The sequence below is a fragment of the Spinacia oleracea genome, chromosome 6, assembly GCF_020520425.1.
Source record: "Spinacia oleracea cultivar Varoflay chromosome 6, BTI_SOV_V1, whole genome shotgun sequence".
NCBI lineage: Eukaryota > Viridiplantae > Streptophyta > Magnoliopsida > Caryophyllales > Amaranthaceae > Spinacia > Spinacia oleracea.
This window is the reverse complement of record NC_079492.1, coordinates 97,033,676-97,105,764: the sequence shown is the minus strand read 5'-3', so window position 1 is coordinate 97,105,764 and position 72,089 is coordinate 97,033,676. Positions and strand designations below refer to the sequence as shown.

Genomic DNA, 72,089 nt, shown 5'->3' with positions numbered 1-72,089 from the left:
TTGCCGGAATCGGAAATATTGCCGGAAACAGAAATATTGCCGGAATCGGAAATATTATCGGAATCGGAAATAAATTCCGGAATCAAAAATGTTAAATATTTGTTCGAATCGGAAATAAATTCCGGAATCGGAAATATTAAATATTGTTCGAATCGGAAATGAATTCCGGAATAGGAAAACGAATCGGAAGCGCGACGTACGAATCGATCGTCGGACGAGCTTGCTAGACGCAAGGCCTAGCACGAAGCCAGGCCCGCGCCTAGCGAAGCCCGCGCGCACAACAGCAGCGAGCAGGCCCAGCCGCGCTTAGCAAGGCAGGCCCAGGTGAGCAACGAGCAAGACCAGGCCCAACCGAGCAAGCTAGCAAGGCCAGCAGCAGCGCCCAAAGCTGGGTCGCGTGCTGCCAGCGCTGCTTGGGCCGAGCCTCTCACAGCGCGCCCCTCGTGGGCTGCGTGTGTGTGTGTTCTTGTGCAATGCTACGTGGTCGTTTAGGATTGTTCGATTAATTGTTTTCCTAAATCCACAAGAATTATATGTTTGATTAAGCATTAAATTCTAATAGATTGATTTAACTAGAATTCTAATTGAATTAGTAAATTGAATCCTAGCGGAAATCTAAGTCCAATATTTCCTCCCTATGAATAGGTGATTCATAATCACAATTTAGACATCACAATCAACAAGTATTCATGTAGTTTAAGTTTAAACTGACTTAATAATTTGCCAAAATAATTAAGCTTTCGAATAACATAAAACCTTAGATCATATTCTAGTTAATTGAATCTAAGGCGGATCCGAACGTGTTGTGGACTATCTACAGAGGGGCGACATTTGGAGTCCTAAACTTGTTCTTGTTCGGTTTCGGAGCAGCTAGGGAAGGCACGCATCACATGTATGTATCATAAATTATGCTAATTGACTATGTGGGAATTAATTTGGATTCCTGGCTTTATGGTTTTTCCGCATGAAATATATGTTTTATATTTGTCATAACCTTACAGATATTACAGCAGACATCCTAAAATACTTGCATACTTCGGAATATCCACATCACTTCTCAAGCAAAAACCAAAGAGCTTTACGACTACAAGCATCAAGTTTTGTCATTGAGGGCGGTATTTTGTACAAAAGGGCTCCCAACGGCCTTAATCTTCGATGTGTTAGCAAGAATGAAGCATTGAGTGTCATGGAAAATGTGCATGCCAGAGTCTGCGGTACTTACATGAATGGGAGGATGATATCTCTCAAGATCATAAGGGCTCGATATTTCTAGACCACGCTCGAAAGGGATTATCATTTCTTCGTCAAGAGGTGTCCCACATGAAAAAAATGTGCCCTCTAACGTACATTCCACCGTCTTTGCTATATTTGCACTCTTCACCTTAGCCTTTTTCAGCATGGGGTATCGACATCATCGGCAAAGTCGCTCCCACATGCATCGGGGGTCATGAGTTTATACTAGTTGTTATCTACTACTTCACCAAATGGGTTGAAGCCAGATCTTTCAAAGTGTTGAGCTCCAAGAAGGTAGCTCAATTTATTAAAGAAAACATCATATGTCGATACAGTGTTCCTCATGAGTTCAGTAGTCATCAAGGAACCCATTTACAAGGTGAGTGTGAAGACCTATTCACATAATACAATATTCAACATCACCGATCGTCGCCTTACCGCCTGTAGACAAATGGGGTAGTCGAAGCGGAAAACAAGAATGTCAAGACTATCATAATGAAATGACACAGAACTACAAGGAATGGCCACAAAAGGTGCATTTCGCATTGTGGGGGTGTCGAACATCAATCCACACTTCGACTGGCGCAACCCCATTTTCCTTGGTTTATGGAATGGAAGCCGTACATCCCATTGAACTTGAAATACCTTCTCTAAGAATAGTTCTTGAAAGCAAAATCCCATGAGCAGCATGGGTACAAGCCAGATACGATGAGCTAATCATACTGGATGAGCGTTGACTTCATTCCTGTCATCATGTCCAAGTATATCAAAGCCGAGTTTCCAGGCACTTCAATAAAAAAAGTCAGAACTCACAGCATCAAAGAAGGCGAGCTTGTCCTGAAAGCCCTTCGCAAAAGCATCATAGATCCTACGAAAAAATTCAGACCCAACTGGGCCAGACCATACATTGTCAAAAAGATCCTCTCAAGAGGAGCAGTTAAGCTATCAGATGTCGATGGGATCGAGTTTTGTTCTTTGACGAACTTGGATCAACTTAAGAAATTATATGTCTAATTCAAGTGCATTTCAAGAAAATCTGTATCAAGAACTACGTTCTGCTTGATTACCTAAGGGGACCCGTTGTAAACCTCATTCCGAGCCCCAACCACTTTAGTATTCAAAAACTTTAATTCTCCTCAATTAAGGCATTCTAACAATAAATCAATGTTCAAATCAACTTTCAAAAGTACAAATTTGAATTTCGCCAAATATTTGTTATTGTCGCTCTTATTCCGAATGTGCAAAAATATAAAGCATGTTCAAGCGCAATTTAGCACAATTTTTCAAATACGATAAAGTGGTGATATTTCTTATTCAATTAATTCTCTTCGAACAAGTACAAATGGCTTCAAAGCCTCAATTGAAAACCTAGTCGATTAAAAGGTCAGAATCAAGTGAAGCAAAGTTATTTCAAACCTTTTCACTTCTCCTAAGTACATTTCTAAACACATTTCTAAACACATTTCTAAACACACTTATAAACACATTTCTAAACACATTTCTAAACATATTTCTTCGAACACTCTCTCCAACATACAAATCAAGCTCAATTCCTCTATCATCTCTGTGTTCGGTGGCCATACTCTTGAACCTTGGCGCCTTGAGTACCTCCCCTTGTCCCTCCTACAATAATCAAAATATCATTTCTTCTCTTTGCCCAAGCGGCAAGAAGACATAACAAGTTTACCAACTCGAGTGGATGACGAACCTACTTTGGGTACCAAACGGTCACGAACCAGGTGCCCCTTACTCTCATCACTCCCTTTGAGACTTATTGATGCAAGGTATCTAGCTCGGAGTAAGAACATGTCTCCAATCATGGCCTTTCATCCATACAACAACCCAATAGTAACAGTAGCAGGATCTGATGGGAACAGAACATTGAGGAAGGGTTTGGCAAACCAATACCTTCCCCACCGCTTAAGTCGGTCAAAATTCAGCGTGGTAGGCTCATGGTTTTCCATAGCAAAATCCGAAACTTCCTGCCTCTGGCCAAACTGCCTCATCACTCTCACAGGGGAATAAAAGCTCAAAACAGTAAGGCTGGGTACCCTCAAAACAGAAGAGTCATATGCATACCTCATGGTAGCGATTCCCCACCAAGGAATCACCCACTAAATAGAGGACTCAACCCTCAGGAAGATGCTCCCTGTGAGGGGGTCGAAAAAGCACGAGGCTAATGCGTGACCTCGTCCCTCGTGGGTGTGACGATTCTTTTTATTCAATCAAGTGTAATTGGATTTCCTGTGAGTATATATACACCCAATTGACTAGTAATATAGGAGTCGCCGTTCAGTTTTTAACGACAATGAGAAAAACTGACAAAACCCGGTTATCGTGACATAAAGGGAGTGCAATTATGTTTGACCACGACGGCTGTAGGTTCCCTTGTGATCCCTGGTGTGGGGATCTCTCAACATACACCCGCAAGGTAGAGATTGAGGGTTCGGGGGACTGTAACTACCGAGAGGAGTACTTCGCTCGTCGATAACTCCAGAGGCAGGATATCCTTACTAGCTCAGCATAAATAATTGAAGGGACATGCGTTAACTATTAAACTAATCTGAGTTGATTTTAGCAATATGCAACATATAATACTAATTCGATCGTGATTATCTGATTTAAATAGCATTAAGGGACCTAGCATGATAATCCGATTTCCCAAAAATATTATATTTGTTAGGCGTGATAGAACAATCAGATTTAGTTAGTTTAACAGTTCATAAAAAGGGCGAGGAAAGCAGTTAAATCATCGAAAAGGGACACATTACGACGCACCCTTGAGAGGTGTGTCACGGTTCTCAGAAAACTAACCACTTTGACTTTGCTATTTCTCCTTTTTATTTAATGAATCTCAATTATGGGACAGGATACGTTCTGTTCGATTTATGGATCGATTGCGACAGAACGTGTGAACAGTTTCGCAGCGAGAGGCTTAGGCTGAGGGTTGGAGTCAATACTCAGAGTATAATTATGTGTTGTGTGTGTTCTTTTCACGTCGAATTTAGGGGTCTATTTATAGGGAAGAGTTCGTGGAAAGATAGAATTGCAGAGTTCTAATCCACAAAGAAATAGGAAAAAATACGTACCCAGGTCTTTTCATCGCCCAGGCCTGGGCGCCGAAGATTTTGGCGCCCAGAGCCAGGCGTTGAAAATAGGGTCTGGGCTGTTTTCTTTAGTCAGATTCGGATTCCTGAAATCCGTAGAGTTTGAGATTAATTCGAGTCTTTTAGCGCGTATCAATTTTATGACGGAATGCGTCTGGGCCCGTTACGAACTCTAGGCTCGTTAGGATTTTAATTAATACGTAACTCTTATTTCCGAATCTTATTAGGAATCGGATTTTTGCAGTTTTCTATCTCATTTAGGATTTATGTTAGAGTGCAACACCTAATTCTGACAGGTTTCTATCTTTTATGATTTGCCACTTTTAGAAGCTACCTTTTACAACAGTTACTATTTTTAGCAGGTTTCCATAAATAGCAGGTTTCGGGTGAAATGAAAAGGGGAATTGAGATTCGTTTATTTTATAGTAGATGCGTTGTCAAGTGGAGATTTATGCTTTCATCATCGAACCTTTCCCTTTCGGGAATGGGGACAAAAGTAGGTGTCTATAGTTAGCCCCCACTTTGACTGAGTCTTGGAGTAAGACGATGGTCAAAGTATTAGACGGAGTGCGTCACACAAGCCATGGTATACGTGACCTGTTTTGCGAGGGTCTCACGAGCCCCCGAGTGATAACATTTGACTTAAGGGTCATCACTTGAAGTGTCGACATATCCCTCACGTGTCATCGGGATTTGTCAACTGATAGTATAGAAACTTCCTCACTTTGTCATTGGAAGGATCCAAAGGTGCGTAGAAACTCCCTCACTTTGTCATTGGGAGTAGCTACAGATGTTTTCAAAATCAAAGCTGTAAAGTGTAATTGGGCCTGGCCAAGCCCAATCACGAGGTAAAATGTTTTTTTTAAAAAAAATTCTCATTTTCAAGGCTAGTTAAACGACAAAACCCCCTTGTTTTTATAGGACATAAAACGAAGGAAAATCCAGCACCCTTGTTTTTATAGGACGTAAAACGAAGGAAAATCCAGCAAAAGTTATCGCTGCATCGAATAAGGACCTGCGCGGTTTAATGGCGCAGACCCCGCCGGCTAAAGATGGCGAGCCTGTCCGCTAAGGGTGGACACCCCGTCCTATAGAAGTGGACGAATCTGTTTTTGAAATTTGAAAATAAGGACCTACGCGGCTTGTGACGTAGACCCCACCGGCTAAAGATGGCGAACCTGTCCGCTGAGGGTGGACACCCCGTCCGATAGAAGTGGACGAATCTATTTTGAAATTTGTTTTGAGTTCATTTTTTTTGAAAATAAGGACCTACGTGGTTTGTGTCGTAGACCCCGCCGGCTGAAGATGGCGAGCCTGTTTCATTTTGTTTTTTGAAGATTCTATTTTTCAAAAAATGAGGACCTGCGCGGCTAGTGACGCAGACCCCGCCCGCTGAGGGTGGGCGAGCCCTGTCCGCTGAGGGTGGACGTCCCTGAATTCGTTTTTTCGATTTGGGATTCGCGTGCCGCGATCTTGCCCGATTGAGGTGGGCAAGTCCCTATTTCATTTTTTGTTGTGATTTCTTTTGAGAATTTCTTTTTATTTATTCTTGTAGGAGCGAATTCTTCCGAGGGATGCTCGGGTTTAGTTGCAACCTGAATGTGGGTTGACAATGTGTTTAGATGGACCATAGTCTCGTGGTCATCACCTTTTCATGGTTTTGAGCTAGTCTTTTCGGCTCAATTTTGCCATTACCTGGGGTCCTTGATTAGGGGACTATGCATAAGTATCAACGGCGACCTTTGTCTTGAGGTGGTAAACTGGTTTTATTTTTTGAGACATCCAAACACGGGACTTCGTACAGCGTAGTCTGGGAATATTGTTTTTACTTTGCATAATATATATTTTCTTTCGAGCCCCCAAGCATTCGTGCTTGACGGTCATATCTTGTCAAAGAGGTTCCTTGGGGATACGCATTCTGTAATGTCTTTGATCGTGTTTGGGATTGTGCTCGTAAGTGCGAGCGATCTTTGTAGTGGTGTGCTACTCTTAACAAAGTCGTGAGGTGCAACTTTCAGTAAGGAAATTGGCAATTTTTGAGTCAAATGGATGCGGCAGGGCCCAAAAGAAGTTAGGGCCCTTTTTGAGCCTGGGTTCATTTTCGGCGCCCAGGCCTGGGCGTTGAAATAATTCACGCCCAGGTGGGGCGTTGAAAGTGTTGTTTGGGCTGGTCTTTTGATGACACAGTTGGCCTCTTGTTCATTCGTTCTTGGAAGTTCTATGTATTCTCTTTTCTTTTGTTTTTTTCTTTGTTTTTAGAACGTGATGATTTTCTTGAGAAGCCGTAGCGGATTGGTGGACTACGATGCTTGTCGCTTTGGGGCGATTATTTTAAGGCACTGTTGCTCTTAAGGCGTACAGTTATTACGATAGTTGGGCGAGTCTATATGGCCCGAGGAACATACCTTGAGGCGTAAGACTTTGACCGCTCTTGTTGTTGTATATTTTTCCTTTTGAACGCGTTCGTGAATGTTCGATACTTAGAATGATGATATGTATGTGCGAACGAGCGTTCATAGAATGGCCGTTGTGTGCGGTCCATTAATCAGTTTGCTTGAATCATTATTTTTTTTGAGCAATGACTGATTTTGAATAGTTTGCTTAGAAGCTTGATAGGGTTCAGGCCCATCCATGAAGTGGGCTCAAACATCATGCCCTTTCGTTTGTTCAAACATTTGCTTCGAGATTTTTTTATTTTGCTATGGTTGTTTCGTAGTTTGGAGCCCCCAAGTATGCATGTTGGGATGCTTCCTTTTGGCGTACGATTTTCGTAGGTTCTTTCGAGAAAGATGCCTTGGGGTTTCGCTCGTGTAGGTGCGAGCTATCCCCTCCGTGGTAGGTAATGTTTTGCTACCTTTAATCCTTAATGTAGAAGTCGTGTGGCTTGCATTTGGGCGATAAGTAGTCTTTGCCTCTTTTACACATGCTCTTGGTCGTGCCCTCATTAGTGCGATATGCCTTCCACTTTTTTTTCTTTTTTTTTAGACTTGTACTGTGGGATGGTTGAACTTATGGTGCGACGTAGGCTTGTGTGGCCTAACAACGTGTCTTTGAACATTCTCCAGGTGTTGGGATATCATTATTATATTTTGCATTGGAGTACTTCATCACGCATGGTTCAGGTGCTCGAACAAGTGTAGCACCTTCTGCGTGGGTTTGCACGGCTTATTACTTCGTTTGATGCGAGGATTCATAGGTGTTTCTTTCTTATTTTTATATCTGGGCAAAGCATGGCTAGCAGAAAGATTCAGCGCCCAGGCTGGGGCGTTAAAGATATCGGCGCCCAGCTCTGGGCGTTGAAAATGGTTTATGGGCAGAATTTTGACAGTTTTTTTTTTTTTTCTTTCGCTTTTGCTTTGGAACGATGTAGACTGTGTAACGGGCGCTTTATAGGGCGAGCGTTATGTGCAGTTGTTTGATCGGAGTTTTGGTGACTCGCGATTTTCAGTTACCTTTGTTAGTGGGGCGACTTTATATACTCTAAGTAGTGCTTAGAATTTGGGAGGGGTTGTAGCCATTCTAAGGTTCGTTTTACACGATTAAAGCTTAGGATTGTGCCCCTATGATGTATGTATAGCATTAGCGTCGAGAATTTGCGATAAAATCGTCATTTCGAGCATATTTTTAGAGTGTTTTTCTCAAGCCTCCAATTGTAGCTACGGGATTGGCTTGGTGCTATAATGCTTTGCATACGTTTTTATGCATTCATGGTGACACGCACTACTACAAAAATGGGCAAAGAGACCTATAACAAGAGACCCATAGATCAACATAACGGGTCTCTTGAATATAAGAGATCTATTATTAAATATAACAGGTCTCTAATATGCACTGGGCCCCGCTGGTTTACCATATGAAAAAAATTAGAGACCCTTTACCTCACGTAACGGGTCTCTACACTGCAGTGGGCCTGCTACTTTTTCCCACGTGAGAAAAAAGAAAGACCTCTCAAATAGCTGACGGGTCTCTTCTCCAACTAAATATTTTTACAGTAAAAATAAATTATGAATGCCCTCTTCTCTCTCTTCTCACAAATCAGATCTGCTTATGGTTGAGTTCCTTCCCATCTGGTTCTTTCTATCCTCGCACAAAATCATCAATAAACAATGGTTTCTTCACCATCCATCCCCTTCTCTCTCTTCCTCACATTTAAAAATCTCTTGGAAATCTATTTTGTATGTTTTAATTATCTTGCAGATTTGGAAGGGATGTCGCAACAGCCTTAGGAGCCACCGCACCAGAGCGATTCAGGAATCGAGAATCGAGCTTAAACTCTTCAAGATTTCCCCTGCTAGTATTATTAGAAAGTGAAAATGGTATAGTTTCATCGATTAATTCCTCGATTTAATTGTTCTAGTTCTTTTTTTTTGTTTGAAATTAGGGTTTTGATTGTGTTGCATTGATTTGATTTCAGCCTCGAGACAGTTTGTATGTGCCTAGTTGAAGTTGAGAAATCTCTAAAGCCTTTCGATTCGTGCTCCATGCCTGTTCTTTCTGGTAAATTGTTGATTTCGCCTTGTTAATTTCTCATATATTGTTAATTTCTCTAATTAGTATCCGGATAAAAGTGATTTTTGGAGTGCGCAATTTTGGAGTATACGCTTGAGGAATTGCTTATGTTTAGGGTTGAAGAGCATGAGTCCATTTTTTCCCATTATGCTTCAGAGATGTTTGTGTGATACTGCTAGTCTTTGACCACTAGTTTTTTACCACTGCTTGATTATGAGATATTGAGATAGTTAAATTATCAAGTGCTATGATGTGAGTAGATTTTCATTGAACTTCTTGCTTCAAAGTTTCAACTGTATTCTTATTGAACTTTCTGCTTGCAAGTCTAAAATTCTTGCTATCTTTCAAACCTCCTGATGAGTAAACTTGCAGACCTTTATATAAAAAATTTTTGCTTATAAAGGCTACATAGAAACAGTAAAGAGAAAAAAAAAAAAGCCTAGTTACAGTGATTGTTTGTGAGATGTCACTGCTCAACATTTAGCAAAATACAGACTAGTTAACATATTTTCTTTTTGGTGTTTCCCTGAATATAGTGGGGGAAGAAAAGAATGACTGTATAGGTGACTAAGAGTTTTTATCAGATGTTTACAATTGTAGTTTGTTACCATGTTCTACACTGATTAAATATATTCAAATTAATCTACGGAAAGTCCATTTAGAGTATTAGAATCTACTCATCAATCATGAACCAGAGCAGGGGCAGTTGGAAATGTCAACCAGTTGTAGTGTCGTTGTTGTCTCATCGCATTCGATTCAAAGATGATTTATAATAAATGTGTGGATCTTCTTTTGTTATAAGTCTTATTATTTATGTGAATTCATTGGTATTGAATTTTGCTACTAAGAATATGATTAGCTTGGTTTGCAATTAAGTTTCTAATTTTAGAGTTTAATTTTAAGCTTTAACTTTTGCATATAATCTGACTTTATTCTGCAAATACTACATCTAACTAGTATTATACAGACTTGAAGTTTTCCTTACTAGCTACTCCCTCCGCCTCTCTTTGATTGCCCTTGGAGCAATTAAAAAGGGTCGAAGGAAGTAACTTTACTATAGGAAAATCTTCTTTTCTTTAGGCCTCGTGATGTACATTGTATCATTCTCATGTAAATGTCTCGTGTTGTTACTTTTAAGATATTTTCAATTGCCTTTGCATCATAATACATTGGTTTTCTCCTTGCACATAGGTTCTTGTAAATGTCTGAGATGGACCAGAAATATAAAGACTAGGTAGTTGATAAAGAAACTTGTGTTTCTTCTGAAGTAAAACCTTCTTAGTCTTTGTTGGTTTTGTTTATCAAGCAGTGGAAGAGGACTACTTTGCTAAACCAGCTGAGACTAGGAGGCCTTTCCGTGCTCTTCTTGATGATGGCCTTTTAAGGACACCTATCACACGAGTTTTTGGTGCTCTCTAGGTATATTTTGGTTTTATTGTGTTGAGTGGGAATGCATTGCCTTAATGGTTGGTTTTCTAGAACACTCTTGTTGTAATGCATGTTCAATTAGTGTTTGACCAGTGACCATTAAATCTCATATCTATAATTCCGAATTAGTCTTCATCATTGGGTCTACTGTATTCATGTCTTGAAAATCACACTAGTTATGGCTTGTGAAGCAAGGAGGTGTTATAGAGCAGAATTGTAATATTTTGTCTCAACCCAAAGCTCTGGTTCTACATCTGTTAAGTGTATTTCCTGGATACAAAATTTGTAATTATTGGGTTATTATTTGATATAGTCTTATATAAATTAAGATTGGTCATGAAAGGTTGTAAACGTAACTGTTAATATCAAATAGGAGCTTAAAAAAGAGATCAATACTCAGATGATATTTAGTCATGTATACTTGATTAGTTTTCTTTTTACAATTTTTTTTTGGTTGATTGCAGTATTGAAAGAGATGAAGAAAGGAATACAATTACAAGTGTAGTTCAAGCTATAAAAATCAAGGCGAGCTCTTATTTTCCTTCTAAATAACTTAGGATCAAGGGTAGCCATTCCAAATCATCATTAGATGTGGGAGTTTGTTTAAGAGTTATGCCTGTTATTTCATTCTGTATATTATCTTTTTAATATTTCTTTGATCTAATTTTCTTATAAAGAGGGATATGAAATTAATTTGAAAATTTTTAAGCGTGTGTTTGAAAGCAGGGATTGGGTGTTGGTCTAAGTCGAGTTGTTGATGCCTACTCCTCCGAAAAACAAATATGAACGAGATCAAGCCCATGCTCCTGGATTAGATATTATATGTTGCAGAGCTTATAAATGCCACTACGGAAAATGAACATGGGGGTATGAAATAGCTCAATGACATTATATGTTTAGTGGGAATTAATTATAAATGTATATGGTTTAAAATTATTGGTGTAAACGATGGTACCTTGTAAAATTATTATGAAAATTTGTTTTTGATATCTATTATTATTGGTGTAAACCAGGCCTCTCGCTTTTTGGCGTGTTAAATTACTAATGCTTATTCTTTTATTTAAATTAGTAATGCTTTTAAAAAAAAAGAAAAAGGTGATAAAGAGACCCGTTATCTGCAGAAGCAGGGTCTCTCCCTTTCTGTAATAAAAAAATGTTAAAAATATCAAAGAGACCCCTTTTCTTCAGTAGGGGGTCTGAATTTATATAACAAAGAGACCTCATTTCTTTAGGGATGGGTCTCTTTAATTTAGTTAAGAGACCCCATTTCTCTAACCATGGGTCTTTTCCTTTATTAAATTATTTTTCGAATTTTAGGATAACAGACCCCCTTTCTCTAGCAAAGGGTTTATTCTTTCTTAATAAGAGACCTCCTTTAATGAGGGGGTCTCTTTATCAAAGAGACCTTTGAGATAGAGACCTGTCCATAGAAGGTCTCTTATGCATATTTGGACGGGTCTCTTTGCTTATTTTTGTAGTAGTGACGGATCATGAATAGTTTGAACCAGACTCGTTTAGTGCGAGGTATGTTCGAGTAGTGATTTTGCTGCTTCTCTTGTAAATGTCGTATTGTGCGACATTGCCATGGTCAAGGTAGTCACATGTTGAAGTGTGCCTTGTCCAAAAGCTAGGTGCCTTTCTTTGCCCATAATCATATTTGGAAAGCCTTTGACTTACTTGCAACATTGAGATAAACGCATACTTAAATTAAACCAACGACTCTTTATTATGTTCGAAGAAGTCTTTGAAAATTATTTGGAAGTTATTTAAAATCCGAATCCTACTGTGTACAATCCGAGGTGTCCTAAGCAAGTTGATTTATAGAAGGGTTCGTACAGGATCACATGAGTGAATCAAAATACTGTTACGATTTTTGGAATGCTGTCTAAGGATTTGCTGGAAGCCAGGGTGCAGGCGTCAAGATATTACTTGTGCCCGTTTGGCATATGCTTTGGGCTTTTAGGGCCATCTTTTCTAGAATTGCGGGAATATAAACCGTTTTCGAATTGACTTAGATTTACTTGGTGTATGTCCGTACAAAAGGTCAAGGTATATTTAGTTCTTTCCCTAGCTCTTTCATTTCAATTTTTAGCCCCCAGTTGCTATTATGTCTTCCCATTAATGATACTTTTAGATTTCGATTTTTAGATGTCCGTGTCATATGTCCGAGTAGGGTGAGCCTTGGTTAAGTGCCAAGTCCTATTGACAATGTCTAATTTTTTTCAAAGGGGATTAGCAAGCATTTGAATTACTATGAACGGGCCGTGCCCTGAGTTCGAAGGAACGATGGGGCGATGCCGTAGAGTAATCTTTTTCATTGCAAGCTTACTGCCTTTACTACTTGTTGGCGATCATGACTGTGTCTAGTGGTGAAAGAAGGTCTTTAAGCGAACGACTATGTCTAGTGGTGAAAGAAAGTCTTTAAGTGAGTTAGTTCGCTTTAGGGAGGGTCAAATCGAGTACTTTAGAGGTCATGGACGCTTACGCTAGCCCCCCATTCAATTGAGGCAAAGCGATCTTTTTGAGTCTTGGCTAAGTGCCTAGGAGTTTGAGTACTCCTTCTGGCAAGGGTACGTGCCCTTATTATTTTTCGATGTGTGCTTATTATGGCATCTTGATGACTTGGATTCTTCTTCGTGCTTTCAATTTTTCTTTCGACTTGGATTGCAAGTAATTAAATTTCAATAAGGGACTTCTATTTTTATTCTTGTTTTTCTATAGGCTTTAATATTGGTTGGACCGAATCATGGATTGCCTACGTATCCGCCTTAAATAGATTTAATTTGGAATCACGTCTTGCGTAGTTCTTAGCCTAGAAAATGGTTTCTTAGAATGCCGATTTTAAACAAGTACGTTCTGAGGTGGAAACATATTATTTGAAACGGTAGAATAAGTGAAGTTTATTATTATTTTAATCTGCTGCTTTGCCGTAGGCCAAAATTTTGTTTATTTGTTTTATTTTTTGAGTACATGTATATTTTTTTTGGTGGTACGTATATCTGAATACGTGCTGTACCCCTCCAAGTGTTCGTTATTTTTCCGTGCATGTGCGGATAAAATGACGAGCACTTTTGGACAAAATTTAGCAAGTAGGGAGATTCAGCGCCCAGGCTGGGCCGCTAAAGATTTCGGCGCCCAGCGGTGGGCGCTGAAAATGTTTTCTGGGCGGATCTTTTTTTGGTGCGCTAAATGCTTCTTTTCCTTTTTAGACTTTTAGAGGCGCTTTTGCAAAGGTTCTTTTTTATTATTCACATTTTATTTTTATTTTTTTTGCAATTTTCATTTGTTTCATTTTTTTTGTGTTTGTGACTCAAGACGGCTTGAAAGATGGGTTGAATGAGATAGGATAATTTCTATAGGTACTGGTCAAGCATGAGGATTACATCAACCAAGGCCAATGAATAGCATGGGGATGGCTCAAGGGTATATCAACAGGATGTATCCAAATAAGTTATATGGTCCTTGTGCTAATGGTGGTGTAAGAGCAGGTTTGGGCTTTGGAAATAATGGGTATGACGCACGTGTCAATGGCCGTGCGTGGTTTGCGGTTGACAACAATTTCGAGAACAAGAGTCGAGGTAATGGTTTCTTGGGTTATGGTGATGAGAACATGGACGGGTTAAATGAGTTGAACAGAGGCCCCAGAGCGAAAGCGTCTAAGAACATAAGGATTGGAAAGGGTAGACATCGTAGAATTTTATGATTTGGATTGGTTGACTCAATTCTTTTCCTTCGTTTGCTTGGGTAAATTCCGCACTTTGGGAGGTACGGGCTAAGTATTTCATGGATCGCTCTTTTCGCTCTCCCTTTTCTCTCTCTTTTTTAAACATTTCGTGGCTTGCTCTTTTCTCTCTCCCTTTTCTATTTTTTCCTTTTTGCTTGGGATTTCTCCCCAACATAAATCCTTCAATCAATTTTTTGTTTGGGCTAAAAGGTAGATGGTTGTGGTTTTTGAGTCACGAGGTGAGACTGAGTGAGCCTCGTTTGGTAGGCCTATAGTGGACCTTTAACTTTAGTAGGCCTAGGGTGTGTTAGGTTATGATACGTATGACAATTCATAAATCATGCGGAAAAACCATAAAGCCAGGAAAACATATTATTTACACATAATCATTTAGCATAGTTTAGATGCATACTCTTTGTTGCGTGCCTTCCCTAGCTGCGCCCGAACCGAACAAGAACAAGTCTTTAGGACTCCAAGTGTCGTCCCTCCGTAGATAGTCCACAGCACGTCCGGATCCGCCTTAAGATTGACCAACTAGAATCGCCCTTAAGGTACAATTATTTTCGGCACTTTATAGGCAAATGTGTGACTGAATTTTTTCCTCAAAAACTCACTTTGAATACTTGAATGCTCGATGTAAATATGTGACCCTAGGCACTTATTTATAGAGTTTATGGAAAGGAATTATAATCCTATTAGAATACAAATCTATTTAATTATAATCCTACTAGGACTCTAATTAAACAAACTTTATCTTTTAGGATTAGATTTAATCATATTAGGAATCCCGGTAGCCTTAGGATTCGAGTAGCACACACGAGTGGCGCACAAGCACCGCACACCCGCACGCAGGCCTTGCGGCCCACGCCGAGCGCACAGCGCAAGGCCCACTGTCGCAGCCTTGTCCGCGCGCGCGCCCAAGCTTCGGCTGGGCCTGGCTTTTGCGCTGGGCCTGGTCGTATGCTTGGCGTGTGGTTTGTTGCGCTTGGCTTGCTGGGCGATGGCCCGGCTTCGTGCTGGGCCTTCGTCTGGCAGGCCTCGTCCGATGCTAATTCGTACGATACGCTTCCGATTAAATTCTCGATTCCGGAATTCATTTCCGATACGAACAATATTCAATATTTCCGATTCCGGAATCAATTTCCGTTTCGAACAAATATTTAATATTTCCGATTCCGGAATTATTTTCTGATTCCGATAATATTTCCGATTCCGACAATATTTCCGTTTCCGGCAATATTTCCGATTCTGGCAATATTTCCATTTCCGATAATATTTTCCGATACGTACCATGTTTCCGTTTCCGGCAACATCTACGACTTGGATAATATTTATATTTCCGATACGATCCATATTTCCGTTTCCGGCAATATCATCGTTTCCGGAGTATTCATTTCTTGCCTGTGACGATCTCAGCTCCCACTGAAACCAAGATCCGTCGATTCCAAATATCCATAGATGGAGTATTTAATGCCATTAAATACTTGATCCGTTTACGTACTATTTGTGTGACCCTACGGGTTCAGTCAAGAGTAAGCTGTGGATTAATATCATTAATTCCACTTGAACTGAAGCGGCCTCTAGCTAGGCATTCAGCTCACTTGATCTCACTGAATTATTAACTTGTTAATTAATACTGAACCGCATTTATTAGACTTAACATTGAATGCATACTTGGACCAAGGGCATTATTTCCTTCAGTCTCCCACTTGTCCTTAGGGACAAGTGTGCATTTCCTAATTCCTTTGTCGCTCGATGCTTGCTCTTGAACATAAGGTAAGAGTTGTCATCCTTATTATGCCCAGAGGTGTTCCTCGGTTTCAGAGTTCAACTGATCAAATAAACAGATAATCATAGCCTATGATTCATCCGAGCACGGCCATGCATTTCACAGTTTCTAGCTCTCCGAGTGGCCTTGTACAACTTTTAAGCATCTCATCCCGATTTATGGGAGGACAATCCCAATCTTGCGATCTTGAGATTAGACTTCGTTTGATAGGTGATTACCTGAGCGTTGCCTTTATAGCCTCCTTTTACGGTGCGACGGTTGGTCAACGTCAAAGCAACCAGTTCTCAAACAAGTAATCTCAAATCACTCAGGTATTGAGGATTTAGTGTCTAATAATTTTAATGAAATTTACTTATGACAGATTTTCATCTCTTACAGTAAAGTTTCATAGGTCTTGTCCGATACTAGTCTTCCCAAAGTAAGTATCTATGCAAATGATTATGACATTGCCATGTCCACATAGTTCAAGAAACAGAACTACTAGTCATCTTGCATTCTAATCGTCTAACGTTTTCTATGCGTCCAATTTTATAGAAAACTCCGACTAGGGACCATTTTCAACCTTTGACATTCAAGTTCACTTGATAGACATTTCTTAGTCACAGGACTGGTCCTGACAGTCTATCATGAATATATCGTCAAATTGAAGGGACTCATCATTTAATACTAAACCAAGATTAAATGGAATATGAAAACACATTTCATATATGATAAATGTTCAACCCCTAATGTTTTACAACCATGGGCCTCGAACCCATCTTTAAAACATTTCATGGAATTCAAAGCTATGGTTGATTTCCAGTGCTACAATGTGAGTGTTGCTTCTCACTTGTTGCATAGGTTTAGTTATCATGCTTTGCCAATCTTAACATCCTTTTCATCGAATGTTTTTCGAGATATGATGATAAGATCTTTTGAGTTTGTTTATTATGTGATCTAGTCTTTCTTACTTCGATAGTGGTTCTACGCATTTTTCAATGAAGAACCATCAAGTCAGCAGACATAGGATCTCACCCAAGTTCATTGAAGAACTCTTTAACATAAACAACCCTGTTTTATTGCTTCTTAGGCAATAAGTACTTTTACTTCAACTTTATAGGTTGCTAGTGATGCTTTGTTTGGAATTACTTGTCCAAGCAGTTCACAGATATGTGGAAGACTTTCCATCTGTATCTTTGGAACATAGAAATTAATATTTTAATTTCCCACGCAACAACTCATGGTCTCCAATCCATGTTGCCATTTCAAAACACAATGCTCTATAGCTCGTCCTTGTCAATGGTTAACTCCAAAGGGTCTTGCTTGATCCTTTGCCAGTGTTTATGCGTGTAGCATCAATATTTAGCATATCTTTATTTCCTTGAATCAAGAACTATTCCTATGTACCTTTTCAAGTACCATAAGTATTCTTGATCTCAATCTAGTTGATCTTCACTTAGATCAATAGAGATTGGTATATGTTCGTCATGCCTAAAGTCACACGATACGTTTTTGGCGATCCTCATATTATATCATACATGATAAACTCTTTTGCAGAATAATTCCCAATTGAATTCTATTCATGTAACTTTAGCTTATCTAGTTTCAGTAGATACTAAATTCAGCTAAATTCTTTGACATATAATATAGGTTAAGAATCTCATTTAGACTCTTTGATGTTTAACTTAGTAAATGCTTATACATAGTTCAAACATCCTTTACTTAGATTTATTCAATGGGTCGAATATCTCCAATGGAGACTTTCGTGTTTGATTTAGTAAATGCCATTACTTAATCCAAAACAATATCATAAGATCTTTGTAAATAGATCTTAATACCCAGTATGTACTAAGTTTCGCCTTGGTCCGTCATTGATGAATAATTTCAAATCTAAGTCATTAGCATTTGAATGTTATTTCACAATAGAGAGATATGTGTGTGATACACATAGGACCAATTAAGTTTTTATGTACTCCCACTAAACTTCTTATATATCTATAAGAATCATGTATATTTTATGAAACTAAAATACTTATTAGCTTCATTAAAATATAATTCCAATTCCCAATTGCTTGCTTAAATCTGTACTTAGATTTTATAAGCTAGCTTTCTCTTTCAAGCATTTATTTGGATCCACAAATCCTATGACATACCATGTACATAGTTTATTCCAACATTTGATTGAGGAATACGTTTTGTCATCCAATTGCTATATGTACCAATATGCAATCATTGCTTGAATTATAGACTTGAGTATTACGATTATGCATGAGGTTTCAACACAATTCACACCATGAATTTGCTTGTAACCTTTAGCAACTAATCTCGCTTTGTGTGTGAACATAATTTCGTGTTTGCTGGTTTTTATCCTTAAAACAAACTTGCAACCAATAGGTGTGAACCTATTCTTGCAAATCAACAAAATTTCAATTTTGTCATCAAAACATTGAGTATGTTTTATGGCCTCTAACCATTTAAAACATTTGAGTCTATATATGGCCTCTAACCATTTTAGGGAATCTAGGTTTCGTCATAGCTTTCTTACAAGTCACAAACTCATTAATCTACATGATAATAGTTTGACTGCAAGTTGTAGGTTTCTTCACTATCTAATAGAAGAATCTCATAGTTTCATTGACCAGAACTCTATGTTTCTTTACTATCTAATAGAAGAATCTCATAGTTCCAGTGACTTGAACTCTATGCCTACTTGGGTATAGAACATCAAACAATAGAATATCAACAGGCACTTTGAGAGTCCTTTGAATATTCTATTCTCTTTGAAGCACTTGTAAAGTCTTCTAAGAGATGTCTATTCTTTAAAGCCACTTCTAAAGTCCTTAAAGAATAAGTTCGGTTTTTCTGAAGCACTTCGAAAAGCCTCCGGAATGTCCGTTTATGTTTGTTGTTCGCCTCGAAGACTTTCGAGGTCTATTTTCTCCCACTTGTCATTTTGGAAACGAATCTCCAAAAGGACATTATTTCGAGCAAACAAACATTATGTTCTCAAAAATTCGTGGTAGAAACAATACCCTTGTGTCTCATTTGAATAAATCACAATGAAACATATATCTATACTTGGGTCTTAGTTTGTCGAATGACAAACACTAAGCTCCCACTGAGTTTTGCAACTCTCTAGATATATTTTATGAAAAGTTATTCTGAAGTTACTTTTCAATAGCTTTGACGAATTTGGTTTAGTTTGGTGGTAGTTGAGCATTTTGTTTAGAAATTATAGGAAAAGTCTTTATGATTCATCATTAATCGAATCAAGTACTAATTGACTTCGATTATTCCAACTAAGATATGCCATATCTTATGGACCTAGATTGTGAACACACAATCATTGATGATTATATTTGGTCTCAAGTAATCATCAACATGATCTAACCTAGATCTTTATGATTTCTTGCCAAGTGGATTTTATACTTCTGAATCTTTGAACTATCCAAACAGATTCAACTTATATCACATTTGAGTAAATAACCATATTCACTCAAATCCATGTGAAATAATAAAGTCATAAAATCTTTCTTTAGCTTTGAACTCTATTGTCTAGGCGTTCTAACAATAGTTCATATCTTTTGTTACTTTCAACAAGTAAGACTAGCTTGTCTTGAATTGATCTAGAAATCAATCAACTTTCAAAAGTCCATCAAAATAGAGCTTATGAATGTTAACTTGTTGATATGGTCTAAGCAACAATGCTAAAGGTTAGTGGAACTCAAATCAAGAGATTGATTTGAACCTAGTAAAGTTCTTATTGTTAAAGAGTTGTTTGTTTTAATCAAGCATATTGACTCAACCCGTAAATGACCATTTCATTCAAATAAACAAACAAACAAACAAACAAGAATTGTTTTTGTTCTTCTGAATGTGAGTCTTTCTGTGTTTGAAGTAGAAATTTAGGTATGCTGATTATGGAACAAAATAGCCATTAAGTTCCAGCCTTGAAAGGACTTAAAACAAACTAGATGACCCTACAACTAATGTAGCATTGCCATGCTTTATTTCCCACTTGTAGGTCATTAGTGTAGCCTAGCTTCCATTGTTTGAGTTATTACCGAAGTAAGAACCTCAAGCGGTATATGATACCAAGGAAGTTTGATTGCTAGGTCACTTCTCTTTAAACATAAACTTATAGGTAGAAACGGAATCGTAAACTCCTTTCATTTGTTCCTTGTTTTCCTATTTCTTGTACCCTTTCTTATAGTCTTAAGAATTGAATTCTTTAGTGTTGACTTTTATACTTTGTTAGACATGTCCAATGTCACCAACAAGGTTCTTTACCATTTTAATTTATGTTGAATATTTTGTTTCAACTAGATGATCTTACCAGAAGCTTCTAAAGTTCTCTAAGCATCGATCTATTCGAATGTCTAGGGACTAGACTCATTCGAGAATTAAATGGAAAAAAGATTTTAGGTTGTTAACCATTGGTAAAGCTGAGCGTTTAAACTCAATGCTTTATGATCTCAAAACTACATTGTATTTTGAATTCACAAGCACCAATTGGTTTGCCATTCGATTTTGATACTCGAAAACAACTATAAAAGTCACTAAAAGAAACGTACATTTAAATTGCTCATTTTCTCTCATTTCCGTGAATCGTTCTTGGATTCATTACCAATCGAGGAAATTTACTTTTACCTTTCTAAAAGGATTTACCGCAGTGCAAGATATTTAATTATAAACAATAATTAAAACATACATTGAAGCATGCAAAGTCTACACATTTATCATGAATAATAACTTGAAAATTAAAGCAATCATGCAATTCAAACAAGTTATTACATTTTATTCGAATTTATTGTTCCGGCAGGTGTGAATAAAATGATTCCAAGATCCTAAAACCATTGAAGAATTAAGCACAGTTTGTCGACTCAATCCTAAAACATTTTAGGTAAGCAAAAACCTTTTGCTAATAGTCTAGAAACTATTCTTGGTTGATAGGCACGTCTAAGAACTTATTAGGTAAACCTATCGATTTTGCCACGACATAAAAGGACTCCTTACTTATATCGTTGAGTTTCACCAAAACTAACATGTACTCACAATTATTTGTGTACCTTGCCCCTTTAGGACCAATAAGTAACACCTCGCTGAGCGAAAACTATTACTAGATTGATGTAAAGGATATCCAAGCAAGTGTATATTTTGGCATGGCACCTTTTAACTCAATTTTTAAGTATGGAACTTAAGGCTCTTACTATGTTGGTTAGATTTTAAGTGAACTAAAATCCTTAATCATGCAACATAATCAAGCTTTGATCTCATGCATTTTAAGACATATTTAAAAGCAATAAATAACTTAAAACATGCATAAGATAAATGTGATCTAGTATGGCCCGACTTCATCTTGAAGCTTTAACTTCAAAGTCCGTCTTGAAAATCTCCTGGGAGGCACCATTTTCTTCAAATAGGATAAGCTATAATTAAAACTAATTACAACTATTTGATGGTACGCAGACCATATTTGAATTGAAAAACAACTTTGGTACTTTAGACCAATTACATTCAAATTAATGGTACGCAGACCATATTTTCTATCCTATTTGGGCCATACTAGTCACTTCATAACCTGCAAAACCGTACATATACAATATATACCATTCACCCATTCATTAACATGAATGGCCCACATAGCTGGTTAGTAAAACACATTATGCATCACATAAACATTTGCAGCAATTAATCAAGGGCACCAATAATCTACCAATTATTCAGTCCTTATTAATTCTAATCAAGTTGTTTTAACCTTAAGGATTTGTAGACCTAATCAAGAGTTTATGACTAAAAGGGGCTCCCACTTAAACCAATAAATTCATATGCTTTACTAATTTTAAACATAAAAATGTATTTCTAGTCTAACCGGAAACATACAAATTTAATTAAAATTTAAAGCTCATATAAATTTATAATTGAATCCAAAAGTTTAATTTAATTTCAGTCGTATTTAAATTAATTCATGATTTTAATTTTAGTAAAATAATTAGAATAAATAAAATTTATTATAATTACAATATTCAAAATTAAAATCCAAGAAAATAATTTAAATTATTAATTTTAAAATTAATTAAAATTACGTAAACTGAAAATTTCAAATTAAAAATTTCAAAACGATCTAATCGCAACGCAACAATCCCACGCATCGCACGCCCATGGGCCACACGCACACAGCCATCGCTGGCCATGTGCGCGCAGCCCATGCGCTGCCTCGCATCGCTGCTGCTCACCATCGCAAAGCATCACGCGAGCTGGTGCTCGCTGCGCGCGCCAGCGCTCGACGCACGAGTATGCTGCCGCAGCCCATCGCTGGGCGCAGCGCTCGTCGCACGTCGCAACATGCACCCGCACGCCATCGCTGGGTGCAGCGCTCGTCGCACGCACAACAAGTACTCGCACGCCATCGCTGGGCGCAGCGCTCGTCGCACGCAAAATAGCGCTCGCTGCGCGCGAGCGATCGATGCTTGGCGCAGCACTCGTGGCACGCGAGCTTACGCTCGCTGCGCGCGAGGCTCCGCACGCTTGCGTGAGGCAGTGCGCGCTGTGGCGCAGCTCGCTTGCTGCCCACACGCGACTGCTCGTGCCTTGCTCTCGCCCTCGCCCATTCGCCCAATGCACACAGCCCACGACACAAGGCAGGGCTGCTGCCTTGTGCTCGTGCACCATGGCCTTGCTCATTGCATTCGTACCGCATGGGCGACGAGCTCCCTTGCTCGTCGTCACATGCCCGCACTATACAACACCCCTTAAGGGTAACACGTAGCGTCCATTGCTTTGTGCGTGCAAGTTATATGAACGAATCGCATAAAATTTAAAAAATTTATATTTAAAATTAATGACAAATTAATAAATAATATTAATTTCATAATTTTAGGGCGAAAAATCGAAAATTTATTATTCAATTGATTTCCGATTAACATGGATTCAAGTCTAGGTCATAAAAATTTAAAATTTAACATAAATTTACAATTTTTATGGTGGTTTTTAATCATTGGTATCTAATTAAATTATAATTAATTATGAAAATCAAATTAATTCTAAATTATTCTAATTTTCAACAAATTAATCATAATTACAAATTAGATTGTATAATTAACAAGGCTAGGCATTCAAACTTGTTAAAAATATACAGTAGGTCAATCAAAAATTCAAGATTTATCAACAAGAATCGCAAATATTTAATTTAACATCTTAAATTTACGAAATTTTGCATTCGAAAAACTAAAACCTCCGAAAAGTCATAGTTAGGCTTCGAATTTGAGAATTCTGGGTTCGGCCGAAAAATAATTTTTTTGTCAAAATTTTAGAATGCCTTTTACATGCGGAATTGACACAAAAATCACTCGATTTGGATGAGTAACGAAGAAACTGCCGAAAAACTGCGTACGTATAATTAAATAAACGCAATTTGCAATTAATTAACAATTACGAAAATTAATCACCCCTTTTAATTCTTGCAAATTTGTAATATTTAACCATGTTCATGATATTTAGATTATGAAAATAATAAGAGGCTCGTGATACCACTGTTAGGTTATGATACATATGACAATTCATAAATCATGCGGAAAAACCATAAAACCAGGAAAACATATTATTTACACATAATCATTTAGCATAGATTAGATGCATACTCTTTGTTGCGTGCCTTCCCTAACTGCGCCCGAACCGAACAAAAACAAGTCTTTAGGACTCCAAGTGTCGTCCCTCCGTAGATAGTCCACAGCACGTCCGGATCCGCCTTAAGATTGACCAACTAGAATCGCCCTTAAGGTACTATTATTTTCGGCACTTTATAGGCAAATGTGTGACTGAATTTTTTCCTCAAAAACTCACTTTGAATACTTGAATGCTCGATGTAAATATGTGACCCTAGGCACTTATTTATAGAGTTTATGGAAAGGAATTATAATCCTATTAGAATACAAATCTATTTAATTATAATCCTACTAGGACTCTAATTAAACAAACTTTATCTTTTAGGATTAGATTTAATCATATTAGGAATCCCGGTAGCCTTAGGATTCGAGTAGCACACACGAGTGGCGCACAAGCACCGCACACCCGCACGCAGGCCTTGCGGCCCACGCCGAGCGCACAGCGCAAGGCCCACTGTCGCAGCCTTGTCCGCGCGCGCGCCCAAGCTTCGGCTGGGCCTGGCTTTTGCGCTGGGCCTGGTCGTATGCTTGGCGTGTGGTTTGTTGCGCTTGGCTTGCTGGGCGATGGCCCGGCTTCGTCCTGGGCCTTCGTCTGGCAGGCCTCGTCCGATGCTAATTCGTACGATACGCTTCCGATTAAATTCTCGATTCCGGAATTCATTTCCGATACGAACAATATTCAATATTTCCGATTCCGGAATCAATTTCCGTTTCGAACAAATATTTAATATTTCCGTTTCCGGAATTATTTTCCGATTTCGATAATATTTCCGATTCTGACAATATTTCCGTTTCCGGCAATATTTCCGATTTCGGCAATATTTCCATTTCCGATAATATTTTCCGATACGTACCATGTTTCCGTTTCCGGCAACATCTACGACTTGGATAATATTTATATTTCCGATACGATCCATATTTCCGTTTCCGGCAATATCATCGTTTCCGGAGTATTCATTTCTTGCCTGTGACGATCTCAGCTCCCACTGAAACCAAGATCCGTCGATTCCAAATATCCATAGATGGAGTATTTAATGCCATTAAATACTTGATCCGTTTACGTACTATTTGTGTGACCCTACGGGTTCAGTCAAGAGTAAGCTGTGGATTAATATCATTAATTCCACTTGAACTGAAGCGGCCTCTAGCTAGGCATTCAGCTCACTTGATCTCACTGAATTATTAACTTGTTAATTAATACTGAACCGCATTTATTAGACTTAACATTGAATGCATACTTGGACCAAGGGCATTATTTCCTTCAGGGTGGACCTTTAAATTATCTTACTTTGCAAGCATATTTAGTCGTTTCTTAAAATGTGCAAATAGTGTAGATTCAAAATGTTGTTTTTACCTTATTGAAATTTAACAAAAGAATTATATCGAAAATAACTTTTTTTTGCTTCTTTTCAGATTCTAATTTTCGAGATTTAATTGGAAGTTGTGATTTAGACTCGAACTTTCATTAATTTTTCTGATTATAACCCGTGTATGAATACAAGGAGGTGGCCTAGACTCAAAATAATGACATGGCGTAAGCCTATAATACTTGACCAAGCGACTCTCAGACTTAGGCTAATTGGACCTTAACTTTCGTTGGTTCACACTTTAGATTTTAACCCTTGGGTGTTCATTTGTCATGCGCCATTTTGCTTAATGTTGGCAAGGTAGTTAATTGGGGAGATCGAATTTTTATTTTTGCAAGACTAGAATCATTAGTGCGGCTTCTCTCTTAGTGTGTATTGCTTTACCCCAATGGTAGCCTTATGGTATGCCGATTTGGGTATCTTCATGGTTGGTCATGTTGCATTCATGGAAAATCTTTTAGTCCGCACTTAGTAGTATTTCAAGGAGCGAGTGACTCGAGAGGACAATGATAGTCGTGACCCAATGTGATTATAAGCCTTTGGGCCATTAATTTTTCTTTGCCAATGGTATTAACACCTTAGGTTCACTTTGGGGGTTGTGCGACTATGGGGGAATGATTTCCAGAATGTGACCGTTTCCATTTTGCAAATACTATAATATATTCTTTTTATTGGTGAGAGAGAGTATTGAGGCCGTAGACTCTTAGCAAGGGATGACAATTACATATGGGTGCTTACTGATTTAAATGTTAGGAAGGGAGACTCAATATGGTTTAACCTTTTAACTTGCAGAACGACACCAAGCATTAGGACCGATTACATGGATAAGACAACTAAGACTTAGGATTTGGATTGTACTTTGGCATAGCCTAATCTAGACTTGGATTTATTTAATTTTTACTTGAACATTTTTTTTTTTTGAAAACTTCATTTGAACATTATTTTTTGAATACTTTGCCCATGTAACATTCATAATTATTAGCACGTTCGGTTTTGATGCCGAGCATTGTCGTCGTAGGAGGCCTAACAACGACACAAAGAGTTATTTATTTTTTATAAGTCGCTTCTAGAATTGAGTGTTATTTCATACGCCCTCGTAGCAAAAAAAAATCACGAAAAGTTTTTTTATTTTTGCTACGTATTTTCTTCATGCGTGGGCACCGAGGCTGTTGTGCCTGACTAAAAGGCCAGGCAGCAACTTCAGCGCCAATCTATGGGCGTGAGAAATTTCGGCGCCCAGCCAGGGGCGTTGAAAATGCGTCCCTTGCTGGTTCTCGTTTTCTGTTTGCGTATACTTTTGTTTTTGCGACTTTAATTTTGCGTGCTTGCCTTATAACGTCCTTTACGCGTTGTGCAGCGTTTGTGGGATTCGTTACAGGCCATCCCGAGCGTCGCTTATTTTTTGTGGTGATCGTTCGGGCTTGCGGAACACGTATTTTGGTATAACTCTTTGGCCAATTGGTTTATGAATGTTTGAGCAATTTTTAAGGTCGTTGGTTTTTCTAGGACAGTTTGTCTAGCATTATTCGTACGCACAATCATAACATAGTCACATAGTTCGCTACACATAACTACATTACAAACATGGATTTGAAAATTAAATATGTCACGTAGTTTATGATAGGATTCTATGGGTAGTATTTGCGCCTGGCTTGGTACCCTTCTATCGTAGATCCAACACATGCCCCGGTCGAGGTAGTGTCTTCAACAGACGAATTTCGCCCAAGAGGCCAACCCGCAAGTGCAAGCCAAGGGGGCATGCAGGCGAGAGGGACCTAATGAGCGAGCGATTGGGTTCGGGATAGGTGTACTACCTGCACAAGTACCGAGTGGGCAACATGCGCGGCGTATGCACCCCCCTATTAGCGAAAAAAGGTATCCTTAGTCCCAACTCCCGAGGGAGCCGAGATTCGTTATGCGGTTCTGCCCGTTCACATTAATATGCTGATTTTCAGGTCGTCCCAACTTGATGGGGAAATAAACGCGGGGTAGGATCGTTTCACCCTTCGGCTATTTTGATTACCTACAAGCACGAGTATTTCCTTCACTATCCCCAGTGGAGTCGCCACTGTGAGGGGGTCGAAAAAGCACGAGGCTAATGCGTGACCTCGTCCCTCGTGGGTGTGACGATTCTTTTTATTCAATCAAGTGTAATTGGATTTCCTGTGAGTATACACCCAATTGACTAGTAATATAGGAGTCGCCATTCAGTTTTTAACGACAATGAGAAAAACTGACAAAACCCGGTTATCGTGACATAAAGGGAGTGCAATTATGTTTGACCACGACGGCCGTAGGTTCCCTTGTGATCCCTGGTGTGGGGATCTCTCAACATACACCCGCAAGGTAGAGATTGAGGGTTCGGGGGACTGTAACTACCGAGAGGAGTACTTCGCTCGTCGATAACTCCAGAGGCAGGATATCCTTACTAGCTCATCATAAATAATTGAAGGGACATGCGTTAACTATTAAACTAATCTGAGTTGATTTTAGCAATATGCAACATATAATACTAATTCGATCGTGATAATCTGATTTAAATAGCATTAAGGGACCTAGCATGATAATCCGATTTCCCAAAAATATTATATTTGTTAGGCGTGATAGAACAATCAGATTTAGTTAGTTTAACAGTTCATAAAAAGGGCGAGGAAAGCAGTTAAATCATCGAAAAGGGACACATTACGACGCACCCTTGAGAGGTGCGTCACGGTTCTCAGAAAACTAACCACTTTGACTTTTCTATTTCTCCTTTTTATTTAACGAATCTCAATTATGGGACAGGATACGTTCTGTTCGATTTATGGATCGATTGCGACAGAACGCGTGAACAGTTTCGCAGCGAGAGGCTTAGGCTGAGGGTTGGAGTCAATACTCAGAGTATAATTATGTGTTGTGTGTGTTCTTTTCACGTCGAATTTAGGGGTCTATTTATAGGGAAGAGTTCGTGGAAAGATAGAATTGCAGAGTTCTAATCCACAAAGAATTAGGAAAAAACACGTACCCAGGTATTTTCAGCGCCCAGAGCCAGGCGTTGAAAATAGGGTCTGGGCTGTTTTCTTTAGTCAGATTCGGATTCCTGAAATCCGTAGAGTTTGAGATTAATTCGAGTCTTTTAGCGCGTATCAATTTTATGACGGAATGCGTATGGGCCCGTTACAAACTCTAGGCTCGTTAGGATTTTAATTAATACGTAACTCTTATTTCCGAATCTTATTAGGAATAGGATTTTTGCAGTTTTCTATCTCATTTAGGATTTATATTGGAGTGCAACACCTAATTCTGACAGGTTTCTATCTTTTATGATTTGCCACTTTTAGAAGCTACCTTTTACGGCAGTTACTATTTTTAGCAGGTTTCCATAAATAGCAGGTTTCGGGTGAAATGAAAAGGGGAATTGAGATTCGTTTATTTTATAGGAGATGCGTTGTCAAGTGGAGATTTATGCTTTCATCGTCGAACCTTTCCCTTTCGGGAATGGGGACAAAAGTAGGTGTCTACACTCCCCCACTTATACAAGGACCGCGGGCCATACATTAAAGGCGGCATGGTGAAGCCTTTCATATTGTAGCTTTCCATGTTTTCTGGTGGTGCCACCAACATTAGTCTCTCAATAAGCTAAACTTTGGAGGGATACAAAAGAAATGTTCAATAACCAATTCAAGATACAAAACACAAGTTCAATTTTCAAAAAAAAGCTTCAGACACTTGCTTGAAGAAGCATCAGACTTCCTGAAATCATGGAGGAAGGGTTAGCCTTGACCATGTCAAGGCCCATCAAAGTCTCCCCAATCACTAGTGGCATCGGGTCCTTTCTAAGGGTAGATTGATTTACCATGCCTCGACAAGCGTAGCTTGGACAACTTCAAGGCCATAATTTGAGAAGAGAAAATAGGCGAAAAGATATAAATGTAAATCCCTCATACGATATACCTTGTGAGTCTCCACCTTGGCAAAGTTGGTAACAAAGAGGGCAAGATCAACCCCTCTCCCATAGGCAATGGCACTAAAAGCCGGGGGCTCCAACCCAAAGAACCTCCCACACGAGGAGAAGAAATGTTCCTCAACAATTGGTATGCACGGCTCCACCGAAGTCAGCTACCCAATGATAGCACCGAATTCCTCCGGTAAAGGGCACATTTCATCGGTCTTGATCCGAATGACAGGATTATGGGAATCCCACGTACTTAGGGCAGCGTGGACGAAATTCAAATCAAGTTTGACAAAACCAAAGGGAAGCTAGTACTCCTAGGTTCATGCCATCCAACTCCCTCTTTTCCAACTTACTCAATGAACTAAGTCACTCATTCATGGAGTTTACAAAAGTTTGAAACATTTTTGGAGCAAAGAAGAGAAACATAACCAAGAGTGCACCAGCTGATTTCTCAAAAGCCCTATATTTATACAAGAACGAGCATTTACAAGGGTGTACCAAGCAGCTACACCTGCGCCAAGCGCCGCCCCTGCCGAACGGGACAATTAGCAATCCTTGGCTTTATGGCATACAAAAGCACGTATTCAATATCAAGTACTACACATTTCAACACAATTGCTTGTCCAATTCAGGACGAAGTTTCTGAAAGCTGCAAGCCGCGCACCTGTAATTTCAAAAACAGTCCAAATCAAGCACCCGGGTTAATTTTAGGGTTATTTTTCAAAAATCATGCATAAATCCAATTTAAGTCCTAGATCGGTGTCCTAAGTCTAATTATAATTCGCATAAGCAAGAGTTGAATATACTTTGACTTGCGCTTTTTCTATACCAAAAAACCTCAGGGGCTTATAGTGGGTATGTCACCCGAAAAAATGGGCACATTTTTTCATTTTTCATGCATACATTTAGCCACAAATTTCAAATTCACACACAACGAATGCCAATTCAATGCAAATCCGGATACAAATAACAAAAAACACACAACAAAATATCCAAACCTTTCAAAAAGATAAAAAATCCAAAATCCCAAAACAACCATACAAACCATACAAATCCAAATGTCCAGTAAATATAAAATAAGAATATCCGATACACAAAACCAAATAAAAAGAGTCAATCCCGACAAAGCTAGACCTCGCTACCATGCAGGATCAATCAAAAGTATCAGCAATGTCCCACTTCAAATCACCTCCAAACTGGACTTCCCTCTCAGGAAAAGGAAGTCCCGTGATCATAGAAAAATCAAAGGGAGTGATTGTAATCTCCCCCATCGCATATGAAACGTGCATGGTGTGTCTCACCACCACTTCAGGATAACATGTATCCTCACCTCCGAATATAAACGCCATCATCACCCTCAAAGCCATGGATCACCTCCCAAAACAGGGTGAAACTCGACAGCTCGATCCCATAGAGCTCGCGTGTCATCATGCCTCCGAATGAACTTGAAGGCTCCCATCATCTCCCGAGACTAAAACACGCGGATGGGGGTAGTCTCGGTCTACATCAAATAAAAAAACAAGTTAGTACAAAACAAGCATGATCCAAAGGTAAAATCAAAGCAGAGTACAAAAGGGCATACCACACCCATAAGTGGTCAATGAGATAATTGGTGCGTCCGATTAAAGACCAAATCCTCCGATCTCCAGCCCTGATTATTGAAAGGGGTCTTATTTTGAGGGGCAATATCCTCGGCCGACACCTCCCCCAGCTCCTCTTCCTCTTCGCCGGAGGCATCCTCCTCAGCATCTGTGTACGGCTATCTTCCTCCGTGTACGGCGAGTAGGCATACTAAAAAGTGCCAAATACAAGGTCAACATCCAAAATCAATCTTGGGGTGTATCTTATACTAGCTCACTCAATTTCAAAGCTCGGCGTTCCCAACGGTAGGGTGATCCAAATACAAGACTAGCTCGCCAAGTCAACTCAATTCAGACTGTCCTAAGTCTATGCAAAATATTCCTAAAATCCCTAGTGGCGATACAAACTCGGCTGGGGATCTCTATTCAAAGGACTACTCAGAGTCTACACCAACGCCTAGGCAATCCGTGCCTAAGAAGATATTCAAGTCTACACCAACGCCTAGGCTATCAATGCCTTAGAAGTTGTTCAAATCTACATCAATTCCTAGGCTATCCATGCCTACCATTTCTCAGCAAGACCCCTAAAGGTCAATATTCTAGAAGCAGCCAGTTAGGGCCCCACATGCAACATGGAAATTTCTACATATCCAACAGAGTAGGGTTATGCCAAGAAAGACATCTACAATTCCAAATACAAAATTTTAAGTACGAGATCCAAGATTCTAGTTCTAAGTACCAAAAGTTCAAGTTCAAGATAGCTACCACACAATTTCCAATACAAGTCCAAAGGGCCTAGAACCTACTATCATCAACATTCTAATATTTCAAGATGCAAACATACTATGAACATTTTCAAGCATACTAATCCTGCAGGTATGGATAACCTCCCCTCAAAAGCGGTCAGAAGTTCAATCTTTCACAAATCTACATACAAAATCAAGAGCTCCTCATCATATCTACCCAAGGGAGTAACATTTCTAGGCCTCATACAAACAAAAATAAATACAAGACATTCAAAGTACACGAAAATGATCCAACACACGCTCCTAAGGTAATTTCAAAAGAAAAACTTGAAATACTTACATCGATTAAGGTAGGATAGGCAAAGAGTAAATATCGCATGCATCTAAACTCTGAAAAATACACAGAATCATGCAAAATTCTCCCATCGGACTCAGGCTCCTGGAAAGACAAGAAAAATATCAAGCATCCAAAAATATTTCCCATCGGATATTTAATTCTATTCCCGAGTGGATTACCTCAAGTAAGCCTCAATCGGCATTTCAGAAAGTTCAAGCACCCAACTGAATCAACCTAGGGTATTCAAAATTCAAAAATTTTAATGTTGAGCTCCGTTCCAAGCAAGGTTCGGAAAATCTCCAACGTACAAGATCTGAGTCATCAAGCCAGTCCGGAGGTAAACTCGACCGTTTGTTTTCTAACACTTATTTAATGCAGGTACCGGTGTACAAAGAATGATCTTGATTGCAGAACATCTTGACCGTTCTCCAACCCATTTCGAAACTTTGACTTGCGCTTTTCTAACCGAACGCTCAATCAAAGTGGGGGCTTCTGTAGGCACCTAATTTGTGTCTCCCCTTTGGGCCGATGACTAAACCATTAGCCTAGTTTCAAAGGTTGGTGCAACTCCGAGTAGAGGTCCCATTTGCTAAATTACGATGAATTTATTCTAACTCCAATCATCTAAAATCCAATTCCCATGTCCGTTCCCATCCCGGAACTTGGTACAAAATTCGATTCCAAATAAACAATTCTGAAATCCAAACACAATATCTGTAATACCTCGTATTTTTCTATAATTATAAATATATTTTATTATATTCATAAAGCATTTCGTTGTATTTATAAAGTATTTTTATAAATTAATTCCATTTAATGAGAATTAAATGCATTTTTATTTTTAATTAATTTAAATATTAATTATTTCAAAAATCGAATTTTATTAAATAAATCCAATGAATTTATTTAATCGGGATTTGTTGGGTCGTATTTCGAAAACGAATTTAATTTAATTAAAGCCCGGTCGTTTTGTCTTGAGCAAACCCAACAAAGCTTGCAAGGAGTAAAGTTAAATGAGCCCGGTAATAAGCCCAACTCAAAATTACCCTAACCTAGCCCACATGGGAGAGAAAACCTATAAATAGACCTCATATCAAACCCTCACAAGAAAATTAAGAACTCTCTCTCCTCTCTTTTCTCTCTTTGCGGCACGCCCCACACCCCTCTCTTCTTCGTCCGTCTTTGCTTACAGCCCAAGGCAGCTGTGTGCGCGCCCAGCCTCGTGCTCGCCCAGCTCGCCCGCCCCACAGCCGCAGCGTAGCACGAGTGTGCCTGCGCGCTGTGTGGTCATGCTCGCCCAGCTCGCCTGCTCGCTCTCCTTGTCTCGTCCTGCGTCGCGTCGCAGCACAGCACCCCTGCTGTGTGTGAGCGTCTTGCCCGTGCCAGCGCTAGCCTCATCGCCCCTCTCGTCCATTTGCGCGCGCGCGCCCACTGCTGCTTGCGGTGCGTTACGTGCGTTGTTGTTGTTGCTTGTTGTGTTGCGATGATCGACACACACACACACAAACGATTAATCGTTGTGTGTGTGTGTGTGTTGTTCAATTGTTTCAATCAAATTATGTTTTCAAAAATATTAATTTTCAGTTTTAAATTGTTTTAATTGTTGTGATTATTTTAAATATTTGGGTTATTTAAATTGATTAGAACGGTTATGAAAACTGTATTGGGTTAGAGTTGTATTTTAATTAAAGAGATTAGTTTTGATGATTGAAATTATTATTTTCAGATTTAATAAGTTTATACAGTGTTGATTTTTGAAGTCAAAACATGTTTTTATGACAAACTATTATTAGGGTTTTGATTTCCAATTAATTAAGCGATTGATTCACATAATTTAATGACAATTTAAATTATGGGAATCAACTTAAATTTTCAGATTGTTTATAAGCTTTAAAAAGTTGGTTTTTAATGGTTTAAAAGCTAAAAAGTCAATGTTTTTATGTTAGGGCTTGAGGTTACTATTTGAGACTATTAAATTAATGATTAATGAATGATCTCTAATTAAACTAAGAGTTTTAGAATCTTAAATAGTTTCTGGAAATTTAGTAAACATGGATAATAATTTAGTTTCTCCTTTTGTGTTTATAGGAGTTGATTTCTAGTGAGTCGTGATTCGCACAGTGGCCCCCGTACTTAGGTATTCCAGGTACGTACAAGACTAGGGTGACCACCCATCCCTTGAGGAATTTGTGAAGTATATTGAATGTGAATCATGTGAACTTATATGTTGTTGTGAATTCATTTTTGATGATTGGAAAATGAATATGTTGTTATGAATTCATGTTTGATATTGAGAACGGGCATGTTATTATTATTATTGAATCTATGTGAACGAGCATGTTATCAATTGAATTATGCTTTATAGATTCTGTTGAACTATCATGTTATGGACTTTTATAATCGTTGAATTATGTCAAGCATGTTGTTCAAGTTGGTTTGCATGTATGAGTAGTGCGCATGCAAGTTGTTATTATTATTATGCTATAGTACAGGATGTCTAGCATATATATTGAGCCAGTCGAATATTGGCGGAGAGCAATATATATTCTACCAATAGGTAGAATATGTTCGAGAGTCTATGTGAATTGAATTATGGACAATTCGTGCTAAGGGCACACCCCGCTTGTTAATAGGCAATGTCGGGTTATCTCAAACAGTGTTTTGAGAAGGAACAATGGGAGTAATTTCACTTGAGTCTATGTTTGATCACAAGTCCTAAAGAAGTAAAATAAGGAAGAGTTATTGTTGAATTGTTTGAATGTTCAATTGTTTGTATGTTGTGTCTTGAGTAGAGTCTTGAGTCGCCTTGAACATAACATATTAATTAACGTAAAGTGTAACCCAAAGAGCTTCAAAACTCTTGGAACGTATATACCTTGAGTATGAACAATGGGGGGAGTCTTGCCGGAAAACTTGTACTCCTAGAATGATACAAGACGTCGTTTCATTCTCTTTTATGTCGTTGTGCGTTGGAATTCCTGTCGGTATGGCCCGACTGTCGGTAGTAGCCCGACTTATTTTGGTGTATGGTTGGCTCCCATCACCCTTTTCTTTCCTTTTAAGGATACTTTACTTTACCCGTTCGAAGCTACTTTTTATTAAACTGTGATTCAAGAGTCGTGTCAAGCGTCGAGTCTTGTCTCCATGTTTATCTGTTTATTATATGGCTTTTGCATGTGGATTATTTAATTTGTCGAGTGAAGCATGTTAGGATAGAATGTTATTCTAGCTTGTTCGTACTCAGCTTTTGCTGACTTCGTACTTCATGTCTTCTGGTCATGGCCTTTGCCTTAATGACCCTATGATGATCCATCAATTGCACTTGCGTTGTTGGAGAGTAGATTTATATTAAAGCAGGTTTGTAGAGATAACTTGCGGGAGAAGTTATCATGGGATTCGAGTGGAGAGTTTTATTCTTCCGTAATTATAAACTCTATTTTTATTTATAGTCATGACTAATACTACTGCTTATAGTTAATGGATTTTGAAATACTTTAATACTTTGGTTTGGGCCTCAATGGTTCCAACTTGTTTTAATGACCATTAACTATTTATTTAATATGTTTTGAAAGTTAGTTAATTCCGCTGCGTAATCCTGGTAAATAGCCTTAACTGTTATCACGGTGGCGGTAATATCTTGGTAATTCCTGTGTTTTAAGTCGGAAAATATTTTATAAAAAGTAAGGAATTATTAGGGTGTTACAATATCTCAAAACGGATACCATCATTGGTCTCTGAAGCCTATTTCCAGTCAAAATGCCATTAATTAATCCAAATACGGGCGCCGACCCACAAAAATGAGCATCCCGGTCTCTGACCCGTAAAACCGAGCATCATCAGCTCCGACCCGTAAAACAGAGTTCAAGCTGTACAAAAATCTCCAAAGCGACGCATTCAAGTCATAAAAATCCAAACCTTATTTTCCAAGAAAAGAATCTTTCGCTAAAGTCCAAAAGTACAATAGTGCAACTGCCAATGGGCCTAAAAGGATGGCGTCATCGTCCTTCCTTTGGCAGCTAGCGCTGCTGCAGGTGCATCAGGTCTCCTGCGCCAGGCGCAGGCTTGTTTGGCATCTTCCAGCTGCTTTCTTATAAAAACCCTCATTTTACACAAATGAGGGGGGAGAAAATCAGACAGAACTATAACGTCGTAATGCAAAAATCACTTCCCACAATACAATTCTCTCCAAAAATTCAACCTTCCTAAAATTTACAAATTCTAAGCATTTAAGCAATTGTGAAAACATCTTGGAAGCACTATCCTATCTAAACAAGGTAATCCAAGTCCTTAAATCTCATTATTTCTAATTTCAATGCTTTAATCTTTAAGCTTTTCCAATAATCCAATGATGTTTAGTGGGTTCATAACTCATGTAAACTAGGATTTGTACAAAATGAGTAACCTTTAAGGGGTTTCATGCTTGAATCCCCTTAAAAGGTTTCCATACTCCGTTTTCTATTGTGATTCTTTGCTCTATTTGATATTGCTTTCATCTCCCAACATGCTAAATCAACAATATACAAGTTCAAATCACGCTTAACAAAGATACTTTTTGGACAACCGGACTAGGTTCCCTTAAATTGGACTTAAAGCGAAGTGATCACATACAAATTAGCAAATTCGATGTTCTAAAAGTACATGCCCACCAACCTCTACGTAGTGTCATGATTAGGATTATGCACGAAATTGATCGTTGTCTTGATTGAACGAAACTTGTCAAACCATTCAAAATAAGCGCCTCATTCCCTTACCCAAGTATCTATGCAGCTTCAAGTCCTGATCTTATCCCGAGTCATTTGGTCTTTCCAAACCGGGCCCATAAACTTGTTTGGTGGCGACTCCGTCTGAATTCAATATTCAATAGGCGAAGGGGCAATTTCTAACGTATTTTGTGTATTTTGAATTCTGATTGTTGAAATATTCAAACTAATTAAAGTCACTAATGTGAACTTAGAATTTGGCTCCTCTTGAGGGTAAGATTGTAAAAAATCAAGTCAAATCTAATGGTCTGGTTGTTCGATAAGTTGGCTAAGTTTAGGTTCTTGGCGTTTTCCAAATGGGATTCGTCAAACTCTCAAAACTTACATTACAAAAATTCAAACATACAAGTATACAAAATACGATAGAAATACAAAGCCCCCTCGAAATTTTCAGGCTCCTACAGTACTCAATTCGATAACCATGGTCACTCAGCTCAACGACGATTAACTATACAAAAAAAGAATGGCAAATCGATGAAAATTCCAGTATGGTTGTCTTAGACCCTACAGGAATAGTTACCAATATAAATGCAGCTGATATGATAAGGATCTAGGGTAAGAATACCCCTTATCAGGTTCAAGAGAAAAAGGAGCTACAGAGAACAGAAAAATGGAATCTGAGACTTTTACTTGGCAATATCAATCTCTTGTTCCCCACATCGGTATGATTTTTCTTCTAATATTTTAAAATCTTCTCTATTATAGTTGCAACAAACTTATGCACTGGGCATGATCTCACAATAATGTTAGGTAGAGAAGGGAAGAACACTTTGCATTTACGAAAGTAGTAAACTTGAGTGGGTAAGAGAGTTCAACGTTGAAATTAAAAACACTCAAAGCTTAGTGTTGCACAACTTCAAGTGGTTTACGTTGGAAAAAAGGTCAAAGTATACCAGTAAGCAACATAGTCTCTTCCATAGAGAAAGAGAATTTAATTCACTCTCTTACTCTGATTAAGATATCTTTATTACGTAGGCGGCTTGAGAGTATCAGACAGTCTAATACTCAGGTTTTGATTTTGGTTTTGTTTTTTTCTTTTCAACTTTCTCTAATTAATAGATTTTGTTTTATCTTTTCCTATTGATAGGAGACATGCATGGACACAATTTTGCTTGTCTTATCGTGGTCCGAAGCTACTAAATAACAAAGGATATGTCAGAAACAGTCAGAGATTGTGATGGAATGAGTTTATTCCAAGAACGCAAAAGAATGGGTAGAAAGATGAAAACAAATGGTGAAACTAGAAAGGAAATGGATGATTCTGCTGCTATGAATCCTGATGGGAAAAATGAAACCTCTGGAACGTTGCTGATAAAAAAGGTGATTCAGTTCCTATGACAAAGAACTCTGAGAATTCAGCTCCCCCAAGGGTAAAATGCTTCTGATCCTTGTACTTATACTGCAAAAAGGAGCTGCAGAGAACATGATTGAATTGAAGGTAAAAACGACGGTTAATGTTAATTATAGGTTGAAGAAATTTATTTTTAATTTTAGAAGTGTAATTAGGTACTTGATATCTAAAACCGATTGCTTTAATAATATTAAAGCATTGGGGGATTTATTATTTCATGATCATTAAAGTTTAAAGATTAATGGGAGAAAAAGTGATGGATTTCATTAAAAGATAAATGGAGAATACGAAGGTGGAAGGTATTCAAATGTAGTGATGGACATTCTTCCCTTGATTTTATGATATATTTACTTTTTTTTTTGAGAAAAAAGGGGGAGGAGAGGAGTAACAGCTAAGACATGTGTCTCTTATTGGCTTATAGACTATGTATAGGTAGGTTTTCACAAGTACATACAAATAAAATATCAAGTGAATAGAACCCACACAACCACAATAACTAGGTATGTATTCTTCTGCTAGGGAGCTCAAATATCAATGGAGATATATGTATTCTTCAATTAGGGATCACGAATCTCTATTATATAAGTGAAGAGCTAAGGTTATTTTCGTAAAACCACTTTTGGTGTCCCCCTTCGAATAGTCCATTATATCCTTGGTAATTGAAAAACAAATTAATAAACTAAAATATATAACAAAACGGCTGAACCTCCACAAATCTAACCCAAAAACCTTTGAATATCCACAAGTCAAAACACACTCAGAAAAGACAATCACAAAGAGAGAAAAATATATAAAAAACATTAAAATCTCTCTCTCCAAAATCACGTGATTTATTTTCCCCAAATTTGAATTCGAAACTCTTTGAGAATTTGATTTTCTTTCTCCTAATGAATGGGAGGAAGCTACTGCTGCGCGAGAAAGGTGAGGTGAGTGATTGTCAATTCGATTTTTTTATTTTTTTTTATTTCGCAGATTTAGTGATTTGAATTTCTTTCAAATTTAAGGTTTTGTTGTTTCTGAATTATGTGTTCCTTCGAAAATTCTCTGTTAATAATTAAATATTTTTTTAAATCGTTGAAAATTACTATAAGGGAATGAATGGTGTATTTTATAATCATGATGATTTTGATGATTGTTCAAATTATGTTGAGACAGATCCCACTCGAAGATATGGAAGAGAATGTCTCATTTTTTTAATCGTATTTTTATAATTCATGCATTTTTTCATTAATTAATCTTCTCTGGTTTTTTTGTTTTTTTTTTGCAGTAGAATAAAATTATAGGCAAAGGGTCAGCTTAATTTGGACACATAAATCGATTTTGATATTTAGTATTTTTATTGGTAGCTTAGTCTGCAAGAAAAATTAAAGGATGTTTTTTTTATTTGAACACAGCTGAATATGCATAATAACCAATTCTAGAAACTGGGTATTTTTTATTAGTCAAGAATTTGATCTTTGCACTAAAATCAATTATGGAAACCGGGTCTTTTTTTCATTAATTTGTTAATAAATTGAGCTTAAATATAATTGCATATATTTTTAATTGGTTATTTCTCAAAATTCTCATTTGTCAAGAATTTGAGCAAAAAAAAAACATTCTTAATTTTTGGGAGTATTTGTTTGTTGCCAAGGACTTTAGCTTAATTTGCATATTTTGATTTCAGCTTAATTTTTATAAAGTAGTTTTCTAGTTAGAATGTTTTTTTTGACCGGATTATAGAGGATATGATGAATATGAAGGAAATAAAGTGGCTTGGAATCAAGTTAAGCTTACAGATTTTTTGCAAAGAGCTGAAGATCTTGAAAGGCTTTACGGTGAAATTCATCCGCTGAAAACCTTAAAACAAAAGAATATTATGAAGTTTTGCACTTCTTGGGTTGACATTATCTACAAGAACATCAATTTTGTCACTGCAATGTTCACCTATGGTACTCTCACACAGTAAGTTTCACACTTTTACAGCTTCTATTTACCTAGTGAGGGAGTATAAATGTCAACTTCTATGCTTCATTTGTGTTCTGTGGTATTCCTTATAGGGTAAATTTTGATTTTATTTTTGGGGAATGTTTGATGATAAGTATGGGTGAAGCATAAAAAGGTTAACATTAAAACAGTAAAACATTGGTGTAGGCAGTTCCTAGAAGGGCTATTCTATATTCATAATCATGACCCTCTAGTGATACAAAGAGATCTCAAATGTGACAATTTTAAGACGTAAAACGTTTTCATTGTAAAACGATTTTCCATGGAAAACAGTTTTCAAGGGAAAACACAATTCCAAACTAGTTTTCCTTTGTTTTGTAACTTAAAGGAAAATGGGGGAAAATGGTGAAGATTGAGGGGAAGAAAGGAGAGGGAGGTAAGAAGGAAAGAAGGAAAAGTGGTTTCCCTCCCTTTCAAATGGAAAAGGGTTTTCCATCTTTGAGAGAGTAATGGAAAATTGTTTTACATCCCTTACCCAACCAAACAACGTAAAATGGTTAAAAAGGGAAAAATCGTTTTCCATGAAAACGTTTTACGCCCTACCAAACGGAGCCTTAATGGAAACCAAGGGGAAGTCAAGATCGGAGATCTTGGCTTAGCTGCCATACCGAGGAAATCTCATGCTGCCCTTTATGTTGGTAAGTTTCAGTTGTCCTCTTTAATTATTGAAATTCTCTTAGATGGTAATTATCCATAGTATTGTCAATTTGTCAATGTCAATGATTAGTCTTTTTTTTTTAAATCTTGGTTTCATTATTTCTCAAAAAATAGTGAATCCTATTATTCAGAGATTTATTCATACTGATAATTTTAATTGTTGTTGGAAGATTCTGGGGTGTCAATTAATTATTCAAACTTTAATTGATGGAAGGCTATTAGTTTTATCTTCTCTAATGCTACCTCAGCTGTTCACTTATATAATAGAGATATATTCTCCTTAATTGTAAATATTTCCTTTGATTTGTAATTGATTGTAAATAGTCAAAGTAGCCTAAGTTATAGCATGATTGGCGATTTGATTAGCAAAATAAACGCCAGAATATATTCATTAACATAATACTACTCCACAATTTACTCCGTAATATTTAGCTTAACTAATATACAAGATAAGTAATTGTTATATATGGAAATATATTCTCCGTAATTGTAAATATTCCCTTTGATTTGTAATTGATTGTAATTAGTCAAAGTAGCATAAGTTGTAGCATGATTGACGATTTGATTAGCAAAATAAACGCTGGAATATATTCATTTTATTTTGTAAATATTATGCTTTCAGCAATGAGAATAGAAAGGGAAAATAATTTCTTTCATGGTATCAATGGTTAATGTTGTATTCAATTAATAGAATTACAAGACTTTATGTAGCTAGTACATAGAAGTAGCTAAATATATAATTATTACAGTAACCGGATATTATTACATTTAATTACAGTAACCGAATTATTACATTTAATTACAAAATAAATGCTAAAGATATTGACTTTCTAATATATTCTATCATAAATTCTATCAAGCCTTATTATTCGAGTATGCTGATCGAATTGATGAAAAGAACGATATGTTGTATGCAGATAAAGGAGAGGAAGAGAGAGATAAATATGGCGGAGGTGCAACAAATGAATTTAAATCATCCAGACCAAGGTCATCCTGATGCATCAAATTTATACTCTCACAGGCCTCCACCTTGACCAAAATAGTGGTCGGAGAAAATGAGAACTAACTCCTTAAACAAAGCCTTTCGGAACTTCATCCACACAGCGAAAACTCTTCGGCCGTTCAACAAGTTATTCAACAAGGAAACAGAAGGACATGCTCAACAAACTGGATCATAAGATATGCCTTTTTAATATTTCCTTTTACAATTTTAGTTGCGTATAATCTCGCACGCATTGCATGCATATAAAACTAGTATTATATAATGTTATTCTTGTATACAATATGTATTGTGTTGGGTAGAAGAGTTAATGAATTAACTTATTTTTTATATACTTCCTCCGTTCTTATTTTATTGAATTTTGGACACTATACACACAATCTCTTTTGACTTCATTATGTGATTTATAATTAAGAAAAAAAACATAGTCATGTGGGTCTTATTATAGTCGTCTCAATAAATATTTTTTAAATATCAACTTTTTATAAAAAATTTCTTATCCATAATTAAAGATATTAATGTTTGAAATCGTGCATTGATAAACGTGCCTAAATAATTGTGTCATTTAGAAAAGAACAAAGGAAGTATATAGTACGAAATTGGTAGAGAATTTACCTTGTAATACTACTTCGTGTATGCAATATGTCACATTGAATCTCACTGTCCATTGTATTTCGGGTAATAGTGAAAATTTTCATCACCCTCATGCTCTCAAGTGTTGACCTGCATAATTCAGTTGGCTGACTTCTAAGTTCTAACATTTTTAAGTGGTCAGCTGAATCAAATTTAGAAATTGAAGTGGTTGTATAATCAAGAGACCAGAGATCAACATAAAGCACATGGAGTTGCTCAAACGCATGAAAATGTTGGATTGGTTCTTGTACGAACACGCACAACAAATACTAAATGTCAAACCTCATTAACTCCTTGCAAGAATTTTTGTTTGCACTATGAATTGTCAAATAATATTCCACCAATTTCAAATTTTCAATTTGACTTTTCGATTAGTCGGCTATTAGTTATGTTACTACGCCGCGTTGATAATACCCGGTTTATATTCATGCTCATTTAATTTAGACTAATTCGATCCCATGCCCAGGCTTTAAATCGAGTTGTTCAACCTTGGTTCGTTTAAGAGATTTTGTGTTCGTAAACGGTTTGTTAACGAGCAATTTATAAACGAGATTTGCGCTTTAGATTTTAACAATTTGAAAACATAATTTGGAATATGCACTAATTTAGCAATTTAAATTCAATTTTTAGAATATTTTTATTATATGATACATTTTTTTAGTGTTAAAAGTAAAATATGATTTTTATCTATAATAAAACAATTATGTATGTCAAATTTGATTATGAACATAAAAATAGACGAGTTTGTTAATGAATATAAATAAATGAGTTGTTCGTGAACATAAATGAATGAGAATACATAAGTTCATGTTCAAGTTCGTTTATTAAAGAAGTTTCAAAAGTTGTTCAAGCTCGACTCCTTTATTACATAAACGAACATGAATTAACTTTTTAACCGAACCCGAATAGTTTATTGAGAGTCTCATCTCATTTGCACCCCTAATTTTGTACTAATTTTTATTTTTTTTATAAAGTACTCCCTCCGTCCCTTAATACTCGCATGACTTTCCTTTTCGGACTGTCCCTTATTACTTGCACCGCTTCTATAAATGGAAATTTTTACCAATATTATATTATTTCTCACACTTACCTACTAACCCACCTACACCCCTACTCCCTACAAAAAATTATTTAAAAATTCACATCCCCCACTCACCACTCTCCACCCCTTACACATTTTCCACTAACTATATTAAAAAAATACCCCACTATCAACTAACACCCATTAAATAAATAATTCAATTCAAGTGTCTTAAACTCCGCACTGATCAAAACGGCGCGAGTATTAAGGGACGGAGGGAGTATAACTATCACCTAATTCGTATTAATAATATATGTGGCGCTTAGGGTTTTAAATAAGCATTTAATTAATTTCCTAAATTGACATTAATTTGAATGTATGCCAAAACTACGTTTCAATCGTTGTAATTTACGGAGTATAATGTAATACTTTCACTTTTAGGTTATTATATATATATAGCACTTAAGATATGTTCTGTTCACCTTATTCTTATGAAGATTAACAACAACAACAACAACAATAATAATAATAATAATAAAATAAAAAATAAATAATAATAATAATAATAATAATAATAATAATAATAATAATAATACGTACCTCATCCGTTCCGGAATTATCGCACCATGGTTGACTTTTACTCCTCTAACCATTACTTTGACTCTTAATATCTCAAATCGTGTGCAAGTAAAAATTATAGAAAATTAATATTTAGAAAATATATGTCTATACGAATCTAACATGACCCCATATGATTAAAATTTCCTTACATACGAATCACAAAAAATTACCAAATCGTAGGGTGAATAATGTAAAAAGCAAATGGTGCGATATTTTCGGAACGAATGAAATATAATTATTATTATTATTATAGCAATAATAATAATAATAATAATAATAATAATAATAATAATAATAATAATAATAATAATAATAATAATAATAATAATAATAATAATAATAATAATAATAATAATAATATGTTATAAATATATTGTATTGTGGATGCCCATTATACCCCGACATCCTTATCCTATATAATATATGTATGTATACATATTGTGTCAATTGGAATAAGATTATAACCGCTTGTTTATTCTCAGCAGTTTTCTCTCTTCCCCTCTCTCCCCCTTCCTCACTAATTTCATAACACGTTATCAGCACCATTGCTAATGTACGAGAGAAATCAAAGGAAATTACATCACCACTATTGTAAGTTTTACCATAATTGTTTGCTTCAATTTGATCCATATATTCATGGTAATATCATGTTATAGTGTTGATGTTATTTTCCGCAATTGCAAGCAATTAAATATGGGAGTACTATACGAAGCCTGATTTTACTTGGCGCAACCCTTTTTACTTGCATTTTTTTCATTCTAAAAAAAACTCTACCCTCACTTTTATTATTTTCTCTCAACCTTTTTTGATATTATTTTGGTTCAAATATATTTGATTTTTTTTATTTAGTTTAATGTGTCATCAAATTAGAATAAATGTTTAGATTGCAATGGACTATATTTTTGACTTGGAATTGAGGTGATTTTTGTTTTTTTTTCCTGTTTTTTCGAGTATTTTCATACAACTTGTATGAAATTAACATTTCTATTTTGTACAGATTGAACTAAATGTAGTTAACCATTTCGTACAAATTGAACAAAATATAATTAACCATTTCGTACGTATTGAACATAAGAGAACTAAGTATTACGTATAAGTTGATCAAAACATAATTCCGTTCAAAATTGAACATAACATAAATAAGTTCTATCATCACTACTAATGTATAACAAACAACCACAACATGACCAGCCGACAACTCTTTCATTATAGACAATTGAAAGAACTAGTATCATCATTTTGTTCAATTTGTATGGAATATTTAGTTCTATTATGTTCAATCTGTATGAAATAGTTAGTTATATTTTGTTCAATCTGTAAGAAACAATTAATTATAATATGTTCAATCTGTACAAAGTATAAGTATTTATTTCATACCAATTGCGTGAAAAAGCTCAAAAAAATAGGGGAAAAACGAAAATTACCTCAATTCCAAGGTCTTTACGGTCAAATTGCAATCAAAATATTTATTCTAATTTGATTAGGTATACGTGTTACTAATAAAAAAAATCAAATGTGTTTGAACCAAAATAACACCAATAAAGGTTGAGAGAAAATAGTAAAAGTGAGGGTTAGAGTTAGAGTTTTTTTAGAATGAAAAAAATGAAAGTAAAAAGGGCTGCGTCAAGTAAAAGCAAGCTGCGTTTAGAAATCGTGATTAAATATCATTGATAGCAAGTTACCATTTGCGATAATTATTATTGAGAGTCAGGTACATATATGAATCTTTCTAGTATTATTTACATATTGAGATCACGATTTGGCCCCAATTTTACAAAGTTAAATTTGATCTAGGTATCTTTTGATTTGCGTAATGTTATGAAATTTTGTTTCATTAACAGGGTCGACTCTGGAAATTCGGAGGCCCTGTTTTTTTTTATTATTTATTTATGTGAAGGCCCTTAACTTGACAAAATGATTAGTACCACTAAAAAACAAATAAATTTATAAGTTGAGAGTCAACCTCACAATATATCTCTATTATATAAGCCAGCTCCTGAGGGCTTTTTTGTAAATTAATTTTTCGTGTCCCCATGTAAAAGACTAAAATAGCCTCAAATCGTTAACTTTGAACCCTAAGCAGCTTCATTCATCTTCGATGCATCACTCATCTTTCTTTCTCCTCCCTTCACTCACCACCCTCTCTCTCCTCCGCCCACCACCCCTCTTTACTCCCCTCAAGTCGAGAGACTTCTGTGTCTTCTCCGACGATGACGACGGCGATGGTAAGTATGAAATGGACGATCTCAAACTTCAGTTCTCTCTCATCTATCTCTCTCCCCTCTTTCGATCGATCTTTCTGCATTTCTCAAGGTTAGTTTTAATTATTCGTCGATCGATCTTCCTTGAATATTCGATTCTATTTAACGATTTTTATGATTTCCTGCATCGTTTATTTTGCTCAGTTTGTCGATTTGTTTGATCCTTCTATTTCACGATTCAATGATTCGGCGATTGGCCTTCACACGACCCTCACAACTCTGCCCTTCTGATCCTGCAAATGCCTCCGTAAGTTACCCGCTTCATCTTTGAATTTCATCGTATTTTTTTGAAATAATTCATATTTTTATTACAAATGGAGTTCATCTGATCTGGGTTTTGCTGTAATTTGATTATTGAGTGATGGAAATTTGCCTAATGTGGGATAATTGAAGTTATCTTGAATTTATTTCTTCAAATTTGTCTTGAATTTTACTGAATTTTAGTCAACTGAAGGTTTCGTACAAATGGGTGGCTCGATTTTTTGTGCTAATTTAGGAAATTCATGGGTAATTGAAATTATGTCTCATAATTATGCTATGAAAAGTATTAATTTGTCTCCTCAAATTCAATTAGAATTGGTTCGTTTTAGTTAAGCGAAAGGTTTTGCATAATTGGGTGACTCAATACAAATTTTGGACTTTAATGGATAGCTATGAGCTCTTATTTTCGTCAAACATGGAATAATCTGATCTGGGGTTGCTGTAATTTGATTTTTGGATGTGAACATGTTCATTTTTGTTGACGGAGTAATCTGATATGGGGTTTGTTGTAACATGTTCATGTCTGTTCATTTTTAGAGTTTCCTGTCACAGGTAATTGCAAGAGTAAGCTGCTATTCACCTGTTTTCGTAATCCTTCTTTTCCTTGATTTATACAGAACATGTTCATTTTTTTTTGATGGTTTTTAGATTTTGGGTAGTTTGGTTGTTTACTTGATTGTGTTTGGTTGATCAGACATGAACATAACTTGCTTCCTGCATTTTGGTTTAAGTGATTATGTAGAATGATAAGAAGGGAAGCGTGTTGCTTGGTTTATTTAATACTCGACTCTCAATTTTTCATGGTTAAGCACGAAGTTGTTTCAGGTGCTTTAGTGTGTGATTGTTACTTTGCAGTATCATGCCTTGAATATCATCGGAAATTATCATGTGGGTCATCGTTTATGTTCGATTCGAATGTCCTGTAGTATGAATTATAGTTGGTTTTTATTAGGATTCATGTTGTTTTAGATAGTTAGGTTTTAATAATTTCAATACACCTACTGGTTCGGTTTTAATCAATTTTTTGTCTATGGCGGTTTATTCAATTTTTTGTCTATGGCTGTTTTAATCAACTTTTATGTATCTTGCAATTCCTTCAGTGCTCCTGTATCATTATTATGGCGGTGAACCCATGACTATGAACAGTGTTCTCATGATGGTTTTTGGGTTGTTTGTCAATGGATTATGTGCATTCATAATTAGTGTTGTTTCTGCGGATTATAACAATCATAGCTCAATATTACTGTTATTATTTATGGTACAGGATCAGCGGGTGCAGCATTAAGTCCTAAATATGCACACGATGCCTCTGAGATGTGGATGACCGAGGCTGAAATGGCTTTTCCGAACTAGAGGTATCCACCATTAGCCAATCCCTTCCTAATTTGTTGTTCTTTGAGGTTTCATGATTGCATTGAATAGAAGCTAAAACATGTGTCTGTTAGCTAAAACATGTAATAATTCTAATGTTGAAGAGAATAAATTGGATTTTGGTGAAGACGATGATGATGGAGGAGAGAGAAAGGGCAGGAGAGATTAATCTATCTCTAAAGGTTGAATTACAGGTGTCATTTTAGTTTGCTACAAATGTAAGAAATTCATTAATATTTGCTCTTAATAAACTAAATTACTCTTTTTTGTTAGGTTTGATAAGGGATTTTGAGTGTTAAGGTGTTTATGTGGATTATTTTTGTTACTATGAGGTTGAGAATTGCTGTGACAAATTGTTGATACGATAGTAATTGTAGTTTCTGGGTGTTGCTTTAGTTAGATGATGGGCCTGGATCTTGAAACTTATTCTACTTGCAAGATCATTTATTCATTCCGTTGCGTGCGTGCATATCTACTATTCTACTTGCAAGATCATTTATTCATTCCGTTGCGTGCGTGCAGATCTACTAATCTACTTGCAAGTTTCAAGACCCTAGCCTTGACACCCTAACCCCAACATTTATTTGTTTATTATTTTTTAATTTTTTGATGTGATTTTTATTTTAGATTGATTTCATTTGCTTTTTTTATGGGTTTATTTTTGGGTTTAATGAAATTGATGACTAAAGCCTCGATATTTTTGTTAGTATTTGCTCTGTATTTTTGGTTTGATTTTTTTCATTTGTTTTGGGTACTTTGATGCTTTTTTGAAGGTTTTATGCGGTCAGTGGGGAGGTTAAGGATTTGCAAGTTTCTGGGTTGTTTTTTGCTATAGGGCATGAACCGGCTACTAAGTTTTTGGGTGGGCAGCTGGAGTTGGATGATGATGGCTATGTGGTGACTACACCGGGGACGACGAAGACCAATGTTAAAGGTAAAATTCTGTATTTTTTAAGATCTGCAATTGGCATTTTGTTACCCATATGAGATAATCTGCTGTGTATTATGTAGTTAATATTTTTCCAGATATAGCTGACCTTTTATATATAAATGTGAACATTTGCTTATTGTTCATGCTAAATAATCTATAATTGTGAACAATTGCTTATTGTTCATGCTAAAATCTGTGTACTGTCTGTGTACATGACTAGCTCATAATAATTAGAGCAACTGTTACTTTTTTGACAAATTTTGTTATTCACAACAACTGATCAAACCAAACAATTGGAGCTATTAGTTATAACTGGGAGTTTAGGATAATTTGTGTATTGTCTATGGATAATTTCGAGCATTAGACGGATATTGGAGCTAAAGTCGATACGAATATTATTTTTAATCGTTTTGGCATTGAAGGTTGATTGAAATTGAGTTGGTTATAGTCATAACATTTGCTGATTTGAATTTATACTCATCATGAAAGCCAATGTTATGAATATAAAATTTATCGATAAAGAGATTTCAATTTATACTTGAGTTGGTTGATTGAAATTGGGGGTGCATACATTTTTCGGGTTTAATTTGATCAAGCAGTTTGGTGTTTTGTATTATGAGGTTCATTAACTCATTTAGTTTTTGATTTAATATTTCTGAAATTTTTGGGATTATTTTCTGAATTTATGAGTTAATTGATTCTTTCTAAATTTTTGAATTTTTTTGATTTTTTCCGAGTTCATCAAAAGTGGAGACGCATCAAGGAGAAGAATCAACAATCCGGGAAAAATATCTACGAAAGAAGAAATTTAGTAATATGATGCAAATTTTGAACTGTTTTAGTTGTTTTTACTTTTTAGTACTGGATTTGAGTAAATTGTGTTCATTTCTTATTTTAAGGAAAATCGCCACGAATTATGTAATTTGGTCTGGTTTGTGACAATATATCCATCTTTTTTTTAGTTTGTGTATAATCTCGCACGCATCGCGTGCATATAAGACTAGTGAAATATTAAGAGAGGATTGTACCATTGATCCACAAATCAATTAAGTATCTTCTATTTGCACGATTTACTATATGACCAATAACTGAGTTCTATAAGTTACTACTCCCTCCGTCCCTTAATACTCGCACCGGTTTGACCGGTGCGGAGTTTAAGACATTTGAATTGACTTATTAATTCAATGGGTGTTAGTTGATAGTGGGGTATTTTTTTTTAATAAATTTAGTGGGATATGTGTAAGAGGTGGAGAGTGGTGAGTGGGGGTGTAAATTTTTAAATGATTTTTTATAAGGAATAGGGGTGTAGGTGGGGTTAGTAAGTAAGTATGAGAAATAATATAATATTGGTATAAATTTTCATTTATTGAAGCAGTACAAGTATTAAAGGATGACCCGAAAAGGAAAGTGGTGCGAGTTTAAGGGACGGAGGGAGTATTTTTTTTTTTTTTAGGCCCCCAAAAATTGGGGCCTTGTGTTGGAGGTCCTATTAGACCTCCCTATAGACAGCCCTGTTCATTAATGTAGTGTCAATCTCATGATCGATAATGTAGTGTCAATCTCATGATTGATTTTATAATCTCTGCCGTACACTTCTAATCTTTTAGCAAATTATTTTCTTAATTCTCTGATTAGATTTTGCAGTTATTGTAAGTCTCATGTATGTATGTCAGTTACTAATTTACTATCTTATTTCTTGTTGCGCTTTACTCCTCATGCTATACTATTATACCATTCTTAATATGTGGCGATTAATCATGTTGAAGGTATGTATATTAATTGTATATGTCATGAATTTCATAATCATGTTTGATTTTCCAATGAATAATTAGTTTTAGTGGACGGTTAAATTTTCGTTTATTATAATTGTGGTATAAATATATGATTGATGACGGTTTCCATTTGTTTCGGTTGTTTTTATATCTTACGGGAAATTTGTGTCTCTACCCCAATTTTTTTTTAGTGTCATGAACTTTGTGATGATAAAGTGGGTTTATAATTGTAGACACCTACTTTTGTCCCCATTCTCGAAAGGGAAGGTTCGATGATGAGAACGTAAATCTCCACTTGACAACGCATCTCCTATAAAATAACGAATCTCAATTCCCCTTTTTATTTCACCCGAAACCTGCTATTTATAGAAACCTGCCATTTATGGAAACCTGCTAAAAATAGTAACTGCCGTAATGGGTAGTTGTTAAAAGTGGCAAGTCATAAAAGATAGAAACCTGTCAGAATTAGGTGTTGCACTCAAACATAAATCCTAAATGAGATAGAAATTGCGAGAAGAATCATGTTCCTAATACGATTCGAAAATAAGAGTTACGTATTAATTAAAACCCTAACGAGCCTAGAGTTCGTAACGGGCCCAGACGCATCCCGTCATAAAATTAATACGCACTAAAAGACTCGATTAAGTCTCATACACTCCGGATTCTAAGAGTCCGAATCTGACAAAGAAACGGCCCAAACATCAATTTCAACGCCCAGCCATGGGCGCTGAAATTGCCTGGGTCCTATTTTCAACGCCCAGAGCTGGGCGCCGAAATCTTTGACGCCCAGCCCTGGGCGCTGAAAATACCTGGGACGTATTCTTTCCTAATTCCTCGTGGATTAGAGCTCTACAATTCTATCTTTCCACGAACTCTGTAGACACCTACTTTTGTCCCCATTCCCGAAAGGGAAAGGTTCGATGATGAAAACATAAATCTCCACTTGACAACGCATCTCCTATAATATAACGAATCTCAATTCCCCTTTTCATTTCACCCGAAACCTGCTATTTATGGAAACCTGCTAAAAATTGTAACTGCCGTAAAGGGTAACTTCTAAAAGTGGCAAGTCATAAAAGATAGAAACCTGTAAGAATTAGGTGTTGCACTCCAACATAAATCCTAAATGAGATAGAAAACTGCAAGAATCCTATTCCTAATATGATTCGGAAATAAGAGTTACGTATTAATTAAAATCCTAACGAGCCTAGAGTTCGTAACGGGCCCAGACGCATTCCGTCATAAAATTGATACGCGCTAAAAGACTCGGTTAAGTCTCAAACACTACGGATTTCAGGAATCCGAATCTGACTAAGAAAACGGCCCAAACAGCAATTTCAACGCCCAGCCCTGGGCGCTGAAATTGCCTGGATCATATTTTCAACGCCCAGAGCTGGGCGCCGAAATCTTTGACGCCCAGCCCTGGGCGCTGAAAATACCTGGGTACGTGTTTTTTTCCTAATTCTTTGTGGATTAGAACTCTGCAATTCTATCTTTCCACGAACTCTTCCCTATAAATAGACCCCTAAATTCGAAGTGAAAGGAACACACACAACACATAATTATACTCTGAGTATTGACTCCAACCCTCAGCCTAAGCCTCTCGATGCGAAACTGTTCACGCGTTCTGTCGCAATCGATCCATAAATCGAACAGAACGTATCCTGTCCCATAATTGAGATCCGTTAAATAAAAAGGAGAAATAACAAAGTCAAAGTGGTTAGTTTTCTGAGAACCGTGACGCACCTCTCAAGGGTGCGTCGTAATGTGGCTCTTTTCGATGATTTAACAGCTTTCCTCGCCCTTTTTATGAACTGTTAAACTAACCTAATCTGATTGTTCTATCACGCCTAACAAATATAATATTTTTGGGAAATCGGATTATCATGCTAGGTCCCTTAATGCTATTTAAATCAGATAATCACGATCGAATTAGTATTATGTGTTGCATATTGCTAAACTCAACTCAGATTAGTTTAATAGTTAACGCATGTCCCTTCAATTATTTATGCTGAGCTAGTAAGGATATCCTGCCTCTGGAGTTATCGACGAGCGAAGTACTCCTCTCGGTAGTTACAGTCCCCCGAACCCTCAATCTCTACCTTGCGGGTGTATGTTGAGAGATCCCCACACTAGGGATCACAAGGGAACCTACGGCCGTCGTGGTCAAACATAATTGCACTCCCTTTATGTCACGATAACCGGGTTTTGTCAGTTTTTCTCATTATCGTTAAAAACTGAATGGCGACTCCTATATTACTAGTCAATTGGGTGTATACTCACAGGAAATCCAATTACACTTGATTGAATAAAAAGAATCGTCACACCCAAGGGGGACGAGATCACGCATTAGCCTCGTGCTTTTTCGACCCCCTCACAGTGGCGACTCCGCTGGGGATAGTGAAGGAAATACTCGTGCTTGTAGGTAATCAAAATAGCCGAAGGGTGAAACGATCCTACCCCGCGTTTATTTCCCCATCAAGTTGGGACGACCTGAAAATCAGCATATTAATGTGAACGGACAGAACCTCATAACAAATCTCGGCTCCCTCGGGAGTTGGGACTAAGGATACCTCTTTTTCGCCAATAGGGGGTGCATACACCGCGCATGGCGCCCACTCGGTACTTGTGCAGGTAGTACACCTATCCCGAACCCAATCGCTCTCTCATTAGGTCCCTCTCGCCTGCATGCCCCCTTGGCTTGCACTTGCGGGTTGGCCTCTTGAGCGAAATTCGTCTGTTGAAGACACTACCTCGACCGGGGCATGTGTTGGATCTACGATAGAAGCGGTACCAAGCCAGGCGCAAATAAACTACCCATATAAACCTATCATAAAGTACGTGGCATATTTAATTTTCAAATCCATGTTTGTAATGTAGTTATGTGTAGCGAAATATGTGATTGTGTGCGACAAACTATCCTAGAAAACCAACGACCTTAAAAATTGCCCAATTGTTCATAGACTAATTTGCCAAAGAGTTATACCAAAACACGTGTTCCCCAAACCCGAATGATCGCCACAAAAATAAGCGACGCTCGGGATGGCCTGTAACGAATCCTACAGACGCTGTTACGCGTAAAGGGCGTTATTAGGCAAGCACGCAAATCGAAGTCGCATAAATAGAAGACAGAAAACGAGAACCAGCCAGGGACGCATTTTCAACGCCCCTGGCTGGGCGCCACAATTTCTCACGCCCCTCGCTGGGCGCTGAAGTTGCTGCCTGGCCTTCTGGTCAAGCGCAGCAGCCTCGGTACCCGCGCGAAAGGAAAATACATAGCACATAAAATGTTCGTAAAAAGAACTGCTACGAGGGCGTAAGAAAAGCACTCAATTTCAAAAGCGACTCGTGAAAAAATTAATAACTCTTTGCGTCGTTGTTAGGCCTCCTACGACGGTAATGTTCGACACTAAAAGTCGACCATGCAAATAATCATGAATGTCACACGGGCAGAGATTTTCGAAAACATAAAGAGTTCAAAGTGCACACATAGCAGTCCAAATATACTAGTCCGACTTAAGGGTAGTCATAGAATGTCTAAAAAACCGACTCACGAAACAAACTAATGTGTCTCCTACTCCACAACAATAATGCAGGGCCCCTGAGTACTTGCCCGTGATAGCCATCAAGGAACGCGATGGAAGAAGCATATCCCGAACATCTGTACCTAGAGGTCGCACAAACCCAAGAGATGCATGCTCTGGGACACGACCCTTTACGTTCTCAAAGGCCACTCGCCCCAAAGAACCATGCTATGCCAGAAACGCTCCCCAACTCACACGCTTTCGGGCTATTGTTTGGGTTAGAAAAGAAAAGAGCGAAGAAAGAAAATTATGGCATTAGCTCTCCAAGATGAAGTGTTCGATCCTACTAAATTGATCGCTCCATCACCCTCAACAGATGACCAAATCCAACGAGGGTGGCGCAAGACTTTCAAATGGACTAATGCTCGTGGGATGAAGTTCAAGATATCTGCGGGAGAGGGTCCGATGTACGAAGAATTCGAGTCTGAATCCGAGTCTGACTCCGAGTCCGAACCTAGAAAAATTATAACCCCTCCCAAAAATAGTTTAGACCCGGAAATCTCTACTCCGAGAGACCTTTTTGATGTAATGCTTCATGACTTTAATAAGATAAACAAAACTTTTGAGTATGTGCCGCTTAAAAATCCGAGTAATAATGCAGAATGTCTCGCCACTAATGAGTACGAAAAAGAGCCAGAAGAGGAATATACCGAACTAATAAAAGCTGTAAGTGAACAAGAACTCAAAACTCCTATAATTGAGGACACAGAATCGGTAAATATTGGAACAGAAGAAAATCCTAAAATTATTAAAATTGGTCTCACCTTAACTCCCACTGAAAAGGCCGATCTAATCTCCACTTTGCGGGAATTCGAGGGTGTCTTTGCTTGGTCCTACAAAGACATGCCAGGAATAGATCGAGAAATCGCTGAGCATAAAATTCCACTAGATCCCAAAATGACGCCAGTAAAACAAAAGCTACGGCGGCTCAAACCAGGGATAGCCTTGAAAATAAAAGAAGAAGTCACTAAACAATTAGACGCCGGCTTTATAAAAGTCTCCAACTACCCAGAATGGGTGGTCAATATTGTCCCCGTAGCTAAAAAAGATGGACGAGTGCGAATGTGCGTAGACTTTCGAGACCTCAACAAAGCCAGTCCTAAAGATGACTTCCCTCTACCTCACATTGACATACTAGTAGACAACACCGCAGAGCACGCGCTCCTCTCCTTTATGGACGGGTACGCCGGATATAACCAAATACTCATTGCAGAAGAAGACATGGAAAAAACAACTTTCATTACCCCTTGGGGAACATATTGTTACACTGTAATGCCTTTTGGTTTGAAAAACGCGGGGGCCACCTATCAAAGAACATCCACCACGTTACTCCATGACATGATACACAAAGAAATCGAGGTCTACGTGGACGACATGATCGTCAAATCTAAAGACCGGCACGGTCACCTCCCGACACTTAAAAAGTTCTTCACCCGAATCTTGAAATATAACATGAGACTAAATCCACAAAAATGTGTGTTCGGGGTAACCTCGGGGAAATTGCTAGGATATGTTGTTAGTACGCGAGGAATCGAGATTGACCCATCTAAGATCAAAGGCATTACCGAAATGCCCCCACCAAAAACTGAAAAACAGATAAGGGGCTTCCTAGGAAAGCTGCAGTACATTAGTAGGTTCATTTCCAAGCTTACTATGACTTGTGAGCCAATATTCAAAAAATTAAGAAAAGAAGAAAAGGTCGAATGGGATGAACAATGCCAAACTGCCTTCGATAAAATCAAAGAATACCTAAGCAAACCACCCGTCCTCTCCCCGCCTTTGCCTGGAATCCCTTTACGCCTATACCTAACCGTCACGGATACTGCAGCGGGGGCTATGCTCTCACAGTGTGTACATGGATCTGAGCGAGCCATTTACTACTTGAGAAAGAAGTTCATACAGTACGAGACGAGATACACAGAACTTAAGAAAACCTGTCTCGCCCTCGTCTGGGCATCCAAAAAACTCAGACATTACCTATTGGCCCACACTGTTCATATAGTGTCACAACTAGATCCCTTAAAATACATGTTCGAAAAACCCGCCCTAAATGGTCGCCTGTCCAGGTGGCTAGTCATGCTCTCAGAATTCGACCTAAAATTCATGCCGGAAAAAACAATTAAAGGAAGAGCGGTAGCCGAATTCCTGGCCGAGCATGCCACGAATGAGGAAACCACAAAAGCTTACCTCCTCCCCGACGAGGAACTTTTGATGATACGAGACGACTATTGGACACTATACTTCGATGGCGCGTCCAACCAAAAAGGATGCGGCGTCGGATTTCTCCTAGTCAGTCCCGAAGGGGCCCATATACCAATTTCCGTCAAACTTGACTTCGAGGCCACAAACAACGCCGCCGAATACGAGGCCTGCATAGTTGGGCTAGAGGCCGCAGTTAGCCTCGGAGTCAAACATCTACAAGTCTTCGGGGATTCTTCCCTAATAATCAATCATATATCCAAAAGATGGAAGGTCCGAAGCACTAGTCTCTCAAAATATCAAGCTCACTTAGACCAAATAGTCGAGCAATTTGAAAAAATCGAGTATACGTACTTGCCAAGAGACGACAACCAATTCGCGGATGCACTAGCGAAGCTAGCTTCAATGCTCAACATCCCAAATGAATGGGACGGAATGACCCTTCGGGTCGAGGGAAGGAAAGAGCCGGCCTAAGCTATTGTTGTGCCATAGACTCCGAACCTGAAAACACCGAAGAAGAACCATGGTACACGGACATCCTTCGTTAAAAAACAAGTGGGGAATTCCCCCCAAACACTTCCCCGCGAGCACAAAAGGCCCTACGCCTCCTCGCTTCACAATATAGCATGATTCTGGGAGAACTGTACAAATACACGCCGAATAAAATCAAGTTACTTTGTGTCCATCAAAACCAAGCCCAAAGACTAATGGAAGAATACCATAACGGCGTGTGCGGACCCCACATGAGCGGAAAAATGCTATCCCGAAAAATATCCCGCTCAGGGTACTATTGGACCACTATGGAAACTGATTGTCATCACTTTGTAAAAACTTGCCCAAAATGCCAAATCTTCAGTAACCTTAACCATTTGCCTCCCTCAGAACTATACACCTTCACTTCTCCATGGCCCTTTTCCACCCGGGGTATAGATATAATCGGCAAGGTAACACCAACAGGCGTAGGGGGACACGAGTACGTTTTAGTCGCAATTGATTACTTCACTAAATGGGTAGAGGCAGTCTCTTATGCAAAATTAACAGCCAAACATGTCGCTCGATTCCTAGAAAAGAACATATTCTGTCGATACGGGGTTCTACATGAAATCATAAGTGACCAAGGTTCCCACTTCAGGGCCGAAGTCCAAGACCTGCTCGAAAAATATCATGTCAAACACCATAAATCCTCTCCCTACAGGCCGCAAATGAACGGCGCGGTAGAGGCGGCCAACAAAAATATTAAAGTCATAATCGAAAAAATGGCCGAAAATTATAAGGATTGGCCCAACAAATTACACTTCGCATTATGGGGCTATCGAACCTCAATCTGCACCTCCATTGGAGTAACACCCTACTCCTTGGTATATGGAATGGAAGCAGTTCAATCGGTCGAGTTGGAAATTCCCTCCCTCCGGATCGTCCTAGAAAGCAAGCTACCCGAAGCTGATTGGGTTCAAGCTAGGTACGACGAGCTCGTCCTTTTAGATGAACGGAGGTTAAGAGCTCTACATCACGTACAAGTGTATCAAAAGCGCATCGCAAGGCAATTCAACAAAAGAGTCAAACCTCGAAATATCAAAGAAGGCGATTTTGTATTAAAAGAAGTCCGCGCACCTACTACGGACCCTCGAGGAAAATTCCGGCCTAACTGGACAGGACCGTATTTTGTAAAGACCATCCTACCTGGCGGAGCAGTCCAACTAACTGACATAGATGGAGCGGAATTCGCTAACCACACGAACTTAGACCAATTGAAAAAGTACCATATTTAATAAAATTCAGTCTGGAGTTAAGGCATCCAATAAAACACATTAAGACTCATAAGCAAACATTCTTCGCATTACTCTAAGCAAACGGCATAAAAATCGATAAATTAGAAAAAGCGAAGGACAAAACTTCAACGCCCAGGACTGGGCGTTGTTATTTTTCACGCCCAGGCCTGGGCGCCGATATTTCCTTCGCCCTTGATCGGGCGTCATTCTCTCTTGCCACCTATCCTCCCGCTTCTGCAAGTGTTCGTACTCCTTTTTCTAACCCTCAAAAGAACCACGAACACTTAGGGGGGAAGCAGACGTGTAATGAACACCCTTTCAAAAAAAATTTCAAAAGATACGTAGGCTAATGCGTGACCTCGTCCCTCGTGGGGTGTGACGATTCTTTTTATTCAATCAAGTGTAATTGGATTTCCTGTGAGTATACACCCAATTGACTAGTAATATAGGAGTCGCCATTCAATTTTTAACCACAATGAGAAAAACTGACAAAACCCGGTTATCATGACATAAAGGGAGTGCAATTATGTTTGACCACGACGGCCGTAGGTTCCCTTGTGATCCCTGGTGTGGGGATCTCTCAACATACACCCGTAAGGTAGAGATTGAGGGTTCGGGGGACTGTAACTACCGAGAGGAGTACTTCGCTCGTCGATAACTCCAGAGGTAGGATATCCTTACTAGCTCAGCATAAATAATTGAAGGGACATGCGTTAACTATTAAACTAATCTGAGTTGATGTTAGCAATATGCAACACATAATACTAATTCGATCGTGATTATCTGATTTAAATAGCATTAAGGGACCTAGCATGATAATCCGATTTCCCAAAAATTATTATATTTGTTAGGCGTGATAGAACAATCAGATTAGGTTAGTTTAACAGTTCATAAAAAGGGCGAGGAAAGCAGTTAAATCATCGAAAAGGGACACATTACGACGCACCCTTGAGAGGTGCGTCACGGTTCTCATAAAACTAACCACTTTGACTTTGCTATTTCTCCTTTTTATTTAACGAATCTCAATTATGGGACAGGATACGTTCTGTTCGATTTATGGATCGATTGCAACAGAACGCGTGAACAGTTTCGCAGCGAGAGGCTTAGGCTGAGGGTTGGAGTCAATACTCAGAGTATAATTATGTGTTGTGTGTGTTCCTTTCACGTCGAATTTAGGGGTCTATTTATAGGGAAGAGTTCGTGGAAAGATAGAATTGCAGAGTTCTAATCCACAAAGAATTAGGAAAAAACACGTACCCAGGTATTTTCAGCGCCCAGGCCTGGGCGCCGAAGATTTCGGCGCCCAGAGCCAGGCGTTGAAAATAGGGTCTGGGCTGTTTTCTTTAGTCAGATTCGGATTCCTGAAATCCGTAGAGTTTGAGATTAATTCGAGTCTTTTAGCGCGTATCAATTTTATGACGGAATGCGTCTGGGCCCGTTACGAACTCTAGGCTCGTTAGGATTTTAATTAATACGTAACTCTTATTTCCGAATCATATTAGGAATAGGATTCTCGCAGTTTTCTATCTCATTTAGGATTTATGTTGGAATGCAACTCCTAATTCTGACAGGTTTCTATCCTTTATGATTTGCCACTTTTAGAAGCTACCTTTTACGGCAGTTACTATTTTTAGCAGGTTTCCATAAATAGCAGGTTTCGGGTGAAATGAAAAGGGGAATTGAGATTCGTTTATTTTATAGGAGAGGCGTTGTCAAGTGGAGATTTATGCTTTCATCATAGAACCTTTCCCTTTCGAGAATGGGGACAAAAGTAGGTGTCTACAGTTAGCCCCCACTTTGATTGCGTCTTGGAGTAAGACGATGGTCAAAGTATTAGACGAAGTGCGTCACACAAGCCATGGTTTACGTGACCTGTTTTGCGAGGGTCTCACGAGCCCCCGAGTGATAACATTTGACTTAAGGGTCATCACTTGAAGTGTCGACATATCCCTCACGTGTCATTGGGATTTGTCAACTGATAGTATAGAAACTTCCTCACTTTGTCATTGGAAGGATCTAAAGGTGCGTGGAAACTCCCTCACTTTGTCATTGGGAGTAGCTACAGATGTTTTCAAAATCAAAGCTGTAAAGTGTAATTGGGCCTGGCCAAGCCCAATCACGAGGTAAAATGTTTTTTTAAAAATCCTCATTTTCAAGGCTAGTTAAACGAGAAAACCCCCTTGTTTTTATAGGACGTAAAACGAAGGAAAATCCAGCACCCTGGTTTTTATAGGACGTAAAACGAAGGAAAATCCAGCACCCTTGTTTTTATAGGACGTAAAACGAAAGAAAATCCAGCAAAAGTTATCGCTGCAGCGACTAAGGACCTGCGCGGTTTAATGGCGCAGACCCCGCCGGCTAAAGATGGCGAGCCTGTCCGCTAAGGGTGGACACCCTGTCCGATAGAAGTGGACGAATCTATTTTTGAAATTTGAAAATAAGGACCTACGCGGTTTGTGGCGTAGACCCCGCCGGCTAAAGATGGCGAACCTTGTCCGCTAAGGGTGGACACCCCGTCCGATAGAAGTGGACGAATCTGTTTTTGAAATTTGAAAATAAGGACCTACGCGGTTTGTGGCGTAGACCCCGCTGGCTAAAGATGGCGAACCTTGTCCGCTAAGGGTGGACACCCCGTGCGAAAGAAGTGGACGAATCTATTTTGAAATTTGTTTTGCTTTTTTGAAAATAAGGACCTACGCGGTTTGTGACGTAGACCCCGCCGGTTGAAGATGGCGAGCCTGTTTTAATTTTGAAGACTTTATTTTTTCGAAAACTGAGGACCTGCGCAGTGACGCAGACCCCACCCGCTGAGGGTGGGCGAGCCCTGTCGGCTACGGGTGGACGTCCCTGAATTCGTTTTTTCGATTTGGGAACTCGCACGGTTGGTGACGCGATCTTGCCGACTGAAGATGGACAAGTTCCTATTTCTTTGTGATTTCTTTTGAGAATTTCTTTTTATTCATTCTTGCAAGAGCGAATTCTTTCGAGGGATGCTCGAATTTAGTTGTAACCTGAACGTGGGCTGACAACGTGTTCAGACGGATCTTTGTCTTGCGACTGTCTGCTTTCGTGATTTTGAGCTAGTCTTTACGGGTTGACTTGGTCTTTGATCAGAGGACCGTGCACAAGTGTCAGTGACGTCCTTTCGATGAGGTCGAACCTGTTGTTGTTCTTTTTGAGATATCCAAACATGATATGGTGTATGGCGTAGTCCGGGAATGTGATTTCGATCGCGCGCTCCTTGTTGGAGTCTATTTTTTGCGAGCCCCCAAGCACTGGGGCTCGTCGGTTGTTTTTCGCATCTTGTAATCATGTTTGGGGTAATGCTCGTATGTGCGAGCGTCCTTCTATAGTAGTGTGCTACTTTAGCGAAGCCGTGGAGTGCGACTTTAGTTTTAAGGCGACATCCGGTTTTAGCTTGGCGCGGATTAACCCTTTGACAGAAAAACAGTTTTTTTGAAAACCAATGACTTGACGACACATATTTTTGGTGTTTCGAAGAATGACCATGATATTTAACTTGTTTTTTTTGAAAAGTGTACATAAGCATTTTCTGAGACGAGTCTAAGTTTCGACCAAGTTTTAATGTTATATTTTTTTCTTGCTTATTTGGGAGCTAAAGGTGCTTTGGGCTTGATCCTACTTGCAATAGGGCCTCGTGTTTAGCAACACGGTCTTAAGTCCTTTCCTGTTCCGTGTTTTGTGAAATCTGGGCCTTGGGCTGCATTTTCAGCGCCCAAGGCCAGGCGTTAAACATTTCGACGCCCAGCCGTGGGCGCTGAAAGTCCTTTCCTGGTAATATTTGACTTTCGGATTTCCTAACACTTTTTCGAATGGGATCAGGATGTCATTGGGTGCGTTCAGCTATATATAGGGGCTAGATACGTCCCTATTTTCTACTACTCTCAAATTCTTTCTTTTCCTTTTGTTGTGCTTTAATTATTCATTGCTTTTGCCATGTCGATCCCTACTTTCTCACTCCAACGGACTGTTAGGCGTTGGCTACGGGCCCTTACTCCCACAGAAAAAGCTTTGTTAAAACAATACCACTTAGAGGCACTTTTAGGCTTACAACAAATTAATATTGATTATAACTTTCTGCATGCTGCCCTAAGCTTTTGGGACTCCGATCATCATGTTTTTGCCTTTCGGGGCAATGAAATATGTCCTTTGCCTGATGAATTTGCTGCGATCCTTGGTTATCCTACTAATGCTACTCCTGTTACCCCTGGCACTATTGAAGAGGGTAAAACAACCATAAGGGCTTTCCTAGGGCTAGATGATAACATGTTTGCTGAAATTGTTGTAGATGATAAGGTTAACTTGGCAAAACTTGTAAAACATCACTTTAGGCCTAGTAAGAATATTACCGAACAGAAATTGAATATCCGAGCCCTTGTATTTTGCTTGTTGAATCATTATTTGCTATCGAATAACAATGGTGAGTTCGGTGACATAAGGTTGATCCCCTTGATTAGCCAGATGGAAAGTTGTTATTCTATCATGCCGTTGGTAGTTGCCGAGACTGCGGATGAGCTGAAGAAGGATGCCAAATCTGAACATTTTAAGGGAAGCCCCCTATTACTGCAGGTAATCGATTTTTCTTTACGCGCTTACACGTCCCTTTTGCATATATTTCTTTTCGCCTGGGGCTGAGTTTCAGCGCCCAGGGCTGGGCGCTGGAATTTTCGGCGCCTGGTCCTGGGCGTTGAAACTGCGCCCCAGGAACCGTTTTTTCTTTCTTTTCATTCTTTTGATTCGATCGTACCTGTTTTTGCAGATTTGGCTTGCGGAACGGCTTAGACTTTTGGAAGCTCCTGCCGATCCTAAACATTATCGCCCTATAGCTTTGGGTAACCGAAAATACTTGCACCAAGGCCAGGACGAGGCCGAATGGACCTCCTTTTTTACTTATGGCATTTGTTCTATTAAGTGGGTGGTACCATGGTGGGGTTTGACCACTATGACAGGGGGTTCTGATGTATCGGTTTATGTTTCTTTGTTGGGGCTATCTCGTCCCATTTATATTTTCCCTTACCGAGTCACGCGTCAATATGGTTTAAGGCAGACTATCCCCTTTTCTGATACGGTACCACCTAAGGTAGCGGCCTTTTCACAAACACGGGTCTTAGCGTGGGCTAAGTATTATGATGGTCTCCCGCGTTGGGCCGTAGCTACAAATGGCTTTGTGGGTCTTTCTGAAAACTACAAGTTGTGGATGAGCTCCGATGATAAAGATGTGAGGACTGAGGCTCGTAATGGGGAGCCGGCTGAGCTTTTGATACTTCGTATTCGTGTTAAATATGAGGGTCCTGATTCTGCCAGACCTCGTACTTATAGTATTAAGACTGTGAAAGCTCGTCCTGATCGAAAGCGAAAGGAAGTTCCTCCTCGTTTCAGTTTCAGGCCTAAAAAGATGCCTAACATGAAGGGGCTTGCTGTTGTTAAAAGAAATGCAAGCTCTCGCGGAGATCATCGCCGGAACAATGTATGGGTTAGGAAGGCTCAGCCGCCTGTAGAAACAGTGGCTAGTCTAGTTGATGATAATAATCCTTCTCCCACCATTGCCTGTGCCCTCGAGGCTGAGCGGGCTATAACTGAGAATGTTTCTGAAGTCTTGGCATCTTTGGAAGTTAGTGTCCAGGAGCCGGTTCTTATGGAGATTGACATTGGGGCAGCGCAGAAGACTGTGGGGGTGGATCCTGCGAATATTGCCCTCTACAAGACTTTATTTGATGATCCAGAAGAACTAGAGTAGTGTAGTTCTTGCTAGGGTGTAGGTGCCCTCTATTTATTTCAGTTGTGTTTGTTTTTATTCCTAGCACTTTGTTTTCCTTCTTATTATTTCTCAATAAAGGCGTATTTTTATTTTTCATTTTCATTTATTTTTGTTTCTCCTCTTTTTTATGTATTTTATATGTCTAACACTTTTTGCACAAATAATATTTGTATATTTTTATTGGACCGAATCCTTGGTAAGGATTGCCTACGTATCTTGTCAAAATCAGGTCGCGCGTAGTTCTAGCTTTAGAATAAGTTCTAGTATGCCGGATTTCGGTAGATATGACCTGAGGTGGAAACATATTACTTAGTCGGTCAAATGAGTGAAGTATTATCATTATTTTCATCTGCCATTTTTTTTTTTGCCATAAGTCGTGTAAAATATGAAATTCGGAATTCGACTAATTTGTATGGCTATATTCTTGGTTGGTAAGCCTATTTGGATACGTACTGTAATTGGATTATGGGATTATGGCTATATTCTTGGTTGGTAAGCCTATTTTTCCACAAAGGATAGTACCATAAAATTTTCAAAAGCTAGAACTACGCGCGACCTGATTCTGACAAGATACGTAGGCAATCCTTCTCAAGGATTCGGTCCAATAAAAATTAAAAAATAATAAAGTCATGCAACACATCAAGAAGAAAAGATATTGCAAAGGGCACTCTACCCTAACCCATGCACGGGCAAGACCAAATAGAATGAAAAAAAAAGCCACAAAAATTTTCAGGAACAAGCCCAACAAAGGAGTATGGCACGAGTCGGCAAAAAACAAAAATAGTGAACATGCATATGTAATACCCCAAGTAGTCGGTTAGTCTAAAAATATGTGTGCACTCTTGTATGAACTCATTATATTTACGAAATTCTTTCCCTTTTCAAAATTCGTCGTTGGTTTAGAAAGCTAATATTGCTATAATATGTTAAAACAAAGCCCACGGAAGGCTCAAAACATTCTTGCACCCAAAAATCGCAAAAAAAATATATATACATGCGGAATACAAGAATGAATATGTACAAAACAGGAGGTAAGCCTAAGACTCGTCATCGGCTCCATGTCTCCAAGCCTCGCCGGTCCATCCACTCCACTCCCCGTGGTATGAGGGCCCCCAGCCAGAGTCACCCCAAAAATGAGGTTGTGACTGCAACTCGGGGCTAGGCTCTCGGGCCACCGACACGGAACGTCGCCTACGCTCCGACTTGGACCTCTCCCCGGAAGAACTCACCCCCACGTCGGAATGGCGATGCCGTAGGGGCGAGTGCCGTGCCCTCTCTCTCTCACGACTGCGTCCCCCGCCCAAGGGACCCGCGTCGTCGGCCCCGGCGCGCCCAGCACCCGTCTACAAGAAAAGACAAAAAAGAGAGTGAGTAACCGAAAGCCAAACAAAGGTATAGATCAAAAGAAAAAGAGGGCACATTACCCGAGTAGAGTGGGGGCTCCTGCAAGAAAGTGCAGACCGGGCTCAAACCAACGCGGACTTCAACCGGTTGATCACCCCCACCATCGCGTTGGCCGTACGGGCCGGAACCTGAAACAGGAATGTTTGTAAAAAAGAGAGAAAAAAAATATAAGAAGAGTACACAAATAAAAGGTGCATACCGCCTGTACTCCCTCAGGGAGCGGAGCATGGAAAACCCGGTCTTCCGGGAAAGTCTCCACAATCTCGGATCCTTTCTCTCCGGTATACGAGATCCGGGCATCGGGAAGCACCCATCTCCCCAACGAAGGGTCAGGACACTCCTGCACAAAACACAGTAGGCATAAACACATGGGCACGAGTATGAAAACACTAAAATCAATACGAAGAGAGAAGGCAACTTACAGCGCCAGGCTCCGGGAGACGAAGAGAATCCTGGATAAACTGGTAATAGCTTGCTCCCTCTATCACCAACTCCGTCGCCGGCACGCCAGTCCTCGAGTGGACCCTCCACGACTCGCCTATCGAGCGAGTAGATAACATGGTCGCAGGCGGAGGCCTAGGCACCGAAAAAGCCTCGACCGTCTGCATACGTACCCGCTCTCCCAGGTACCAGACAGGGTCCCGGCGGCCAACGAACAAGACCCGCATCTGGCTCAGGGCATAACTATCCCTGACGGAAGCATGGGTACTGATATGCATGTTTTATATAGTATTTTTACCCCCGTCCCTTAGTACTTTTATGTGTCAAACGTGCTCTTAGGAGCCGTTTCTAGTACTAATGTGTGTTATTGAGTGTGCCTTGAGTTTCAGGTTTGATTATGAGAAATTGGTCATTTTAGACCCGTTTCATTGTTGATCTGGGCCACTATATGAGTTCGAGAAGTTCGGGACCTCCATCGTCGACTTTCGGGAGCCTTGGATGCTTATGGTTGAGCCCCGGGAGTTAGACTCAGTGATATGGGCGAGCTACATTGAAGATTGTAAATCGCCCTGGAAGCTGAGGGCGAAATGCAACCATCGGGCGGAATTATAAGCAATCTGGAAACATCAACGCGCGCCCGATCGGGCGCAGCTCGCCCGATCCGGATCGGGCGGTCAATCTGGAGGCTGTATGGAGAGTTCACAAACCGCCCGATCGAGCGGATTTTGGCCCGATCGGGCCGAATATCGAGTGGATCGCCCGATCGGGCGAAGCGACGCCCGATCGGGCGACGCCAACCCCCAACACTTATGCGCGAGTTTTCTTTCCGTTTTCTGGGCTTTATTTTGGGCAAACTATTTAAGCAAGCCTTAATTGTTTTTAGAGTTCACCTTTTATTTTAGTTTTTAACCTTAGTTTATTTTCTTAGCTTATTATTCTCTCAAATTGGTTCCAACACTTAGTTTTATTTTCAATCAAAAATTCCAGCTTTCATTATTCATTGTTCTTCAATTAGGTATTGCTTCTTGTTCTAATTCAGTTTATTTCTTTAATCATGTTTTCTATTATGTTAATTGCTTTGTTATTTATTATCATGAGTGAGTAGTTTAATTTCTAGGGTTTAGGGGATCCATGAATGCATGATTGGGATTATACGTGGACATGATATTTGGTTGATTGATTATAATTTCTATAGCTTATTATTATTGCTCGTCAATTCTGTTCGGCCGGACTATTTTGATTTGAGTTTGATTAACCTTAGATTATGCGCCGAGAGGTATCAATCTGATGTTTTTGGTCTGTGGCTATTAGATAGGAATTATTTCTAGTACGCAGCGAGAGCCCGCTAGTTGTTCTATCCTAAGGAATTCATAAGATTTGAGAGATGCATGATTTCCTAGTCATGATTGTTAATTGATTGTTATTGTCTGTTGTCCAATCCCGGTCTGTGTTTATGGTGAACCGCTGCCCTAGATTCCCTTAATATTGTAATATTCTAGTTTGATTATTTGCCTTAGTTTAATATACAAACCAATCCAACTCTTTGTTACCAGTAGTCTAGATTAGTTAATTAATAGTAGAAAGAACACTGTTTCCCTGTGGATACGATCCCTGCTTCCCTTACTATATTTTTAGTTGGTGAATGTTAGGTTTATCTTTGATAGGAGTGCGATTTAGCCTGTCAGGTACCCCTAAAAGAGAGCCATGGGGTCCAAACCACCTGTTTTTGTACAAACGCAGTCAGATCTCGCACATAGAAAATAAAAAGAATGACGAAATACGAGATAGAGGATAAGATACTGTACATGCTCAGGGTTCCCGTCCCGGATAAGATCCCACACGGTATCGGGCGGTGGACGCACTGTCAGCTTCTTCTTCCAACCCCAACGACGACCAGCAGGGAACTCCAAAGGCCTCTGCCCCTTTCGGGGAGCCAGCCAAGGTAAGTGCTCAAAGGCCCACAGCTGCAAAAAGAAAAGGACAATAAAACATTAAAAAAAAGAGGCCCGCTAAAAGCGAGAAAACAAAAGAAAGTCTAGGCATATACCTCGATCAAACGCGACACTCCCGCTAATGTAATCACAAAGTGACGTCTACTCGGGTCCGAGTCGCGCACCGACAAACTCATCTGGCCGACAAGCGTCGCATAGCCCAAATCGCCCCAGCGATAGTCACCCAGTGTAGACACGTTCTCCACCATGCCTATCCACCTCGGGTCAAAGGTGTCAGTCGGAGCCGATAGAAAAGTGGAAGTAATAAAATGGAGGTAGAACAGCCGAGCCTGTCTCGAAGGCGACTCCTCTACCCCATGCTCCAAAGCCCACATCAGGTCAGCGAAAGGTATCCCACGGGGCTGGTACGAAGGTAATCTACTACCCATCCACGAGCCCAGGAGCCTGGTACCCTCAGCAACAGTCGGCGATGGGCCATCCGACCTCAGACGAACGGGGTTCCCTGTAAAGGTCAAGCCCGTCAAAGCCGTGTAGTCCTCAGGAGTAATCGTCATCTCTCCCCAAGGAAAATGGAAGGTGTTGGTGGTATCCCACCACCACCTCATGAACGACTGCAGAAAGGACAGGGAGATGTTAAGCCACAGTATCTCCCAGAAGGTCTCAACCACCGGAAACAGTGAGCTCGCCCTTACCAAGGCCTGGGCGTCCGAGCTCAGGTAGCTAAAAACGGTCTCACTCGTCGCTGCGCCATAGCCGCGAACCGTAGTCTCTCTCCTCGCGTGAAGGCGGGAAGTCACGTGGTGCTCTAGGTCATAGTGCAGATCACGACCGTCGAAGAGCTCAGGGCCCACCCATAGGGGACCCGCGCCAGTAGACTGACGCGTCATGCCACGCTCCTCGTGGCCACCAGGAGGGGGTAACGACTCGTCAGACATGCTGATCAACAATACAACAAAGCATTATACCTTTGACAAAATCGGCACTCACACCGATCCCTAAAAAGAGTGCATGTCACTCATGAAATGGAGTCATACAATTTTTGTTCCCTAAAAACATGATACTAAGTTCATACTTAGAAAAATTCCCTAAGTAAAAATTAACTCCAGCAAAATCAAAATTCTTCCATGATTTGTCACCCATGAATTATGAGGAACGCAAGCAATATACCAAGAACACCTACATTATAAGAAAATACTAGGGTCGTAGGTATACTTGGGGGCTAGCATGAAAATGCCCAAATTCAACAAAAATCAACATACTTGCAAAAATTAACATGCACAAACTAATTAACATGTTATGTGGAACATTTCCAACTATCTAATTGAAGGAAAGGGGCACAAAATCAAAAAAACCCCAAATCAATTTCATGCACAAAAATACTTGACAAAAATACTGAAATTGACAAAAAAAAGCTCAAAATTACTGAAAATTACTTACATTGGGAAGATTAGGAAGTGATTTGGAGTAGAATTCGTGAAGAAAAGTGAAGGAAACGAGCAAAAATCAGTAGAAACAAGCGAAGAGTTTGAGCGAAAATGGTGGAAATGGGAAAGGAAGGAGACGGTCCGCGTATTTAAAGACCAGCCTCCCCCTTCGCATTTTCAACGCCCAACACTGGGCGTTAGAAATTCAAGCGCCCACAGTTGGGCGCTGAAAATGCTTCCCAAACAGCGAATATTCGCTGTCAGGCACGCGTACTCCCCTATTTTTTGTAAGATATCCGTTATCTTGATATTTCTTTCCCAAAAAAAACGATATTTTGAAAAAAAAAAAAAATATATTGTTAAACAAAAATATACACAGTGTGGACCCACTTATAGGACACATCTAATCAGGAAATATTACGACCCACCAACAGGTTGTAATCACAAAAGCCCTTCTACATAGGCAAAATAAGAAATTCAAAATGGGCTCGCCCACCCTCAGCGGGCGGGGTCTGCGTCACTAGCCGCGCAGGTCCTCAGTTTTCGAAAAAATAAAATCTTCAAATTTAAAATAGGCTCGCCATCTTTAGCCGGAGGGGTCTACGTCACAAACCACGTAGGTCCTTATTTTCAAAAAAGCAAAACAAATTTCAAAATAGATTCGTCCACTTTTATCGGACGGGGTGTCCACCCTTAGCGGACAGGTTCGCCATCTTTAGCCGGCGGGGTCTACGTCACAAACCGCGTAGGTCCTTATTTTCAAATTTCAAAAACAGATTCGTCCACTTCTATCGGACGGGGTGTCCACCCTTAGCGGACAGGCTCGCCATCTTTAGCCGGCGGGGTCTGCATCACTAACCGTGCAGGTCCTTAGTCGCTGCAGCGATAACTTTTGCTGGATTTTCCTTCGTTTTACGTCCTATAAAAACAAGGGTGCTGGATTTTCCTTCGTTTTACGTCCTATAAAAACAAGGGTGCTGGATTTTCCTTCGTTTTATGTCCTATAAAAACAAGGGTGCTGGATTTTTCTTCGTTTTACGTCCTATAAAAACAAGGGTGCTGGATTTTCCTTCGTTTTACGTCCTATAAAAACCAGGGTGCTGGATTTTCCTTCGTTTTACGTCCCATAAAAACAAGGGGGTTTTCTCGTTTAACTAGCCCTGAAAATGAGAATCTTTAAAAACACTTTTACCTCGTGATTGGGCTTGGCCAGGCCCAATTACACTTTATAGCTTTGATTTCAAAAACATCTGTAGCTACTCCCAATGACAACGTGAGGGAGTTTCTACGCCTCTTTAGATACTTCCAATGACAAAGTGAGGGAGTATTCTATACTATCCATTGACAAATCCCAATGAGGGATATGTCGACATTTCAAGTGATGACCCTTAAGTCAAATGTTATCACTCGGGGGCTCGTAAGACCCTCGCAAAACAGGGCACATACACCATTGCTTGTGTGACGCACTCCGTCTAGTACTTTGACCATCGTCTTACTCCAAGACTCAGTCAAAGTGGGGGCTAACTGTAGACACCTACTTTTGTCCCCATTCCCGAAAGGGAAAGGTTCGATGATGAAAGCATAAATCTCCACTTGACAACGTATCTCCTATAAAATAACGAATCTCAATTCCCCTTTTCATTTCACCCGAAACCTGCTATTTATGGAAACCTGCTAAAAATAGCAACTACCGTAAAGGGTAACTTCTAAAAGTGGCAAGTCATAAAAGATAGAAACCTGTCAGAATTAGGTGTTGCACTCCAACATAAATCCTAAATGAGATAGAAAACTGCAAGAATCCTATTCCTAATATGATTCAAAAATAAGAGTTACGTATTAATTAAAATCCTAACGAGCCTAGAGTTCGTAACGGGCCCAGACGCATTCCGTCATAAAATTGATACGCGCTAAAAGACTCGATTAAGTCTCAAGCACTACGGATTTCAGGAATCCGAATCTGACTAAGAAAACGGCCCAAACAGCAATTTCAACGCCCAGCCTTGGGCGCTGAAATTGCCTGGATCATATTTTCAACGCCCAGAGCTGGGCGCCGAAATCTTTGACGCCCAGCCCTGGGCGCTGAAAATACCTGGGTACGTGTTTTTTCCTAATTCTTTGTGGATTAGAACTCTGCAATTCTATCTTTCCATGAACTCTTCCCTATAAATAGACCCCTAAATTCGACGTGAAAGGAACACACACAACACATAATTATACTCTGAGTATTGACTCCAACCCTCAGCCTAAGCCTCTCGCTGCGAAACTGTTCACGCGTTCTGTCGCAATCGATCAATAAATCGAACAGAACGTATCCTGTCCCATAATTGAGATTCGTTAAATAAAAAGGAGAAATAGAAAAGTCAAAGTGGTTAGTTTTCTGAGAACCGTGACGCACCTCTCAAGGGTGCGTCGTAATGTGTCCCTTTTCGATGATTTAACTGCTTTCCTCGCCCTTTTTATGAACTGTTAAACTAACCTAATCTGATTGTTCTATCACGCCTAACAAATATAATATTTTTGGGAAATCGGATTATCATGCTAGGTCCCTTAATGCTATTTAAATCAGGTAATCACGATCGAATTAGTATTATGTGTTGCATATTGCTAACATCAACTCAGATTAGTTTAATAGTTAACGCATGTCCCTTCAATTATTTATGCTGAGCTAGTAAGGATATCCTGCCTCTGGAGTTATCGACGAGCGAAGTACTCCTCTCGGTAGTTACAGTCCCCGAACCCTCAATCTCTACCTTGCGGGTGTATGTTGAGAGATCCCCACACCAGGGATCACAAGGGAACCTACGGCCGTCGTGGTCAAACATAATTGCACTCCCTTTATGTCATGATAACCGGGTTTTGTCAGTTTTTCTCATTGTCGTTAAAAACTGAATGGCGACTCCTATATTACTAGTCAATTGGGTGTATACTCAAAGGAAATCCAATTACACTTGATTGAATAAAAAGAATCGTCACACCCACGAGGGACGAGGTCACGCATTAGCCTCGTGCTTTTTCGACCCCCTCACAAACTCTTTTCTATAAATATAGCCCAAGTTCGACTTGAAAAAAGAACAACACACAATTAATATTCTGAGTATTGACTCTAAACCCCTAAGCCTAAGCCTCACGCTGCGAAATTGATCCCGCGTTCTGTCGCAATCGATCCAAAAATCGAACAGAACGTATCCTGTCCCATAATTTGAGATTCGTTAAATAAAAGGAGATATAGCAAAGTCAAAGTGGTTAGTTTTCTGAGAACCGTGACGCACCTCTCAAGGGTGCGTCGTAATGTGTCCCTTTTCTATGATTTAATTGCTTTCCTCGCCCTTTTTATGAACTGTTAAACTAACTAAATCTGATTGTTCTATCACGCCTAATAAATATGATATTTTTGGGAAATCGGATTATCATGTTAGGTCCCTTAATACAATCTAAATCAGATAATCGCGCTCGATCTAGTACTATATGTTGCATATTGTTAAATCAACTCGGATTAGTTTAATAGTTAACGCATG

General features: G+C 38.9%; 1 protein-coding gene and 1 long non-coding RNA gene across 2 annotated transcripts; both read left to right on the top strand.

Moving 5' to 3' along the window:
- The first annotated feature begins 38,228 nt into the window (after window positions 1-38,228).
- On the top strand, window positions 38,229-41,509 carry LOC130462834 (probable serine/threonine-protein kinase WNK9). Its single transcript, XM_056831767.1, has 3 exons — window positions 38,229-38,434; window positions 39,231-39,452; window positions 41,069-41,509. Exons 1-3 carry the CDS (start codon window positions 38,400-38,402, stop codon window positions 41,070-41,072), a joined length of 261 nt encoding a protein of 86 aa, XP_056687745.1. The 5' UTR covers window positions 38,229-38,399; the 3' UTR covers window positions 41,073-41,509.
- A 4,038-nt stretch (window positions 41,510-45,547) lies between these two features.
- On the top strand, window positions 45,548-49,201 carry LOC130462384 (uncharacterized). Its single transcript, XR_008922476.1, has 5 exons — window positions 45,548-45,739; window positions 45,832-45,934; window positions 47,213-47,303; window positions 48,093-48,253; window positions 48,999-49,201. It is a non-coding gene; the product is annotated as an uncharacterized lncRNA (long non-coding RNA).
- Window positions 49,202-72,089: the final 22,888 nt, after the last annotated feature.

What these genes read in the sequence shown, in the direction of transcription:
- LOC130462834 (XM_056831767.1), top strand. Translation starts at nt 38,400, where the DNA reads ATGGGAGGAAGCTACTGCTGCGCGAGAAAGGTGAG. An exon ending in TGCTGCGCGAGAAAGGTGAG is followed by an intron (nt 38,435 to 39,230) that starts GTGAGTGATTGT and finishes ACCGGATTATAG; the next exon opens with AGGATATGATGAATATGAAG.